General features: G+C 45.8%; 1 protein-coding gene across 1 annotated transcript; it reads left to right on the forward strand.

The window, feature by feature from the left end:
• The first annotated feature begins 16,220 nt into the window (after positions 1 to 16,220).
• On the forward strand, positions 16,221 to 53,553 carry LIN9 (lin-9 DREAM MuvB core complex component). The gene is made up of 15 exons (XM_088449364.1): positions 16,221 to 16,424; positions 35,268 to 35,300; positions 37,427 to 37,518; positions 37,983 to 38,087; positions 38,391 to 38,518; positions 38,989 to 39,114; positions 41,387 to 41,544; positions 43,827 to 43,960; positions 46,647 to 46,766; positions 47,163 to 47,264; positions 48,279 to 48,359; positions 49,281 to 49,406; positions 49,702 to 49,881; positions 49,970 to 50,067; positions 52,489 to 53,553. The coding sequence occupies exons 1-15, from the start codon at positions 16,331 to 16,333 to the stop codon at positions 52,592 to 52,594; spliced, it is 1,683 nt and encodes a 560-aa protein (XP_088305490.1). The 5' UTR covers positions 16,221 to 16,330; the 3' UTR covers positions 52,595 to 53,553.
• The last annotated feature ends 18,536 nt before the right edge of the window (positions 53,554 to 72,089 follow it).

A 72,089-nucleotide genomic window follows, 5' to 3' on the forward strand; every position in this document is an offset into this window, starting at 1 on the left:
CTACCAGAGAACAGATGATGAATATCTCCCACACACGGGAAGCAGCTTCCTATCTGGGAGGGGCTGCAGTAGATGCTGGCATTTTAGCTTCTAGGGCATCAGCAACATCAGGGCCCTTTGGTTAAGATCTTGGAAGGCTGATACATGCTCTAAGAGGGCGTTGGAAGTCTTACCTTTCTATGGAAAGTTACTTTTTGGAGCCGAGTTAGATAATATAATCACTACTCTGGCGGCTCCAAAATCTGCAGGTCTGCCATCTATGTCAAAAACTAGATCTAAGCAGGTTTCTTTTCAGTCCTTCTGTCCTCAGGGACGAGCAAAGGAACAGTCTTCCTCCAAGCCAACTAGCTTCCACAAGTCTAAGTGACAAACTAGGAGGTCTGCCCCTACAAGACTTCCAGCTTCTAAACCGGACAACAAGCCCTCGGCCTGATGGAGCAGACCTCCTCCTGGGGCACCCCAAGGTGGGACACCGACTTGTTCAGTTTGCAGATTATTGGCATCGGACAACTACAGATGCCTGGGTCCGAGAAGTGGTCCCTCAGGGATATGTCCTCACTTTCAGGAGACATCCCCACAAGAAGTTTTTTTTGCACAGATCTTCCATCAGATACGGTCAAGACTTTGGCCCTTCAGGAAGCCATTCACTCCCTGCTGCAGGCGGGGATAATAATCCCGGTTCCTGTGTGTTAGGGGTTATTATTCCAATCTGTTTCTGGTTCAGAAACCGAATGGGACTTATCGCCCTATACTAAGTCTAAAAACCCTCAATAGGTTTATCCATGTACCCAAGTTTATGGAAACTCTCCGGTCAATTATAATGGCAATGGACCCGGGGGATTACATGATTTCACTGGACATTCAGGATGCATATTTGCATGTTCCTATTATACCATCCCACCAACAATTCTTACAGTTTGCTGTCCTTCAGCAACATTACCAATTTCAAGCTCTAGCCTTTGGCCTATCCACGGCTCCCCGGGTATTTACCAAAATAATGCAGTCATGATGGCCTTTCTCAGGCATCAGGGAGTCAGAATTCTGCCATATTTGGACGACCTTCTGATATTGGCGCAGACACCGGTTATGTTACAGAACCATCTTGAAATGACCACAGCCTGCCTACAAAGGCACGGCTGGATAATCAATTGGAAGAAATCATCACTCTCTCCAACACAGCAGATGGTACATCTGGGAGCGTTTCTGGATTCTAGGGCACAAATGGTGTTTCTGCCAGAGGACAAGATTGCGGATCTATCATTGCGAATACGCAAGCGAAGGGTATCCATTCTGTTGGCAATGCAGGTCTTGGGATCAATGGTATCCACCTTCAATATGGTGGGGTATGCTCAACTCCATTCCAGGCCTTTACAAAGATTGATTCTCTCCAGGTGGAACAGACAGCAGCATCATCTTATAAGGTCTCAGATGATCTTTCTCACTCCAGAGGTTCGTCACTTCTTCCTGTGGTGGCTAAGAAAGGATCATCTAAACAAAGGGTGCCAGTCCTGGATTCCAAATTGGGTGCTTCTCACCACGGACGCCAGCCTTTGCGGATGGGGGGCAGTGACAGGTCATCACACCTTTCAGGGAAGATGGACAAATCAAGAAAGTCTTCTGCCAATAAACATTCTGGAACTGCAAGTAGTTTACAAGCACTGATCATGGCACAGGACTTGCTCCAGGGCAGGCCGGTCCAGATCCAGTCCGACAATGCGACTGCAGCAATCATCAGGGAGGCACAAGAAGTTATGCAGCTATGAAGGAAGTGACAAATGTTCTGATTTGGGGAGAACGTCATCTTCCGGCCATCTTAGCAATAGTCATACCAGGAGTACTCAAAAGGAAAGCAGACTTCCAAGTCACCAGGACATATATACGCCAGTGAGTGGCCTCTCCATCCGGGAGTGTTTCAACTCCTGGTAAACAAATGGGGTTTACCAGAGATGGATCTCGTGGCGTCACGCCACAACCTCAAGGTCCCCAGGTACGGATCCAGGTCCAGAGACCCATCAGCAGCATTTGTGGATGCACTGGCAGTAAGATGGGATTTCAAGTTGGTGTATCTCTTTCCTACGATTTCTCTACTCCCAAGAGTTCTCAGAAAAGTCAAGCAGGAAGGCGGAACGGTAATACTGGTCACTCCGGCTGGGCCCAGACGTCATTGGTTCATCGACATCCACAATCTGTCCATACTCTCTTCCTCTATGGCAGGATCTGCTAATGCAGGGCCCCTGTTGACATCCGGACCTACATCGTCTGGCTTTGACGGCGTGGCTCTTGAATCTTCCATCCTAAGAGCGAAGCGTTTTTTTCACTTCTGTAATTCAAACAATGATTAGGGCATAGAAGCCTGCCTCTGCCCTCATTTATTACAGAGTTTGGTATTCTTTTGGTCAATGGTGTTCCTATAGGAAGTATGATCCTATGATATTCAGAATTTCCAAGGTATTGGCTTTTCTTCAGGCAGGATTAGACAAAGGTCTACGCTTGGCCACTTTGAGAGTGCAGGTTTCTTTCTCAGTCTGGTTCCAGAAGAAGATTGCTTCATTACCAGATGTTAGAATTTTTTTTTACAAGGAGTTTTGCGAGTTCAGCCTCCTTTTGTTCCAACAGTAGCACTGTGGGATTTATCTTTGGTTCTTATAGGGTTACAAGCTTCCCCGTTTGAACCTTTGGACTCTGTGGATTTGAAGTGGTTGACAACAAAGACACTTTTTCTTCTTGCTATTTCTTCTGCTCGCCGAGTCTCTGATTTGGAAGCGCTTTCGTGTCGCTCCCCATTTTTTATTTTTCACCAGGATAAAGCTGTTCTTCGTACAAGGGAGGGTTACCTTCCTAAGGTAGTATCCTGTTTTCATGTGAATAAAGAAATTGTAGTTCCAGCTTTTCAGGCTCCAGACCTTTAGCCTCCCTGGATGTATTTTGTGCTCCCCGTATCTATGTGAAGGTATTCAATCGGGAAACCGGCTGACGTAAGCCCGACAGCCGGCTTCCCGATTGCTTTATCCCAGCGAGGGTTAAATGACAGGCGTCTAAATCTAGACGTCTGTCATTTTTCCGACGCCGGGAGACCGGCGCCCAGCATCCTGATCGAAGGGATGCTGAGCCGCGGACGGTCGCAGGGGGGAGGGTCAGGTTTAGGGCACCCGGGGGGGACTTAGGGTTAGGCAACCCCTGGAAGGGTTAGGGTTAGGCTAGGGGAAGGGGGGGGGTTAGGCACCCCCGGGGAGAAGTTAGGGTTAGGCACCCCCCCGGGGGACTTAGGTTTAGGCAGCGGGGAAGGGGGGGGTTAGGGTTAGGCACATGGGGAACATTAGGGTTAGGCACCCCTAAGGAAGGTTAGGAGGGGTTAGGTTAGTTTGTACTTACCTAGGGACAATCGGGATTTCCAGCGCTGTCGGGCTGCCGCTGCCGGGATCTCTGCATCTTTCGGACTGACGCTGCCAGGAATTGAACTGCCGGCCGTGCGTCAACCGGTATTTCATACCAATTCCCTATGTGAAGCGTACAAACTCTGTTAGAAAATCAAATGTACTTTTTGTATTATATGGTTTTCACAGACGAGGACGGCCAGCTAACAAGCAGTCCCTGACTCAATGATTATGTATGACTCTCTCCCAGGTGTACACACGGGCTAATCTTCCTGTCCCAAGCACGGTGACAGCACATTCTACTCGATCTGTAGGGCCATCGTGGGTATTTACTGTAGTTGTTGTGCCAAGCAGCCACGTGGTCTTCTGTCCAAACTTGTATTAGGTTTTATGCCTTTGATACAGTTATCAGGAGCAGCTCCCACCCAAAAGGGAACTGCTTTAGGACATCCCCATGGTATCCCTATGGATCCTTATGTACCCTGAAGAAGAAAATTGGAGTTATGGTAGACACCTTGATAACACTTTTTCTTCGAGGTCCACAGGGCACCCACCCTGATGCACCTGGCTTCATTGGGTTATTTTTCTTTCGGGCAGGGATTCCCTCATCTTTGTGTGAGTGTTTTCTGGTGTATGATTGTTCTTCCTTTTCCTGCCTTAGGCTTGGTTACACAAATAAAGGCCTGTGGCTAGGGGTGGGGTATATATGGGGGAGGACCCGGGGCATCCTGGGAGCTGAAAGCTTTAAGTGTTTGGTGCCTGGATCTCTCCAACCACATTACCCATGGTATCCCTGTGGACCCTATGGACCTTCGAAGAAAAAGAGTTATCAAGGTAAGTCCACCATAACTCTAATTTTTAGCTTTGGATGGAACCCTGTTGCTGATGGTTTCTAATCTAGGGTCCGGCATTCATGCACCCCAGATGGTGCACTTACCTGGAGGAGTGCAACAATTTCCCAATCCACCAGAGCCTCCAAAAATATCCACTGGATCAATGTCAGTCTCCTACTTACTGCCTACTGTTCCCTTACATAGTGCAGGGGAATAGGGCACTCACAGCGGAGGCGCAGGGACAACAGAATGGTGAGCAGTGGCGTAACTACCGTAGGTGCAGGGGGTGTGGCCAGGCGCAAAGTTTTTCCTATTCAATTGGGTGCAAGAATTTTAGATGCGGTAATTTCAATAGGAATTAACGCAGCTTTTATTCTCGCAGACCCACAGCAGGTGCAAAGTCAGGGAAAATCGTTAAATAAAGGTAAAAATGCAGGGACTTGGTTCAGAACCCCTGATCCGAAGACGCAGGATCGGATAACCATCGCGGCCATCGTCCATCTGAGTAGACCTAAGCTTATTCAGAGTGGTCACCTCCTGCCCGATTGCGAGGCCATTAAATTTGTGTTGGAAGATGCAGACACTGGCTTCAGCATGCCCAGAAAATGAGGCCGACGCCCTCCCATTTTCCGGAAACGCAGACAGTGCTGCCCCATCCCCAAATGACCGCAGCATTGTCAATCAAGCTGCGGCTTGGGGGCAAAACAGGTCATGCAATTGTGCAGTCCCATCGCCATCAGAGTTGTGCGCAAACCATCAGGTTCCATCTCTAATCATAGCTATGTCATATGCAACTGCGTGCGCCATCGCACACCTGGGTTCGTGGTCGCGCAGTAAGGGTTTCCTAGACTTTTTGTGCATGCGCAGTAGCAAAAAATCGCTCAACTGCACAAACATTAACGCTGCCTCCATGTCTGATTCAGGCCCTCGATCCTTATTGCTGCTGCCGTTCTCATTTACCTCGCTCACCGCTCTGCGCCGGCCTCTCTCCTGTGTTAACTGGGTCACTGGCTCGCCATCCACCACAGAATACAGTATAAACTCCTCACCCTGTGATCCTTTTTTTTGCAGAATATACAATTATTGAAATGTTATAAGATGGAGATTGCTGGGCAAGATTCCTGCTCTGCATAAGGGCATAAGGGCCTGATTCAGAGCCGGACGCAATTAGCGCTCGCTCGTTCAGAAAAAAGGGGTGGCTATTCAAATGAACCGTTCACTCTTTACGGTCTGTTGACGCCTCCATGTCTGAACGAGCGAACAAAACATGCGGACGTTTATTTTAAAAATACGCCCCCTGGCCGCTCGCACCATACGTCATGTCCGCTATTTATTAGATTAATCGAGTACATCGAACAGCATATGAACTGCTCGCTATTCTTGTGGTTGGTTTTTCCTACCGCTATATTGTGAGCAGTTCTGCCTATAAAACAACCAAGTGACGTGGTCAATGACGCTGCTGTTTTAATTATGCACACCCTTAAAATGCCCATTTTGACCTTTAAGCACTCCTGCGTTCTGAATTCCACTCCCCGTTTTCAAGCACCTTCCCCTGTTACCACCCACATACGCCTCATCCTGTCACTCAAAGTAGCAGGCATTCGCTATATAGCGAACAAACGATTTTTGGCCGCACTGACTGGTTCACGCATGCGTATTATAAACCATGCGCAGATGTGCGAACATCGCTCGGAACGAGCGTACTGCTGCTTACGAGCGGGTCTGAATCAGGGCCTAAGTTCATTTTCACTTGAATTACGACAGGATCTATATACAGCAACATCACAATTACATCAAATTTGTCTAATATCGCTTGTATACCAAAGTTCCGGGTCTGACCCAGAGGTTGGAACAAAGGGCCTGATACAGACCCGGTCGTGAGCGCTGTGTGCTCGCAACCGGGTCGATGGTGGGCCAGTGCGCATACGCACGATGGAGCAGCTCCGTCGTGCGCATGCGCGAGACCCGGATAGCGACGGGCAAGCCGTCGCTCTGGGTCTCGCACCAAAGGGGGTGTGCTATCGATGTTGAGTGACAGCACGCCTCCTTTGGTGGGCGGGCCAGCGGAGTGGCTGCCCAAACGGAGGCGTTCCCATGTGAACGCCTCCATTTTAGGGCCGGCCCCACTGACATCACGAGTGATCTCAGTGGGAGAGATTTCGGCTCTGTTAGCGCCGAAATCTCTCTGGGGCTTGCGGCAGCGAGACCCTACCACAAGGGTCTCGATGCGAGCCCGATGGTTGCGATGGTCTTGACCATCGCGACCATCTTCCTGGCCGCTCGCTATAGCTGTGGGTGGTCACCCACAGCTATGCGAGCGGCCAGGAGGCCGTTCAAAAAATAAAATAGCCCGGCCCTGATTCAGAGCGAGCGCTCTATCAGAGCGTCCGGCTCTGAATCAGGGCCAGGGTTCCAATCGGGTCAGACCCAGAACTTTCCCGGCACTGAATCAGGATATTCCCGAGTCCGCGCCGTTCACACCGCAGCCGTGTCTGCAGTGACATGGCTCTTCCGGCATTAAAGTGGATGCTTGGAGACCGGACCGCGCCATTTGCACTGCAGGGTGGCACGGGAACGACTGTGGCCTACCCTGCAAAATACTCGAGTTGGGTCCCTGGGTCCCTAGTCCCGGGTGTATCCATTTACACAGATTTTAGCTCAGTGTAACGTACACACGGTCAGATTTGTCAGATTTGTCAGATGAACGATTGAACGATTAAACGATCTGAACGATTTGAACGATTTTAACAAAGTTTTGAACGATTAAACGATTTGAACGATTGAATGATTTTTGACTGCATTAAAATGAATGGAATCGTCCAAGTCTGACTGCAAACCCATCAGATGTCAGAAATCGTTATCTGACCATCGGGAACGCGCATCGTTGATCGTCCATCGTTCAGGCATGTCAGATATGAACGATTTTCCTTCAGATATGAACGACTGAACGATTTTTAAATCGTTATCGTTCATATCTGAAGGAAAAATCTGATCGTGTGTATGCACCATAAAAGGGGTATAATGTTACGCTTAGAAAAGCAAACAAAAAATCTGTACCAATGGACAGTTTTCATCCACCAGATGGCGCACATCAGCCATAATATTCCTGCTCAGATCTAACACACAGCACCTGTGGGTCATCCTATTAATATAATGAACTGTTGCATTGCGGTTGCTGTGCTTCATATTTAAATATAAGGGGTTAATTCAATTAGGTGTGACTATTAATTAACTTAATTCCCCCTAATAATGACATGTCATATTGAGGGTCAAAATGTAAAAAGTGTAGGAAGATGGGGGCTGTATGGATAGGTATTTTTGGGATTGCAGGTGGTTTACTTTTATTTAAAAAGTACCCTAAAATGACAAAAAAAAATTTGCACCCAATTTAACTGCATCATTTATTTTTCCCCCCAAAAAAAGCTTTCCGTCATTTTTTTCATTTTTTTCATTTTTCCGCTGTTACATTTTTTTTTTATATTACAGCTATTTGTCACAATTTAAAAACCCCAAACCCTTTGATTTTGCCCAATAGTACACTGCTAAACTATTACCCAATGTTAGTTTACTTTTTTTTTGGGTGGGGTACAGGCACATTTCCCCCATTTTGAGGAACAATTTTCACCGTATTTATTTCAGGCAAATGCCACATTACGTCTTTTGTAATAGAAGTGCCCGTAAAACCCGCTTACGTGATAGCGGCAAAAAGTGACACATTCGGATGAAGGTTGTGAAAAGTTTGTGCAAATTAAACGTTTTTACGTCTAAATGTATTGAAAAAGCCGGAAACCATAGTAAATGCATCGAGAAAGCCGGAAACCATATTACATATTCGTATATTGAAAAAGCCAGAAACTATAGTAAATATATTGAAAAAGCTGGAAACAATATTGAAGTCTTTATTATGGTCTACAATTTTTTCAATACATTTACTATGGATTTGCGGCATTTTCATTATATTTACTGTGGTTTCTGGCTTGTTCAATACATGTAATATAATGTCTGGCTTTTTCAATACATTTACTATGGATTTATGGCATTTTCATTATATTTACTATGGTGTCTGGCTTGTTCAATACATGTAATATAATGTCTGGCTTTTTCATTACATTTACTATGATTTCTGGCTTTTTCATTACATTTACTATGGTTTCTGGCTTTTTACTCTCTTCCGGGATGATCAGCGACCTAGCGACAAGCATTATTTGTCAGTCTTGTACAAGGCTACAACTACACCTCCGGACATGGGAGCTCTCTGTAGCTGTGTGACTATTACCAAAGAAATGCTGTCAAGAGAGACATGAAATATGTTCACTAGACTCAAGACATGAATCTGATGCTATCATGACCCTAAATGCACGGTCTTTGTGGACACAGATTGGGCTGTTGACCAGTGATCACAAAGGGCCTGATTCAGAGCCGGACGCAATTAGCGCTCGCTCGTCCAGAAAATAGGGGTGGCTAATCAAATGAACCGTTCGCTCTTTGCGGTCTGTTCACGCCTCTAGGTCTGAACGAGCGAACAAAACTTGCGTTCGTTTTTTGGGAAACTACGCCCCCTGCCCACTCGCATCCTACGTCATGTCCGCTATTTATTAGATTAATCGAGTACATCGACCAGGGTATGAGCTGCTCGCTATTCTTGTGGTTGGCTTTTGCTACCACAATTTTGCGAGCAGTTCTGGCTATAAAATAACCCAGTGACGTGGTCAATGACGCTGCTGTTTTAATTATGCACACCCATAAAACGCCCGTTTTGACCTTTAAGCACGCCTGCGTTCTGATCTCCACTCCCCGTTTTCAAGCACCTTCCCCTGTTACCACCCACATACGCCTCATCCTTTCACTCAAATTATCAGGCATTCGCTATTTTGCGAGCACATGAATTTCGACCGCACTGACTGGTTCGCGCATGCGTATAACGATCCATACGCATGCGCAGTTGGGCAAACATCGCTCGGAGCGAATGAGCGGCCGCTTACGAGCGGCTCTGAATCAGGCCCAAAGTCAGTAACCAGTTACTTGTTTAAATTGGTCACTATTTGGCAAAAAATAAAAACTTACAGCAAATGCATTAGCCGCAGTAATTGATGGAGGCACTTTCCCATCCACTGTGCATAGGCCTCAAAGACTCCCTCAGCCCTTATTTGGCTTCTTAACAGGACCCCCAGTGAGGGTGGTATTGTGCACTACAATCACTCTGCAAGTGCAACCCGTTGTGGCCGACCACTGATAGGTGACTGATGGGTCCCTAGACAAGGTTCCTCCCCCAAGCCGTGATCTACACCAAAATCTTTGGTACTTTGTGTTACTAATTGGTGAAAAACCGGCAAGCTCATTCTGTCACGTGCATCGCGTCATTAATATACAAATTGTATTTCCCTCTGGTAGACATTCAGCCCCCTGAAGCAATGAACTTTCTATTTGCTGAATTACTGTTTTACACACCTAATCGAAAACCGCCCCAGCTAGTAGGGCGTCATGCACATCTTTATAGGAATTATGTAGGCGAGATTGTGTGGGCCCTTTTAAACGGTTTTATGATCTCCGTAATGTCTGTTTGCATATTAAGGCCCCTATCTATTAATGATCGCTATTGCAATGCGATCTGGGCATGATATTACCACCCATGATAGCAATGCAATATGTGATCATAGCGCCCGGATGTATCATCTGGCACATGCAGGGACACGGGCTCCGAATGTGCCCGGAGAGCTGCCGGCCAGTGCCGGGGCTGCTGCACATGCGCCTTCGGAGTTCCGGAGGAACCCACCGCCGGCTAATTATGCGGCTTCAGATGGCATTAGCTGTGGGGGCCAATATATGGAATGCATCGCATTCCGGATGTTGGTAAATTTGGCACCATCGCGGCTGCCTGCGGGAATAGATGGATCACTTATAAACCTCTTCTTTGTTTACTGTAATTATTTTTATAGTTAATACTCACCAGCTTTGTGGAGTTCCCTGGGACTGCAGGGAGACTAGAGATGAGGCAGCAGCAGCTCAGCCTCTCTTCTGTATCATCAGACACTGCTTGTAGAGCTGGGGGCGGGGCCACACCATGGGCAGTATGCTGCACAGAGAGCTAATAGAGGCATGCCTCTAAGTATGGGGTGGGGGCATGCCTTGAAGATTCATGGACACCTTGGATGTGTCACGTGACCAGGAAGTGCACTGCAATGTTTAGAGATCGGAACTGAGTCAGCAGCAGCAAGAGAAGACAGTGATGGAGGTAGGAGACTCAATGGACACTGAAGCTTAGTGTAGTGAGGGCAGAGTTACAGTGAGTAGGGGGTGAGACAGACTCCCAGCACTCAGACTCATCTCCATGTGTGTCTCCCCAGCCATTGACCTCACCGCTCGTCACTGTTGTCTGCTGCAAACAGGGCGAAACGCCTCCACGAATCACACCATGCAGATGGTAGGGTGAGGATATGGAGACAACTGCACAAAAGCGGGGATCCTTCTTGCATCGTCACGACTCTTCAGGCTGGTGGAGGCGATATGGGGATGCAGTTCATCGCATTTGGGCTAATATTCCCCAGATACCAACATACTGTGTATGCACTTATCTTGTGTACATCCACACTTCTGAATGTGCAAGGACTGAGACGCTTACTTTCAGCGTCCGTACACGCTTGGTACAACTTTAAGCACGTGATTGACACTAGCACCAGTCCTTTGACAGGTGCAGTTTCTCCGTCCATGTGCGGCCTCCTATTTAAGAGGATGAGCGTCGGTGCACGCAGCCACTTTCACCAACACAACTGCGACACTCCCATAACACGCCCATAATTCGGACCATCTCTGTGCGTGCGCAAATTACACCTTCCTGTCACCACCCAGGAACAGCCCACTACATTTTCACTACCGGTCTCCGTCGGTGGGTCTGAAATTGCAACTGCGACTCTGTACGGACACAATCAGGGCGCATTCATGGGCGACCTAATTCAGAGATGGACGCTGTTCACATTGTTGATGCTTCTTTGGATGCAGCAGTGATGCGAAAATAGGCTACTACCGCAGGAAGCATCTGTGTATGAAATACTCTAATCCAGGTTCTGCGTCCTAAGACGCAGCAACGGATCATCTGCGAGACCATCGGCAACCTGAGTAACCCCGGGGGTTTGCATGCATCTCTGAATGAGGCCCTAATGCTGGGCACACACTTAACGATGTGTACCCAGCATGATGACATCCGCAGCGGGTTCCAGGCAGGAGTGCCGGCTTCGGCAAACGCGTACACGCTCACCCATGCCGTCGGCGGGGGCCATGCTGCATTCGGCTTCATGGCCCCCGCTGACGATATCGCCCGTCAGACCTGCACTATGTCCGACATCGGTAGTGCATCCACCTCTGAATGAGACCTCGCCCAACAAATAATAAAGAAAGAATAGCATGGCACCTTTTCATGGCATGGGAATGCCCAGCACTGAAGAGAGGACCTTTACTCAGGGTCAATGTCACAGTGATTTAGACTGGCATGTCATGTAGGTCCAACAAAATAGAGGGGTGGGCAATGACTGCCCAAATGTGCTACTCACCTCTGGTGGTCTCCGCAATAATAATATGTACGAGAGATCTGTCAGTGACCATGATAATGTGGCCACATCAAAACTGCCTTTATCCTGACTTATTTATTATTATAATCCACAGATTTATTTATTAATATACTACAAGTGACATTAAACTTATTTTATACTGATGGAGACAGGTTGTATATAAAATCTAAAAGGGTCACATATTATGACAAAGGAGGCACAGACTATTACTATTCTAATAAATTGGATCCGATTAATATCAATCTAGTAAGGGAGCAAGAATTAATATAATTTTATTAAAACTTAGGCGATCAAACTATAGCCTGTGGGCCAAAGGCGGCCCGCCACCTTCAGAAATATGGCCCCCGTCCAGGATTTCACTAGACAGTCCAGGACGGAATTCAGCAGATCTGCCCCCACTGGGTACGGGGCCAGCAACAGGATTGGGAGAGTGTCGTGGCTTTACCCTCTGCTGCTCTCTCCAGTGCACCCTGCAGCCGGAATGGAGGCAGAACAGAGACGGAGCAGCAGAGTGCCGGCATGACTGAAGTGCCGTGTGTGGCATGCAGCCTTCAAACGATGGACAGGACTGGACCTTCGGTGGTGAAGTAGGGATGGATATCAATGCTCAATAGTTTAATGACATCAATGTTTTTCTTCTGATGGTAGTGTTTTCATCATTCAATGGTGGCTTTCCAATGGCAGCAGCTATCGAATGGTGTGGAAGCGATGGCAATCCGATGTTAAAAAACAGCTGTCTAACATCAAGGCTGGCCGCAAACGTTTTTTTTTGCGCATGCATGAACCATTGCAATGGTTTTTTCAGCAAATTCTTGTGATGCGATGACTAGTTACCATTGATGACGGAAGCACAGCCACCATTTGATGGAGAGCTTCGGATGTCCATCCCCATGGAGAAGGTAAGGCAAGGGCACGAGGCTGGTTCTGCAGTGTACTGGCAATATAATGGCATGAGGGGGCTCTGGGCCTGATTCAGACCCGCTCGCAAGCGGGTCGATGTTGGCCCAGTGCGCATGCGGGCGACGGAGGTGGCTCCGTCGTGCGCATGCGTGAGACCCGGATAGCGACGGGCAAGCCGTCGCTCCGGGTCTCGCTACTAAGGGGGCGTGCTGTCGATGGTGAGTGGACAGCACGCCCCCTTTGGTGGGCAGGCCGGGGGCGTGGCTGCCCAGATGGAGGCGTTCCCATGGGAACGCCTACCGTCTAGGGCCGGCCCCACTGACATCACAAGTGACATCACAAGTGATGTCAGTGGATGGACTTCTTGCTCTGTAAGAGCAAGAAGTCCACTGGGACTTGCGGCAACGAGACCCTACCACAAGGGTCTCGTCGCAAGTCCGATGGTCGCGATGGTCTTGACCATCGCGACCATCATCCTGGCTGCTCGCACTAGCTGTGGGTGGTCACCCACAGCTATGCGAGCGGCCAGGAGGCCGCTCTAAAAATACAATAGGCGGGCACTAATTCTGAGCGAGCGCTCTGAAAGAGCGTCCGGCTCTGAATCAGGCCCTCTGTGCATATAAAGAAGCATGAATGAGGGATCTCTGAGTGGGCGTTCAGAAGCTGCAATATAAAAGGTTGTGACTGAGGGAGCTCTGAGGCTGGCATATAAAAGGCATAACTGAAAGGCTCTGAGGCTGGCATAAAAAGGTGCATGTCCAAAGGGGTTCTGAGGCAGGCATAAAAAAGGTTGTGACTGGGGCTCTGAGGCTGGTATATAAAGGTGCATGTCTGAGGGGTCTCTGAGGCTGGTATATAAAGGGGCATGATCATGACTGAGGGGGTCTTTATGTGGTATACTACTAGTTTGAGGCATTACTGTGTAGTATATTATCAACTGGGGCATTACAGTGTATCATGTTATCAACTGGAGCATTACAGTGTGTCATGTTATCAATTGGGGGCATTACGATGGCATATTATCAATTGTGGGAATTACGGGGGATGTAGTCAGGATCCCAACTGTCAAAATCCCAACGGATTCCAACTGTATTAGGGTTAGGGTTATGCTGTCGAGGGGGACGATTAGGGTTAGCCTATGGGAGGAGTGGGTTAGAGTACTCAATAATGGGTTATAATAATAAGGGATAAAATACTCAAATACATTTGTTGAGATTTTGCTGCTGGTATTGTGACCGTCAGGATGGTGTCATCGCCAGGATATTGTACCCAACCCCATTACGTTGTGGTATATTATCGATTGGGGGCATTACGGTGATATATTATCAATTCAAGGCATTATGGTGTGGTATATTAATTGGGGCACTACTGGTGGCATATTATCGCTGAAGATGTCGTGCACGCGGAATAGGTATGAAATACCGCTGGCCGCAGCCCGACATCAGCAGAGATCCCGGCAGTGGAAGCCCGACAGCGCTGGAAATCCCAATCATGGATAGGTAAGTATTGTCTAACCTAACCCCCCTAACCCTCCTTAGGGGTGCCTAACCCTAACCTTCCCCCTCTAAGTGCCTAACCCTAACCACCCTCTTCCCCGCTGCCTAAACCTAAGTCCTCCAGGGGGGTGCCTAACCCTAACCCTCCCGGGGGGGTGCCTAACCCTAAGTCCCCCCCGGGAGCCCTAAACCTAACCCTCCCCCCTTGCGGCTGTCCGCTCGCGGCGCCCGGCATCACTACGATCGGGATGCCGGGCGCCGGTCTCCTGGCGTCGGGTAAGTGCCGGGCGTCTACATCTAGACGCCCGGCATTTCACCCTTGCCGGGATATGACAGTCGGGAAGCCGGCTGCCGGTATTTAGGCAGTCGGCTTCCCGATTGCATACCGTGCACGCATATCTATTATTATTTGTAGACTAAAGTGAGCACATATAAATATTTTTCTGCTATGGAGGCACATATTAACAATATCCAACTACAGCTCAGATTTATCAACAAGTGATATTCTTATCACTCGTTACTAATTTTAAATGGTGCTCCAACCAATTCGCTCCTAAAGCCGGTACACACTAGACGATATATCGTCCACATCGGCCAGTGTGTACCGGTTATGTTGCTGAGGATGCGCGCTTATCATGAGACTATGCATGGGGGGGGTGTAGATTACTATTAGACTCTGGTTGGGGGGGTGTGAAGATTATTATCATTAGTCTATGAGGGTTGCAGATTACTAGCATTAGATTATTGGAGGACTTAGATCATTATCATTAGACTATGGTGGGCAGTTTATCATCAAACTTTGGAAGTGGGGACGACAAATTATCATCAGACTATAATCGGCACAGATAACGGTCAGTAGACTACAGGGTGGGGCACAGAATATTATCATTAGATTTAGGCGCAGAAATTAATAATATTAGACCAATAGTTCCCAAACTCAGTCCTCAAGGCACCCTTAGGCCAGGTACACGCTAGAACGATATCTTCACGTTTTATTTCCAGGCAAATCGTAACGTCAAACCGTGAAGATTGCTCTGCGCGTACCAGCAATTGAGCGCTCCCGCGGGTCGTTTACGATATGTTCTGGTTGGCCATGTTACGCGGTCAATCAGAAGATATTGTGTACAATACCATGCTGCTAAATGCAGCAGGTCATTGTACATCGCACAATTTTACCGCTGCCTCATGCAGTGTGTACGTGCAGTGCGATATGTCGGACGGCAAGACTGGACGGGAATGCACCGTTCTGATGTGTAGCGGGCCAAAGTCCAGGTTTTCAGGATATCCATACTTAAGCACAGGTGACTAATGCTGGCCATACACCTGCACGATTTCGGGCCGATTGCCTGATTTGCGACGAGTCATATGATGGATCTTGTGAAAATCGTGTATTTTTTTAGTAAGATCCGATCCGATGCGCGCTCCCGCAGATCCTATAATCGGATCTTATGATCAGATGCGCAGCCCATATGTTCCATCTTATCTTGTGCAGATCGTGACGTGTATTTTGTTCATGCGATGCATCGAGCGGCAATTCAAGTCATTTCTACGACTGTTTCCCTAATGAGCGCGTGAGGCACAGGATCGATCATACGACAGATCCTGTGCTAAGAAAAACAACAAACACGCTGCCGGGACTGCCAGGGGGCTCCGGATGAGTTGTGTGTAAATGCTGGTCGTGCAGGTGTATGGCCAGCATTAATTAGTACCTCAGTCAGTTTGATTATATCATTTGCGCACAAGCATGGATATCCTGAAAACCTGGACTGTTAGGGTGCTTTGAGGACCGAGTTTGGGAGCCCCTGTGTTACACTATAGGGGCCCCAGCCTGACAGTGATTAGTTAGTTGGTCTATACACAGTGAGTCCCTGGGAAGAGCTCAGCCGGGCCCGTCACACGCAGCAGTGCTCGGGGCGCAGGCGGCACAGGGGGCAGAGGCTGTCACTGACACTGGGCGAGGGGAGGAGGAGGTCACTGCTTCTGCTTCCGCGCTCCCGCCGCTGCGCGCCCCCGTGGCCCCCTCCCGCGGGGCCGCGCACGTAGCTGGCGCTGTGTTTGCCGTGACGTCATGTTCTCGCCCAGCAACGCGAGCGGGATCGCGAATGGCGGCGCAGAGAGGGGAGTTCAAACCCAACGGAGGCTCGTCCTGCCCGTGACTCGGTGCCATGAAGCGGATCAAGGCGGCCAGGGGCGCCCCGGGCTCGGGGGCGGAGGAGGAGGAGGCGCCGCCGCCGCACCCGGACCTGGCCGATGTGGAGGGTAAGAGGGGACCGGAGCCGCCGCCCGGGGACCCTGCTGTCACTCTCCGGCTGCTGTCACCGGGGCATGCCCTGAGTCTGGAGCCATGATACCGGGGCAGATCCTGCGCCCCAATAGTGGGCCTATAACACCCCAGCACCATGCTCCGGTACAGGGTGTATAACACCCCAAGATCTGACCCTGTGTCCTGATACTGTGTATAACACCCCGAGATCTGACCCTGTGTCCTGATACTGTGTATAACACCCCGAGATCTGACCCTGTGTCCTGATACTGTGTATAACACCCCAATATCTGACCCTGTGTCCTGATACTGTGTATAACACCCCGAGATCTGACCCTGTGTCCTGATACTGTGTATAACACCCCGAGATCTGACCCTACGTCCTGATACTGTGTATAACACCCCGAGATCTGACCCTGTGTCCTGATACTGTGTATAACACCCCGAGATCTGACCCTGTGTCCTGATACTGTGTATAACACCCCGAGATCTGACCCTGTGTCCTGATACTGTGTATAACACCCCAAGATCTGACCCTGTGTCCTGATACTGTGTATAACACCCCATGATCTGACCCTGTGTCCTGATACTGTGTATAACACCCCGAGATCTGACCCTGTGTCCTGATACTGTGTATAACACCCCAATATCTGACCCTGTGTCCTGATACTGTGTATAACACCCCAATATCTGACCCTGTGTCCTGATACTGTGTATAACACCCCAATATCTGACCCTGTGTCCTGATACTGTGTATAACACCCCGAGATCTGACCCTGTGTCCTGATACTGTGTATAACACCCCGAGATCTGACCCTGTGTCCTGATACTGTGTATAACACCCCGAGATCTGACCCTGTGTCCTGATACTGTGTATAACACCCCGAGATCTGACCCTGTGTCCTGATACTGTGTATAACACCCCGAGATCTGACCCTGTGTCCTGATACTGTGTATAACACCCCGAGATCTGACCCTGTGTCCTGATACTGTGTATAACACCCCGAGATCTGACCCTGTGTCCTGATACTGTGTATAACACCCCGAGATCTGACCCTGTGTCCTGTTACTGTGTATAACACCCCGAGATCTGACCCTGTGTCCTGATACTGTGTATAACACCCCGAGATCTGACCCTGTGTCCTGATACTGTGTATAACACCCCGAGATCTGACCCTGTGTCCTGATACTGTGTATAACACCCCAATATCTGACCCTGTGTCCTGATACTGTGTATAACACCCTGAGATCTGACCCTGTGTCCTGATACTGTGTATAACACCCCGAGATCTGACCCTGTGTCCTGATACTGTGTATAACACCCCGAGATCTGACCCTGTGTCCTGATACTGTGTATAACACCCCGAGATCTGACCCTGTGTCCTGATACTGTGTATAACACCCCGAGATCTGACCCTGTGTCCTGATACTGTGTATAACACCCCGAGATCTGACCCTGTGTCCTGATACTGTGTATAACACCCCGAGATCTGACCCTGTGTCCTGATACTGTGTATAACACCCCGAGATCTGACCCTGTGTCCTGATACTGTGTATAACACCCCGAGATCTGACCCTGTGTCCTGATACTGTGTATAACACCCCGAGATCTGACCCTGTGTCCTGATACTGTGTATAACACCACAATATCTGACCCTGTGTCCTGATACTGTGTATAACACCCCGAGATCTGACCCTGTGTCCTGATACTGTGTATAACACCACAATATCTGACCCTGTGTCCTGATACTGTGTAGAACACCCCAAGATCTGACCCTGTGTCCTGATACTGTGTAGAACACCCCAAGATCTGACCCTGTGTCCTGATACTGTGTATAACACCCCATGATCTGACCCTGTGTCCTGATACTGTGTATAACACCCCGAGATCTGACCCTGTGTCCTGATACTGTGTATAACACCCCGAGATCTGACCCTGTGTCCTGATACTGTGTATAACACCCCAATATCTGACCCTGTGTCCTGATACTGTGTATAACACCCCGAGATCTGACCCTGTGTCCTGATACTGTGTATAACACCCCGAGATCTGACCCTGTGTCCTGATACTGTGTATAACACCCCGAGATCTGACCCTGTGTCCTGATACTGTGTATAACACCCCGAGATCTGACCCTGTGTCCTGATACTGTGTATAACACCCCGAGATCTGACCCTGTGTCCTGATACTGTGTATAACACCCCGAGATCTGACCCTGTGTCCTGTTACTGTGTATAACACCCCGAGATCTGACCCTGTGTCCTGATACTGTGTATAACACCCCGAGATCTGACCCTGTGTCCTGATACTGTGTATAACACCCCGAGATCTGACCCTGTGTCCTGATACTGTGTATAACACCCCGAGATCTGACCCTGTGTCCTGATACTGTGTATAACACCCCGAGATCTGACCCTGTGTCCTGATACTGTGTATAACACCCCGAGATCTGACCCTGTGTCCTGATACTGTGTATAACACCCCGAGATCTGACCCTGTGTCCTGATACTGTGTATAACACCCCGAGATCTGACCCTGTGTCCTGATACTGTGTATAACACCCCGAGATCTGACCCTGTGTCCTGATACTGTGTATAACACCCCGAGATCTGACCCTGTGTCCTGATACTGTGTATAACACCCCGAGATCTGACCCTGTGTCCTGATACTGTGTATAACACCCCGAGATCTGACCCTGTGTCCTGATACTGTGTATAACACCCCGAGATCTGACCCTGTGTCCTGATACTGTGTATAACACCCCGAGATCTGACCCTGTGTCCTGATACTGTGTATAACACCCCGAGATCTGACCCTGTGTCCTGATACTGTGTATAACACCACAATATCTGACCCTGTGTCCTGATACTGTGTATAACACCCCAAGATCTGACCCTGTGTCCTGATACTGTGTAGAACACCCCAAGATCTGACCCTGTCCTGATACTGTGTAGAACACCCCAACACTATATCATGATACAGGGTGTATAACCCCAATATCTGGCCCTATGCTCTTATACTGTGTATAACACCCCAATATCTGGCCCTGATACTAGGGGTATAACACCCCAATATCTGACCCTGTGCCTTGATACTGTGTATAACACCCCAATATCTGGCCCTGATACTGGGGGTATAACAACCCAATATCTGCCCATGCACCCCAATACTGGGTGTATAACACACTCAACACCATATACTGACACCAGATCACTCGTCCTGATACCATGTGTATAACATCCCAACACCAGATCCCACAACCTGATACTGGGTGTATAACTCCCCAATCCCGGTTGTAGAACACCCAAACACCAGATCCAGCCCCCTGATACTGGGTGTACAAAGGGGCCTATCCATTAGCAGATCTTTCTCTACGATGAAAGACAAAACATTATCCCTTGAAAATTCCTGGGGCTGCGGTGACAGATATCTGTCACGTACATGACAGATTTTTGCAAACGATACTGCATGACATCATTCAGGGAGTGGATTTTTTTTTAATGTTTCTATTAATTTTCATTAAAAATATTGTTCGTCGTTTACCGCTTATAAACTGACAGATATTTCTATCTGTCAGCGATAAGCGATAATTGATCAACATGTTGGAGAGAGACGAAAGACACAATTTGTCGGCCGCGGGAGTGCGCATCTGTCATCGTTCAGGGCCTATAAGGGCATACACACGGTCAGATGTGTGAGATGAACAATTGAACGGTTTGAACTACGAACGATTTTTGACAGCATTAAAATGAATGGAATTGTCCAAATCTGACTGCAAACACATCAGATGTCAGATATAGTTATCTGACAAGCGGGAGCGTTCATCTGACAAACACGTCAGATTTTCCTTCAGATATTTTTTAAATCGTAATCGTTCAGATCTGAAGAAAAATCTGACCGTGTGTATGCACCATATCCATGACAGATAAATTGAACGACTGAACGATATATCGTTCAAATTTATCTGCTAATGGATAGGCCCCTTAACACCCCAATACCATTGCCTCCACTCAGTTACCGGGAATGCAACCAGGGCTGACACCAAATCTTCCACTCTGAACCCTTTGTTTTACTACCGTCTGGCTCCTTCATAAAAGGCAAATGTATATTAATCTATAGGTATTAGTGATAACAAATTTACTGTAGTAAAATGGTAGCACACAGCATATTCACCACCACCATATAAAATAATCTGGTTACGTGGATAGATTTAACATGAAATATATTTATTTTAAACATTTCTGAACAAGAAACTAGAAGTAAATATGCAACAATCTATGCATTTAATAAATTAACAAAAAAGGTTTAACAGAAGCCAAGGCTATATCATAAAACTAAAGACTATATAAAATGAAGACTAATGGCGCACATCCACTAGCAGACCTCAAAACGACTGCACGGTTACGAAATTGCAATCGTGCAGTTGTTTGACAGTCTGTGCTGTGCCTACACTGAATGAGCAGTCGGTCAGTGTAGACACATCAATCATCCCTAACATGCTCACCCTGATGTTACCGTCAGGTTTGTTCAGCATGTTTGCCTGATGATAGATGTCTAAAGCGACCATCGGGAGCGCACATCGCTGGTCATTTTAGACATTTTAATGAACGATTTGCTAATGATATCGTTCAATCACTCATTTTAATCGTGTAGTGGATGTGTGCCTTTAGAGAACTTAATACATAGGTTGTCATCTGCTTGCAAACTGTATAATTACATTCCGAAATTATTTCCTATAAATATTTTCCTCTTGCTTTCAACAGAGCAATCACTGCTGTGCTGTTTTGTCTTTCTTGGTTTGGCTTCACTTTCAACAGCAGTTCACTATTGTTGTTCCTCTTTTTCATGTTGTCTGTATTATAATGATCAGGCTCAGAGGTGCAAAATATTTAAAGTTTTTATTTTTAACTCGAGTTGGTACATTTCTGAAAATAGCCTGATATCACCCCAACACCACAGCATGCACCCTGATACTGTTAGTGTAACCCACAACACCAGAGCCTGCACCCTGATATTGGGGATATAGCACCCATAGCCAGACTATAAAAAATAAAAAGGAATTTGTGTACGGACAAAATGTGAAATGTAATGTGCACACAACTTATGTATGCCTATTTCTTGCTGCTTCCTTAAAGCTGCATACACACACAACGATTTTTTAAATGATTATCGTTAAACGATATCGTTTAACGATAATTGATGGCAAAAATCGTTCACTTTCAGAGTCAAACGATGAACGATTATCGTTCATGCGCGTTCACGTTTGTAGTTTGTCGTTTGTAGTTTGTCGTTCAGTCAGACTTGTCAACTCAACGATTTTCATTAAGGGAATATGCAAAAATCGTTTACTCAAATCGTTCATTAAAAAAATCGTTGTGTGTGTATGCAGCTTTAGAATTTATTTTGTATTTATATAGTGCACACACAGCCGATATTTCAGTCATTCACATCAGTCCCTGCCCCAGTGCAGATTACAATCTATATTCTCTACCACATGGACCCACATACACCAGCTTCAGAAATATATCCACTAGTATGTTGTACTGAACACAATATGAGCATTGAATTATTACATCGATTGACAGTTCTTTTGTTAAACATTTGTTTGTGTTTGTTTTTTATGAATTTGTTGGGTGTTTTTAACAAATATTTCTAGTGTTGACTCCAATGCGCTCCCTATTAAGATTTTAACACCCAGATTAAGGGGTCAACTCAGTTAGGGGCGATGTGACTGCATTTTAACGCCCCAATATTATACATATTAGCTTGCAGCACATATGGGTATGCAGGACAATGCATGAAGTAAGGCTATTGTTTTTTGTGCACTGCTTATTACCCCGAAACATACAATCTTACATTGGGGGTGATTAAATTCAGTGGGAGTTGAATAGCGCAGCTATTTAATTCATCGCGCTGTTTAGTCCGACTATTACAAGGTAAGTCGGAGAATGTCGGTTCTCGCGACTTAACCTGGGTGTTTCGTAGCAAACAATTGCAATTCTCCGACTAAAATGCCGGCCACTTCGGTGTTAGCGTGGCGCTACGCTGGAAAACAGTCTCGCACTTTAGTCGGATTTCTCCTCACACCCTTAGCAGGTGCAAATAGAAATAATTTAGTCGACCTAACAGCACGCTGAATTTAATAGCTTCACCGGCGCTATTCAACTCCCATTGAATTGAATCGCCCCCTTAGTTCCCAGTTGAATTAATCTCTAAGTCTTGTCACCAGTTACTGGATATGTAGTGTCCCCGCTAGAAAGAGGCTGGGGTTGCTGGTCAACAGCTTCTGTTTGCGCGATCCCAAAAAGGGGGCGTGGCCACTCAGGGAGGGGGCGTGACCTTGTGACACTCCTCTAAATTATCACGCTTGGGGATGTGCCCAGCACTTACGGAGGTGCTGGGCTTCCCCCCAATCTCTCCCCTAACGATGAATCTATTGCGTGCGAATGTGCCTACTCACCAGCCGGTGATCGATCACAATTTTTCCCACCCGCTGGGGACACTGTGGCCCACGGGTGGGTAAGTCATGGCAGGCTGTGTTAGCGGGGCGCCGCTAAAAGTGCAGGTCACATTTTGCCCTTTTTACAATCGGGCAGGGCGCCGTGTCCCACTAAAACAGCCTAGCGGGAACACTAGATATATACAGTAAACCACTAAACATTCTTCCTGATCATGTAGACAAAACAGTGTAGAACACAGCGGCATCTTATGCAAGCTCCATGTTCACATGAGACTCGGGAGCCCCTCAGTCAACTATGCGTTGTCGATGTTCGCGTAAGTGAGCGGTTATTTGCCATAGGGCTGGTGCAAGTTATGATGATGTTGACTGTTGGTGGCCTCTAAGGACGCACCATTCGGTATTATAGTGTGCACGGGCGCTAAAATTGGGCGTATCTGACCTTGGACGTTGGGCCGCACAAATGTACGCAAGGGATAGCGTTTGCAGGCCATTTACATAAACTCGTAGGCGGACGATCGCCAACAGACACTACTGTATTCGCTTCTGCGTACGACTTGGAATGAGGCCCTCAATGTGAACACTGAGATATAACCGTGTAACCTTGTATAATGCATGTAAAAGAGAAATTTTAATTGCACAATGAATATCATCTCATTATTTTTCCTGTAAATGTGATATCCCGAGTTTGTTTCACGTGTACATGCAATTAAATACGATACTCAGTTTCCTCAGCGCATAATTTATATTTTGTGTAGCTGTAACACAGCCCGCAATGGGGCTTGTAGTCTTGTATTTGGAATATAAAGCAAAGTTTGAATCTTGTTACACTGCAAACAAAACGTCTGATCAGGGAAGTATTAGTCCTCTCTGCATTGACTCTTGTAGATCTATGAAGTCCTATAAATTATAATGGGCGCCTTGATTGAAATCAATATCAATTCAAATGGCTTGATGTGTATTTTATATTATACGTAAGGCTCAGTCTGCCGTAGTCTTATAGTAAAGCACCGCTGGCCGAGGTACAGATTCTGTTAGGGTGCCTAGTTTATCCCCCACCCCCCTCTGTCCCTCTTCTCAGCTGTTACCCTCCCCCTGTGTGATTACCCAGCACTCCAATCTGCTGAACTTAAAATATCCCTCCCTGGGATCAGAGGGGCTGTCACTTTCCCTTGTCGCCGTCCTTTGTTTATAGAATGACAGATAGCAAGGTTTCAGTGTGCGCTAAATGCACAGAAATGGGATGTAACCCGTGTCCCGGGTCCTGGACAGAAGAAGAAGACGTTGATGCCGTGGATGAGCTGGGCCTTCTGTCATTTCTGCTTTCCTGTTTGATTTGGTTGCTAAACTGCTGTTTTGTTTTGTTTTGTTTTTAGTCTCGTTCTGCTTTTTGTTTAGTTCTGCCGCTGTCCTTTCAGCACTAGGAGGCTGCAGAGGCAACAGTCCTGAGCTGCCCCCCTCCAGCCTGCTCTCCTGTCTGCTCCAACCCTGTCCCATGCTCATGGTTTACCAGGGATTCATCACCCCCTCTGACAGAGCTGTTTTGTGTTCTTTCTGTATTGATTGGAGTCTTGAAACTTGTTCCTTTGGCATTAACACCAAATAGCATTGATGTTGTGTAAGTGTAGGATAATGGTCTGTAAGGACACCTGGGGAAGGCACAATGCGAATTTCCACTGATTTCCTTATATAGTATTATATTAAAACCTCTTCAGTGTTTTTTTTTTTCCCCAACTCTGTCTGAGGATCTCTCCGTTTTGGGCCTGGTGATTTCTATTTGTTGTTCTTTCTCTTGAACGGTGGCATCCATATTGGGTGTAGCCATCACTGAATCTTGATACCAATTCCAGGTGATCCAATATTGGCAAAAGCTTTGGAAATAAACACAAATGTACAGTCAGGTGCATAAATATTGGGACATTGACAGAATTTTCATATTTTGGCCTCTATTCACCACCACAATGGCTTTGAAATGAAACAAACAAGATGTGATTTAACTGCAGACTTTCAGATTTAATTTGAGGGTAATTACATCCAAATCAGGTGAACGGTGTAGGAATTACAACGGTTTCTATATGTGCCTCCCACTTTTTAAGGGGCCAAAAGTAATGGGACTATCAACTCAAAAGCTATTTCATGGACAGGTGTGGGCTATTCCCTCATTATTTCATTATCAATTAAGCAGGTAAAAGGTCTGGAGTTGATTCTAGGTGTGACATTTGCATTTGGAATCAGTTGCTGTCGACTCTCAATATGAGATCCAAAGAGCTGTCACTCCCACTTTTTAAGGGGCCAAAAGTAATGGGACAAACTAAACAATCCTAAATCTAACTTTCACTTTTTAATACTTTGTTGCAAATCCTTTGCAGGCAATTACAGCCTGAAGTCTGGAACGCATAGACATCACCAGACGCTGGGTTTCATTCCTGGTGATGCTCTGCCAGGCCTCTACTGCAAATGTCTTCAGTTCCTGCTTGTTCTTGGGGCATTTTCCCTTCAGTTTTGTCTTCAGCAAATGAAATGCATGCTCAATCGGATTCAAGTCAGGGGATTGACTTGGCCATTGCATAACATTCCACTTTTTAGCCTTAAAAAACTCTTTGGTTGCTTTTGCAGTATGCTTCGGGTCATTGTCCATCTGCACTGTGAAGCGCCGTCCAATGAGTTCTGAAGCATTTGACTGAATATGAGCATATAATATTGCCCAAAACACTCCAGAATTCATTCTGTTGCTTTTGTCAGCAGTCACATCATCAATAAATACAAGGGAACCAGTTCCATTGGCAGCCATACAAGCCCACGCCATGACACTACCACCACCATGCTTCACTGATGAGGTGGTATGCTTTGGATCATGAGCAGTTCCTTTCCTTCTCCATACTCTTCTCTTCCCATCACTCTGATACAAGTTGATCTTTGTCTCATCTGTCCATAGGATGTTGTTCCAGAACTGTAATGGCTATTTTAGATGTTGTTTTATCAAACTCTAATCTGGTCTTCCTGTTTTTGAGGCTCACCAATGGTTTACATCTTGTGGTGAACCCTCTATATTCACTCTTGTGAAGTCTTCTCTTGATTGTTGACTTTGACACATATACACCTACCTCCTGGAGTGTTTTTGATTTGGCCAACTGTTGTGAAGGGGTTTTTCTTCACCAGGGAAATAATTATTCTGTCATCCACCACAGTTGTTTTCCGCGGTCTTCCGGGTCTTTTGGTGTTGCTGAGCTCTCCGGTGCGTTCTTTCTTTTTAAGAATGTTCCAAACAGTTGATTTGGCCACACCTAATGTTTTTGCTAGAAACCGTTGTAATTCCCACACCGTTCGCCTGATTTGGATGTAATTACCCTCAAATTAAATCTGAGAGTCTGCAGTTAAAGCACATCTTGTTCAGTGTTCTCCTCAGAAATTTTTTCCAGCCGGGTGGCATCCAAAAGTAGCCGGGTGGGGGCCTTCGCAATTATGCGTGCGACGGGAAAAGGGGTAGATCTCCCAGACCAATCCAGCCCGACATGTCTCAGGCTGCTCCCCCACTGGCGCTCAGTCAAAAGTGCCCATTACGCAGTGCCCCCCTGTATTTGTGCCCTTTATACAGTGCCCCCTGTAGTTTAGCTTTGCCCTTATGCAGTGGCCCCAGGCTGGCCCCTTTAATGCAGTGCCCCCAGGCTTTTCCTGGCCCCGGCCCCAGCACTTACCTTTACTTGCTGGCCGCTCTCCTGCTCGCCGCCGCCGATGTTGCCGCGCGCTGACTGGATTTAACTAGATCCAGCAGGCGCGCGAGGCAGGCTCCTCACGTCGCAGGTGACGTCATGACGTCACTCGTGCAGTGCATCACTGGGAACGCTGGCCTCTGAAGTGATCGGAGGCTTCTTTAGCCTCCGGTCACTTCAGAGGCCAATGTTCCACAGCGGGGGTCAGCGGGGAGAAGTGCCGGGTGGCATTCTGTTTCTGCCGGGTGGCATTCTGTTTCTGCCGGGCGGCATTCTGTTTCTGCCGGGCGATGCGCCCGCAGAAAACAGCCTGTGGAGCACTGTTTGTTTCATTTCAAAGCTATTGTGGTGGTGAATAGAGGCCAAAATATGAAAATTCTGTCAATGTCCCAATATTTACGTACCTGACTGTATATATGGATGTAGCTTATGGCATAAGAGATACATACCCTCTGCTCCCCTTTACCCAAACCATGAGAGTATCCCGCCTAGGGTGCCGTGCCCTCTTCTGCACTGCTGGGGTCATGCCGATTTGGCAGTAGTTTGCTAGCGGATGCCTGTATCAGCCAGTGTTCCAACTACAACCTATTCTCAAATCCACTGTAGGTGCTCATTGTCGCCATTGGCCCAGCAATGTAGAGTAAGGGATACCAGGATAAGGGACCCTGTAATACAGTTATGGGGCAACAAGAAGTGTGAGGGTTCATTTAAAAAAAAAAGTGACAGTACAGGTGAACTTGTTCTTTAACATTTCATATTCTTGTCATCATTCGTTACTAATCTTAAATTGTGCTCCAACCAATCAGCTCCTGTCGTTTTTCAAACACAGCTGATTGGTTGGAGCACTATTTAAGATTAGTAACCAGTGATAACAAGAATATCACTGTTTGATGAATCTGTTCCTAAATGTGTATCTGCCCAGAGAGGCTTATTGGCTGGGACTGTGATGTGTGTGAGGCTGCTGTAGCCTCTGTATACAATGCCAGGACATGGTGCTGGGAATGTCATTATGATCAGGTTACTATATAGCTCTCGGGTAAAGTAAGGCAAGTACATACATTTACACCAGAGCAGACCTTGATTTCCAAGCAGAGATTCTCTTTTAAACTTTTGCATGAATGTGCGAATTTTGGAGCTGATTCAGTCGCTCGCATGGTGTGTATGCAAATTGCGTAGGCAATGCATTAGCACGCCCAGTATTTCTTAGCGCGCGATCACATAGTGTATGCAGACACCCACCAGCTTGTCTTAAGACACCCACTTGTGCACGTCATGTCCAGGAAGTGTATGATGCAACCATCGGTACATCGTGTAACATCGGATGCTATCGCAGCGCTTGTGGTTGACCATACCCTGCCACAAGCACTGTGAACACTTCAGTGTAAAAACCAGCCAGGTGACGTGTACTATGACGCTGTCCTATAATTATGCGCACCTCTAACACGCCGCTGAGATGCTCAGCCACGCCTGTGTTTGCACCTCCACTCCCCCGTTTTTAATGGCCAGCCCCTGTTACCACCTACAAACGGCCTCTCCTGTCACTCACTCTGCTGGGTTGTCTATGTGCAGCGAGCGAATGCATTGTGACCTTTCGCTAAGGTATGCACACGCGCACACGGCATACACAATGCATACCGTCGGCAGCAGCGAGAGTTTACATCTTAGTCTGAATGAGCTCCTTTGTTCGTTTTCTGTAAAACGAGCCACATTGGTCCTTTTTAAATGGGTCGTCCACTAATAATTCTTAAAAAATAAATATTTCCCTCTTTTGAGTACTTTGCAGATGTCCCCTCCCTCATGCCCCCAACTATTTAGTTTTATTCAGCAGTGTCCCGATACTAACCTATAGCGTATAACTCTATGGGTGCTCCTGTAATCCGCAGAAGACATTCATTAGGGAGCTTGGGTGCATGTATAAATGGTGGGGGGTTTTGCCACTATGAGTAGTGGGTGCAGTGTCCTGGGGGGAGAACAACTGCAGTCCAACCCTTTTAAGAACGCAGTACTGCCAGCTAGCATCTCCCATGTTGATAGCCCCTTACCAGGGTTGAAAAAATAAAAGTAAAAAAAAATTTTTTTAATGTTTTAAACTGGGTTTTTTGTTTTTTTTCCCATTACTGTTTTGCTGCATAAAAAAAAGACTCCGGCTTGTTATATTCATATTGTGAAACACTACTACATGTTAGAATCCTTGATCAACCATGTTTTAATGCTTTCTGAAATTAAAAAAATCCTAATGAAATGGGATTATCTCCTCAAAAGAGAGCCAGATGTTAGTGACGGGACCCGGCATCGGCAAGTGCATACATACTTGCCGATGCCGGCAGTGAAGAACGATGGTGAGGGGCCATGTTGCATTTGGCAGCATGGCCCCCGCCAACGATATCGCCCGTCGGACCTCCGACATAGCGAGTGCACACTGACCGATGTGGACGAGATGTCGGCCCGGTCCGCCAGATCAGGCGACATATCGCCTAGTGAGTACCCGGCATTAGTCTTCCTTCCACTCATCTCAGTAGGACTAAAGGTTTAGAATTCAAATAAACATCTCGCATTGAAGAGGCAATAGACAGAGGTGTTTCTCTGTGTTTTGCCTCTTTAATGTGTTGGAGTTGTTTACCCTTTTAAGATTGAGAATGTTACTCCAGTCCTATAGGATTGTTAGGGGAAGAGTCTCTGGAGTCTTACGCCGTGTACACACTTGAGCGACCGCCAATCGTGACGATGTCCTGGGTAACCCTGGACACCGCATGATTGTCGGTACACATTAAAGTGATATAATGAAAGACGGAACGATTACTTGTTCCGGCCTTCGTTACTATGCATGGCGCTGCATGCGATTATCGTCCTGGCCACGCAGCACGATATCACATGCGACCGTGAGAGCGCACAAATTAGGGTATACACACTGCGATTTGCCTGATTTCGTCATTCTGATTTGGCTGGTTTGCTTCAGTGTGTACCCAGCTTTAGTTGATGCTAGGCACATTTTGTACCTCTCTGATTTGGTTTGCCCTTTTTATTTCTCTGTTGTGTGTGAATTTACTGTATTGGTTCAGAGCACTCAAATGAAGGCCACAAGCAACAAGAATGTCTGATTCCCTTAAATAGGCTTTTTTTTTTTAAGAAATCACAGTGCCATGCATGCATTCACAGCATATTAAATATAAAATTGTGTTTTCTTTTTATAAAAAACACTTGGTTTAAGTCCTTGTTTAAACCAAGATGGTTCAGGGCCTGATTCAGAGCTAAACGCTATTCTGATGTTCATGCAGTTGAGCGATTATTAGAGGTTTTGTTCATGAATCATAGCTGCATTGCTCTGCGGATGAATTGCGCATGCTTTGAGGATTCTCTCGCAATTGATTGACCGGAAGAGACCGTTTTTGTGGGTGGTTACGGGGAGTTCCGACCTAAAATGTGGCCATGTCGGGGCGTTTGCATACAACCTGAATCATGCCCTTAAACCAGCCCACCCTGCCCCTAACTAGTCCAGATCACGGAGAGCATTTGTTTTCCAGTAGAAGCCTATGCCCGTTTCCTGCCATGCCGGCGATTTTGTGGGCTCACTCCACCTGGGCATATGAACTACATTTAGGAGTGATCCCCCAACCCCATAGGGTCGCTGAGTAAAGTGAGTGATCTTGGGCTACCGTAACGGTCTGCCGTGTGTATAGCTGCTCATAGTATCCCAACCTCAGATTTCATTGATTTGCCCGCAGGTGATCACATCACTGAGGCTTAAGGTGCCCACACATATACCGATGTGCTCACGATACCATTTTATGGCCAATTTCCTCATGAACTTTCACGGGAGCTCCCTTGCCGTCGTGATCACGATTTTGGAAAAAAGACACCCAATCTGTCTTACGATCTATCGGATCGTACGTATCGTGAGATTGGCCATAACAAATCGTGAGTTGAAAATAAAAATAAAACAGGCTCTTGACTATTGGTGGGAAATTTAAATAGCCATAACAATGGGAGGAGCTATCTAGGGAGTATAAACAGCAGGAACCCTTTAAACTCTGTGCACATTCTGCTCTGCTACTAGATGAGGCTAGGTGTATTCCTGCTGAATCCTGTACATTGCTACTGTGCTCTTTGTATTTGGCTTGCCTTATACAAAGTTTATTCTACCTGCAAGTGTGTGCTACCTACCTGCATTCTATCCTGTTCCTGAATTCTGTACTGATGCGTCCCTATAAGTATAGAGTGTTGGTCGCTGAAGCTGGGGTCCGGGAGATTAGGAAGAGGGCCCAGCGAAGAAGGACGAGAGCATGCTGGACCAAGGAGTGGCTGCTACAAAGGGATACCCGCCCTCACATGTCCCTGCTGATGGACATCAAGGAGAACAACCCGGACGACTATCGGAACTACCTGCGCATGGATGACGCCAGCTTCCAAGAATTGCTGCATCTGGTGACCCCCCCACATCAAGAGACAGGACACAAGGTGGCGGAGGGCAATCCCTGCTGAAGACAGACTGGTGGCTACCCTAAGGTACCTGGCTACAGGAAGGTCACTGGAAGACCTGAAGTTTGGGACACTCATCTCACCTCAGTCCTTGGGCGTCATCATTCTGGAGACCTGCAGAGCCATCGTAAAAGTGCTACAGTACCACTATTGCAAGGTAAGTTTAAAAAAAACACCACACATTGGTTTCTTGTGCAAAGAAATTTTTTTTTTTTTATTCAACATAAAGCAAAAAATTGCCTTCTTTTCGTACAATGTGCACTGACCTGCAGGCAACTGAAATTGTGCACTAAACTGTGTGCAATATCCTTTTTTTATAACAAAAGAACATTATCACCAAATTTTATGAATCCCAATAGGTAGCCGGCTGTATGTGATAGGGTGGGTCAGACGCCAGTTTGAACAGGCCAATACACACATGGCACAAGTATACATTGTGGCCCCGGCTTCCAGCAATGTGTACTTGTGCCATGTGCGTAGTGACCTTGTCCAAATGGCGTCATCACCACCCTATCCCATGCAGCAAGCACCTATTTTGAGTCATAACATTTGGTGATATTAAAATCAAGAAAAAATTTACATCTCTGTATATTGGGGCGACTCATCTGCTGCATCCAGCAGAGCATTATACAAGGTGGTGCTTGTGGTGCTTGGTGGGGGAGTAATATCTAACTGGGCGGGGGGGGGGCGGACATACCTATTTGGGGCAGGGGAAAATAGCATTGGATCTGCAATGTATGTAGAATTTGAGATATTTTTGCTCATACAGCGACTCAAGAGGTCGTAGTTTAACCTTAAAAATTTCTTTGGATATCTGCATCCAGATTTCTCAATGTGCTGTTCACATGAGCTTTGAAATCATCCATTGCATCTGGGGGTTTCTGCAGCAGCCGTTCTGCGTTTTGTAAAAAAAAGGTCCTCACGTTCTGTAAAATTCTCCTTTCTGCCTTTTTTTTTTTTTTTTTTTTTTTTTGGGGTTGTTGAGAAGATGAGGGTCCAGGTGGATCTTGAGTTTCCACTTGTGTGCTATTCTCCGGATCACTGTCGCCACAAAGCAGACTGAGGTCGGGTGTGGTTGTTAAATCAGGGTCTTGGGTGGGAGTCTATATAGGGAAAAAAGATATAAAAAATATTAGTCATGTTTTAACATCTTTTTTACTATTTTTACAGTTTCCTAACACCGTGGAGGAGTTGACCAGCAGTGGTGAATGCCAACTACGAATTTCTGTTTGTGGATGTCGGCAAGAATGGCCGTGCTTCGGATGGTGGGTCCTTCAAAAAGACGGCTTTCTACCAGAGACTCGCCAACAAAACCCTCAACTTGCCCTCAGTGGACCAGACAAAGCACGGCCTAAATTACGTTTTCGTTGCAGACGAGGCTTTTGCATTACATGAGCATGTGATGAAGCCATTTGCACACAGGGGCCTGACCAGAGAGAAAAGGATCTACAACTACCGTCTATCCCGGGCATGGCGCATTGTGGAAAATGCGTTTGGAATAATGAGCAACCGCTTCCGCATTTTCCACACCACTATCAATCTACATGTGGAGAAGATAGACTGGGTCGTGATGGCGTGCTGTGTGCTGCACAACTTTCTGCGAAGAAAAGCTACTCAACGAGGAACAGTCCCAGCTAGACCAGAAGATGTAGGACCCCTGGAGGACATTGGACATTTTACATCTGTGTCTGCACCACCAACTACAACAACATTCACCGCACGTGCCAAAGAAGTGAGGGAGGAGTACATGACCTATTTCAATGGACCAGGTGCTGTACCATGGCAGGAGAACTGTCTGTGAACTACTGACTAAATTGGACATTTGGGATTTAACAACAAAAACATTAAGGATTTTGGTTTAAACTGTGTCACTTCTTACCAAGACTTCTGCAGCCGGTCCAGGCACTTCTGCAACCTCCTCTTCTCCCTCACGCTCCGACATCAAGATGATAGATTCCCTTTGAGGCTCTTGTTCACTGATGAATGACATCATACGGTAGTACCACAGCGCAGGAGTATATATTTCATCTGTAGCCGCTCCTGATTTTTTGGAGTCATCCACCTTCTTTTTTTCTTTGATGTACACTGTCCTGAGATTTAGAATCTTTTGCCGTACAGTTTTCAGGTCTGCATCAGATAAATATTTTTTCGTATACACCAACAGTTCGAGTGCGGCCAACTTGTGCGACTTATTGTGGTACTTCCGAGAACTGATCTTCCACAGACAGTCTTTCGAGTGCAGGATTTCAATGAATCCTGTAGCGAATTCACGTTCTGAATCCATGGACATTATCTATGAATAAGAAAAAAAAGGACATTTAAATATTTGTGTATATAGTTTTGTTAAATGTAATGTTGTTATAGTTCACATTTTTAATGTTTTAATATTTTCTTTTTTACAGGTTTTTAAAGGTTTGTTATGGTATTCTAATCATGTTTTCTTTTACAGGGATGTTGTGTTTATTGCTTGGTAATATAATGTTTTTCTTTGTTTGACAGTATGGGTTTTCCACCTTTGGGCCTGTCGTTGTGGTAGAACTACAGATCCCAGGATGCCCTGAAAACAGTTTCAAAGGTGGGTGGCAGGTCATCCTGGGATCTGTAGTTCCACAACAGCTGGAGACCGAAAGGTAGAAGACCCCCAGCTTTAAATAATGTGTGTTTTTAAATTTAATGTATGGTGATATTTTTGTAAAATACGTGTTTATTTTTTTTTTTTTTATGTATTACACACATTGGTGGTCAGTGGGAGCTTAATGCATGACCCAGCCACCGCCCGCCTCAATACGGCGGGCGGTGGCTGGATCATGCATTTATTACCTGGGGGCACACATTGGTGGGCAGTGGGAGCTTAATGCATGACCCAGCCACCGCCCGCCTCAATACGGCGGGCGGTGGCTGGGTCATGCATTTATTACCTGGGGGCACACATTGGTGGGCAGTGGGAGCTTAATGCATGACCCAGCCACCGCCCGCCTCAATACGGCGGGCGGTGGCTGGGTCATGCATTTATTACCTGGGGGCACACATTGGTGGTCAGTGTGGTTGCAAACTGTACAAATACTCACCAAATATCCAACAAAACAAATATCCAGTGTGCAGGCTCCCAAAGTGCGACTGTCTTGCTCCATACACGATGCTGCACAAGATGGGGCGTGTCCAGGCTTCTGTCAGTCAAATTCCGCATTGTGTGATGAATCGTACGATTCATCGTGAGGGAAAAAACCCTCACGATCGGCTTCCATCGTGTTCATGGTTGGCTAATCTGCCCTACAGCACGGCATATCAGAAGATGCGATATACGACGAGCGGGGACGCGCATCGGCATCGTGCTCATGAGTATAAACTCACGATTTGTACTTTTTTTAACCAATTCGTCGTCACGATTCGTCGAAATCGGCCAAATCGTGTAAAATGTCGCTATGTCTGTGGGCACCTTAAGTCTGCTGCATTACCGTTCCTATTAACTGTTTCAGCCCACAGAACCGCTGTTTGTGGTCAGCAGGTGTATTTAGCTAAATCAAGTTCACATCGTACCCTCCTGGATGAAGATTGTGTACACAGCATTAATATAGTTGATTAGTGTTTAAATATATACCTTTAATATTTACAAACATTTTTGTTTCAATAAAGTGCTTTTGCACTTGCACAGAGGGCTGGCTTTACACAAAACCATTTATACAACATATTTCCATGCGTAAGTAGAAGTAACACGTAAAAGGAATAGAAATAACAAACAAAATAGGAGGTTGGTTATAAAATGCCAAAGATGGCAGTGTTACGTTGGCAACAAATCTATATTCAGCATTAATTTTAGTAATTTCTAGCCTATAGAAAAAGGGAGGATGTAAGTTTTCACTTAATACTTGCTGCCAACACGCGTCACTTATTATCCAGGGTTGTGGCTTTGCAGCGGTTGGGGCACCTGGGTATTCTTGGTGCCACCTGTTCTGGTGCTATCCATGTCTGCAGGTAGTTCTCAGAATATTACATTTATTTATTATATCTTCCGGTTTTGAGAGGCACTTTGCTGCCTTTTATGACAACTTACATTGGACGATGTTACAATATTAAGTTATCTCTTATACGGCGACCTCCCGTCTTCCTCGCCATCTCACCTCTCCATTGAGTTATACCGTTTGTACATCCAGAGACTGACAGATCTGAAATCTTTCAATTTTGTTCTTCTCCCCAGATTCTTCAGCAAAAGCTCTCGTCAGTCTAAAAGGTAAGATGTGTGATTCTGTCATTATTTTGTAGACTGTGATTTATCGATGGGCTATCACATAGTCTATCCAGGATTTAACCGATTAGAGTATTGTATGATGCAGGAATGCTGGAAACTGTGTTGCTTCCTTCAGGCTTAGAACATGTCCTCTTAGAGGTCACGTCACCATGCCCATCGTCTTGCGTGTGAAGTGCGACATTTTGGATCTGGGCTGCGAGGTTATGGTAGCTTGCATACTGGGTGGCAGAATTGTCTATAACCATTATAAGCTCCAACATTCACGGTTTTGTTCTCATGCTCGTCATTTTCTTCAACATTATATGTCCTTGTTCTGTCCCTTTAATCTGTGCTTTGCAGAGTGAGTGTGGGCGGTGTGCTTTGCAGAGTGAGTGTGGGCGGTGTGCTTTGCAGAGTGAGTGTGGGCGGTGTGCTTTGCAGAGTGAGTGTGGGCGGTGTGCTTTGCAGAGTGAGTGTGGGCGGTGTGCTTTGCAGAGTGAGTGTGGGCGGTGTGCTTTGCAGAGTGAGTGTGGGCGGTGTGCTTTGCAGAGTGAGTGTGGGCGGTGTGCTTTGCAGAGTGAGTGTGGGCGGTGTGCTTTGCAGAGTGAGTGTGGGCGGTGTGCTTTGCAGAGTGAGTGTGGGCGGTGTGCTTTGCAGAGTGAGGGTGGGCGGTGTGCTTTGCAGAGTGAGGGTGGGCGGTGTGCTTTGCAGAGTGAGGGTGGGCGGTGTGCTTTGCAGAGTGAGGGTGGGCGGTGTGCTTTGCAGAGTGAGGGTGGGCGGTGTGCTTTGCAGAGTGAGGGTGGGCGGTGTGCTTTGCAGAGTGAGGGTGGGCGGTGTGCTGATTTAATGTGCATGGCCTACATAATGGTAAAACGCGTGGTGAGTGCTCCTTCATGTAAGCCTTGTGCCAGCTATGCTTCCAGATACACCATATACAGCCCTGTGTTAGGATATTACTGCGCCATGTGCATCATTATATAAGCCCCATGGCCGCCATACACCGTTCCATGTTAGTGTCACATGACTTCCTCCGCTTTATTAGTGAGCAGTGGACAAGAGAGGCCTCCAGGTGTAACTGATAGGGACGCTGTATTAGTCAGTACAACAGACTGTATCATGTAGTTACACTTCTGTGTTGTCTGCTACAAAGTTCATTGCTGAATTTCCCTATAAAGAGGTGACACGGGTGTAAGTTATACTGTACAGAGCATCTCATTTCTTTTTGTGTTGGTTCTATTGTTGCCATCATATTTGATGTTTGTAAGATGAAATTAACCCTTTTCCTGTATCTTTTTTCTTTGCCTATATATCGGTCTAATATAAATATTTGGGATTTGAAGCATAATAATAATCACGGATAAGTATCAAAGCTTCTAAAGAGCATAGACAAATGCCAGAGGGGGGGGGGGGGGGGGGGGGGCGTTCTGGCTGTCTGGAAATACATATATGGCTGTCTAGTACACACACATATATATACACATATATATACTTGTAACCGAATACAAAGCTTCACACAGAAGTGTACGAGTAGTTATCGCTACAAAATCTAGCTCACTATTTGTTAAAGCTGTTTCTCAATATTCTGACACTGCACATTATTAACGTGAAAGAGAGTGCATCAGAAAATTAGTATAAGACCGAGATTCCCAAACCATAGATAATCTCTAAAACCTGAACTGTTGGGGAGCCTTGAGGTGTAAGAGATCTGCTAATCGCAGTTATACTTTATGTTCTTCTGTATGTCGTATAACCAAATCTGCCACTGTAAAATATCCTCCCACTCGCACCAAAGCTACGTACCTCAAAAAAAAAAATACAGAAAGTCCCTATTTGCAGTTTAGAGGCAATCACGTACCAGGCCCATGTACACTGGACACCACTTATAAATACTTTTCAAGCTTTTTTTTTTTTTTTTCTCCCGACCCCTATTCACCTTTTAAGCCTAGGTATTTTGGGATTGATAAAATGTTGCACACCTTTATAAATGTAAGCCGTTCTAGATGATTTTGAAAATACAGAAAGGCTTAGATTTTGTGCTAGAACTGAAACTGACTAGTGCAGTGGTCACCATTTACCCTTTATAAGATGAACTTGTAACATCCAGCATGTGGTTTGCTTTTACGGTACAGAAGGAAGCTTATCGAGTCCCTGGCATGAAAAATACAACTCTCCGCAGAAAACCCCGAACTGGAAGGGTGGGAACAACGCCGTCACTGACCTGGTGGGTAGCTTGGCGGCTGGCAGTCTCGTGTTAACCTGTGAAAATGTCATCATGACATAAAATAGCAGATAATAAATGTTTCAACAACATTGTCAGCATTTAATAGCATTCAGATTTGATGAAAATAGACTGGTTTTAGGAAAAAAAACTGCATTTGAAATGCCGGTAATCAGTGTACCTACGGAATTGCTGGCATCGTCCTATCGAGATAAAATCCGTATGTTGTGTGCGAAATTGCGACAAAACTTATCCCTGTTGTCATGTTTTGGTTATATTGAGTTGTTTACCCTTCATCCACTGGAGGACACTTGAGTTACACTGGGGTATAGACAATGAGAATAAACACTTATAACCTGTTGGAGCCTATATTTTGTGCTTTTTTTTGTGTGTTTTTCTATATAAATAATATATTCCACAGAATCTTTGTACTGCCTCCAAATGACACGTGCTGTCTCTTTCCCCAGCCTCACCGAAGTTCTAAACGAAGCCGACTTTTCTGCGAAGAAGACGATCACCAGATAAATACCAGATCGCCAAAAAGAAATCAAAAAACTACAGTGGTACCACAGGTAAGTCACCCTGTATGTGCAATAAATCATCTGTTCCTTTTCTGAGAGTCTCTGTCCCACACTGCCCTGTGGTCCTGCCTGCAACAATAAACCAACGACTGTGCTGTCTAGCAGTAGATCACTATTGTCTGTGATCCTATCATTGCTGATCTCTCTCTACGCTGCTGAAAGGGATATGTATGAAACTGTGTCTTTATTTTAGTAAGTGACATATTTGGTGATTTACTAAAAAACAATCGAAATGTAATTTTTTTATCTTCACATTCTGAAAACTGAAATAAGCATTTGCTGGTTTCATTCTAGAAGTTTGTAACAACCACGCCGGTGAAAAAGGCGTCTCAGAAAATCGGCTATAGGCTGCGGAATTTATTGAAGCTCCCCAAAGCGCACAAATGGTGTATATACGAGTGGTTTTATTCAAATATTGACAAGTAAGAGCCGCTATACCTTGTTTTGACCTCTTGAGTGCCTGCCAACGTGTTCTCACTCTGGAATCGCCATTGTTTAATTTGTAGTTCCTATTTGGTATGATTGCTTAGGACTTGTGTCTTGTCCCATTATAGTGCCCCTTTAATAACGCCTGATCCACAGTAACTTTCTGTAAAAAAAACTATGAATGTTTGCAATATAAATGCAGACAACCCATAAATTAAATCCGTATATAACATAAGATGATATTATTAGACCAATGTTTTAGGTGTGCTTATGCCATAATATTTGGCTGTACAATCTCAGCCTTCTAAACACTGTTTACCTAAAAGTGACAGTTCTCAGACATTGTATAGGAAATGGGTTTTTTGCGTTAGTAATGTGGATGCGATGATGTTTGCTCCGATCTAAATCCCAGTAGCAGAGTCTTGTTTGCAAAACTGTATTCATGTGTCTTTTGTCTGTTTTTCAGGCCTCTTTTTGAAGGCGATAATGATTTCTGTGTTTGCCTAAAAGAATCCTTTCCAAATCTTAAAACAAGGAAATTAACCCGGGTGGAATGGGGGAAAATTCGGCGACTTATGGGGAAGCCACGAAGGTAAAACTTGGTGGAATGGAGAGAGTGTGTGTGGTGGAATGGAGAGATCGCGAGAGAGTGTGTGTGTGTGTGCGTTATATAACCTGAAGCTCGTGGGAGTATTTTAATCCAGCAGTTATTGCATTGTATTATTGAGGCCAGTGGTTCCCAAATTCTGCCCTCAAGGCACCCGAACAGTTCCAGTATTAAGGCTGGATATCCATGCTTCAGCACAGATAGTTAAGGGCCATTCCATGTCAATTGGTCCACTTCACATGGAATGACCCTTAAATTAAATTGACTGAGGTACTGATTAAGCCACCTGTGCTCAAGCATGGATATCCTAAAAATGTGAACTGTTAGGTTGCCTTGAGGACAAAGTTAAACACTTTTTGTCTTGAGTGTTAAATAGATATACAGGTTGAGTCTCCCATATATATAAATATTCCGAAATACGGAATATTTTTAGCATGACTGAGAATGTGAAACCTTTCCTTTCTGATGGTTCAATGTACACATACTTTGTTTAAAGCACAAATTATTAAAAATATAGTATAAAATGACCTTCAGGCTATGTGTATAAGGTGTATATAACACATAAATGTATTCTGTGTATAGATTTGGGTCCCATTCCCAAGATATTTCATTATTTTATGCAGATATTCCAAAATACGGAATATTCCGATATCCAAAATACCGCTGGTCCCAAGCATTTTGGATATGGGAGACTCAACCTGTATTTATTTTATATATATCCTGTGGTCAGTTGTTCTAGCCAGTGTTCATTTATTTTACCTTTTAAAATCCTGGTCTATGCCATGGTTCTTAGTGGCCGGGAATGGCACGGGTCCTCAGCTGAGCAGGGCTGTCACCTGGTTCTCAGGACACGTGTTAAAAAAATTGAACGGATACAACATTTCTGTTCCAAATATGCCATATTTCTACCTAAGGTGCTGTACACCGTGACTTCTGAGTGTACCCTCCCCTAGGGGCAGCTATGGGATGTCACCAGTGTTCCAGTTTCCCCCACATGGATGATAAAAGGAAATGGGGTTACTTATCTGGGTCCACCCTTTATTCTTCTGTTGTTTACTGTTCTCCTTTTGTTAAGGTTCTCATTCCTGTTTTTGTTGGAGAACCGTGTTCTCTCTCCTTTGTTCCTCCTGATTCTGTCCCTGGGACTTTGTAAGAGAAATGACTGAAATCCCTAAGTGCCTAAATTCAAGCATCTCTATACTCCCAGTCAGTGACCACAGTTACGCTCTATAGCGCATCTTTTACTTCCATAATGTCTTTGAGGGACTCTGTCATGAGAAAAGAGAGCAGTTCCTGCTGGAAGCACTTTAGGCAATGGGATACAGCTGTCTGAGTACATGTAGTAGGTCCCGTCCTGGTACTACATAACGGCTGGTAGCAGAACAAAGAAGTTTCCTCTGGTCACGTCTCACGAGGAGAACCTGTAGGGCACTGATCGGTCACTGTGGGGCACCTGGAGGGCACTGTGGGGCACCTGGAGGGCACTGTGGGGCACCTGGAGGGCACTGTGGGGCACTGATCGGTCACTGTGGGGCACTGATCGGTCACTGTGGGGCACTGATCGGCCACTGTGGGGCACCTGGAGGGCACTGATCGGTCACTTTGGGGCACCTGAAGGGCACTGATCGGTCACTGTGGGGCACCTGGAGGGCACTGATCGGTCACTGTGGGGCACCTGGAGGGCACTGATCGGTCACTTTGGGGCACCTGAAGGGCACTGTGGGGCTCTTAAGTTGGCATGCAGGGAGGTAAATTCTGATGGGACTGAGAGAAAGTGAGTTAGGACCCCAGATTTTTTTCTTAAATGATGGGTCCCTGGGACCCACAGAATCATAATCTCTGATCACCCCATCCAGTGTCCCCCAATGTACTCTGAAAAACCGGTTGAATGGAAGTATAAATAGCCCAATTTTTGTGCTATATGTCACCAATACCAGACTGCATTAAATTTCATAGTTTAAAAGATTGTAGAACTAAACTTATGTAAATTATTTGTGCACTTGTTGGCATCTTGGTGAAGGCACCACATTGTGGACTCGTATTTAAGATTGCAGCCCATCACTAGGAACCAAAAAGTAATGTTTAACTCTTGTGTGTTCGTCTTTAAAGTTTGTCAAAATGTCTGGTAGTCCCAATTCCGTTTAAAGGAGAACCGTCCTGTCCTAACATGCGTCGTCTCCAGACACAAGGATGGGTCTCTGCAGAGCCATTCCAGTAAGGGGGTGCCAATGTTTAACGTTCTGCGTACTATTTCTAGATGCTCCGCAGCGTTCTTTGAAGAGGAACGGTCGGCTCTGGAACAGAAGCGACAGAAGATTCGTCTCCTGCAGCAGCGGAAGGTGGCAGACGTGTCGCAGTTTAAGGATCTCCCTGATGAAATCCCCCTTTCCTTGGTCATAGGAACCAAAGTTACCGGTAAAGTCTTATAGGGATTGAATTTCATGGTCGGTTACTGAGAACGAGTACTGGTTATTCCCTTATATGCTGGGCCATCCCAGGAAATGCCCCGTATACTGTATATATGGCAAATTCTCCACAGTACAGGGATGGTTACAGGTACAGGGAACCCCCAGGAGAGGATCCAATGCAAACTGCCCTGATCTAATAGTATTGCATTGCATGGAATAGATGATTTGGCTCCCCCTCCCCTTAGTTCTCACATAGTGGGGAGGGGGGGGATGTATCAGACTTTCTAAAGAGTGGAGAAATTGCCCATAGGACCAAACTAATCTGTACCTCGCCCCAATGCTGCCCGGGAGATGGGGGTAATCTAGCCAGGAGCATGTCCCCCTCAGTTACATGGCTACAAATGTCAGTCAGCAGCAGTTTAGCTTCAGCAGTTGTTTCTGAACCTTATTTTGATGTGTGAATAACATGAGGTGTTATGGTGCATACACACGGTCAGATTTTACTTCAGATCTGTACATTAACGATTTTAAAAATCATTCAATCGTTCATATCTGAAGGAAAATCTGACATATCTTAGCGTTCCCGCTAGGCTGTTTTAGCGGGGCACTGCGCCCCGCCCTCCTTCTGGAGGGCAAAAAGCATCCTGCCCTCCAGAAGGAGGGCAAAAAGCGCCCTGCCCTCACAGCCTGCGGGTGCCGTCTTCACCCGCAGGACGCAGCGTCCCGCGGGTGGAGAAATGCGCGGTGACCCGGTCACCGCCGGAGAATAGACGCCGGGCGGACGCGCCCGGCATCTATTCTCCCTGTCTGCAGTGCTTGGGGGCTGCCCGGCGTGTCCGTAAGTGCCGGGCACGCCCCCAAGTATGACGAAAAGGGGACGTGTCTTATAGGCACGCCCCCTTTCCATGGCCATGCCCCCTTTTCGGGCACATAGTTGCCCTCTCTAGCTCCGGCGCCCTGTCTACCGCCGGAGCTGGAGTGAACACTGATATCTGACATGCCTGAATGATTAGATGCGCGTTCCCGCTTGTCAGATAACGATATCTGACATCTGATGGGTTTGCAGTCAGGTTTGGACGGTTCCATTCATTTTAATGCAGTCAGAAATCGTTCATCTGACACATCTGACTGTGTGTATGCACCATTAGTGTTTATAATCTGAGTGGCGTGATCCTGCCTGTCTGGGGAGCTTACAGTCTTGAGTACAAAGTAACCATTGCCCTGTTTATTAGTAGCCTATTGTGCATTATAAGTAAATTGCAGCTTGGGGTGTAGATAGTTCATGAGTCGTGTTGGGCCTTTTACAGAGAAAAGCCAATCTATCCTATTCATGTGTGTATTACTCAGCTGATTAATGCTGGCCACACACATAGCGATATTTTACCCGATCTGGCCGATTCCGACACATTGGAACGACAGATCGTGTAAAATATGGCCAAATCGTGAGGAAATCGTGAGTCCCCACTCACGATCACGATGCGATGCGCGTCCCCGCTGGTCGCACATCGCATCTTCAGATCTGCCGTGCAGTAGGCCAGATCTGACAATCTAGGAGGCGATGCACTGTGACAGTCTGACTGCAGGAGAGATCGTATGAAGATTGGACACCAAATCGTGTGCAGAAACCCTCCCCTACCGGGGAGGGTTTCAAGGGAAATCGTACACATCGGCTGATTGTGAGCACATTGCTACGTGTGTGGCCAGCTTAACATGCAGGAAACAACTGGAGAGTGTATTCAGTAAATGTCTCCGCCGTGCGCGCTCTCTCGCTCCTCTGCAGCATGTCATAGGAGGCGCACATCTGATCGGACCTCACCGTGTAAGCCATTTGCATAGGGAGCATTGCACACAGTAGCAGGGCCGGTGATGACCACAGCAGCTCAGCCAGCTTCTGTCTCAGGCCTGGGGTCTTGGTATAGTTACAGACCAGCATTTGACAATCGCTCAGTGATGGCGTATGCCGCGCTTATATTACGTGTGTGCCGCCTCCCTTCTGGTGTATATATATCACTTTGGGCAGATTTCCCATGGCATTCTTTTGGAGTCTTTGGATTGCTTAACACTGGTCCCTCTCCTGCACCCAGTGGAAGTAACATTGGTGGGAGAAGCTGTGACGGAGGGTTGTGTTCTCCTGCAATTGGTCCCAGTTCAGACAATGGCCGTTGGCACTGCATTCAGGGGACTTGTATGGCTTGTCCTATAGATTTTGGCTTTTCACATGTACATTACTTGTATAGACCGTAAAGGCCTTTAATTACCATCCAGCTAATGCTCTCCATTTTCTCCTAGCGCGGTTACGTGGGATGCACGACGGCCTGTTTACAGGACAGATAGATGCTGTAGACACCCAGAACTCCACTTACAGGGTCACCTTTGATAGGAATGGACTCGGCACACATACAATCCCAGATTTTGAGATCTTGGTAAGTGTGAAATTTCTTTCCAGTGTCTGTCTCTGGCGTCGATCTATTGTATTTCCCTGCTGATAGGATGATCTGCAAAAGTGCCATTTATTAAGCTTGTCCCATGGTTGAAAATAATGTTTAGAATGATCAAACCCTCTGCAGCATGAATGCTTAAGACTCGGTGTAAGGGTACCTGGGTTCTGCTATTGATCTGATATCAACCCTCTCTACATAGGCACCAGTCAGAGCTGGATTAAGGCTTTGATGGGCCCTCGGTACTTAACATTGGAGGGTCCTGAAGCCCAACATTTGGGACATGGGGATCGGGTTCTTGTTTTCGCAAGCCGTTGGTGCACATGAAAGGGGGTGTGGTCACATGTCACGTCCCCATTTCATGTCACACTGGGGGGTGTATATAACTTCCTTTAGCCTCATGCGCACAGCAAGAGAGAGCGTTATCTCCCTACCTGTCCTTCCCGTGGGACACTGCCTGAAGAGCATGAATGGCCGACCAAATAGGGATCGTTGGGGGAATGCAGGCATACATAGTCACACACCCACACACATACATACTGTCACACGTACATACATTGATACATGGGCACACACACACACATACTGTCACACACATACATTCATACATGGTCACACACATACATACTGTCACACATACATACATACATACATACATTCATACATGGTCACACATACATACATACATACATACATAGTCACACGTACAATAGTGTACATATGTATGCAAACATAGTGTTCAGTCTAGGGCTTGAGTGGGGCAGGGCGCCTGTGGGTAAAAAGGGCACTATTGTGCGCCCGAAAAGGGGGTGAATAGGGGGCAAACCCTTAAGATGTGACCCCTTTTCATCACTGTAAGGGGTTGCTGAGTAACCCCAAAGCATACAGCATCTATTCACACGACAGTGATTGTGTCACTGCAACTCCAACCCCCCCCTACCCCCTCCGGAACACTACGGTTTACAGGTGGGGATGGTACCCAGCCGGCTGTTTTATCGTGGGGGTGCATTTAGTGTTTTCAAATTGGGCAAAGTGCGCCACTGAAACAGCCTACCGGCAACACTACATACATACCTACAGTTACACCCCTAAACACATACTCTACATAGGCTACATACTGTCACACACATACATATATACATAGACACACACCTATGCACATACTGTCACATACAGATAGACAATATAGTATTCCCTTCCCTCTTACCTTATAGGCTGGCTGCTGGACAGTCCTAATCACTCTGGGTAGACACTGTCTGCAGCTGCTCCTCCCCTTTCTCCCATGCTGCTGTCTCGGTCTGCACTGTCAGTGTAGCCATACTTCCTGCTTGGGCTCCACCTCCCTCTCCTTTTCTCCAGCTCTCGGTGCAGCTGTTATCCAAAGCAGGCCAGGTGGTTCTGGCTCCAGTCTGTTTTGCATCGGGTATCCGGCTTTACTATTCATTTCCTAATGGAAAACAGATGACAAAAACTGCACAGACCCACAGGGGTTAATGCACCACATCAGTAACTGACATTAACAGAGGGCAGTAGGCTTGTGCGTGTGACCCTCACTGGTTTCCAGCAGATTAATAAGAGATCCTAATCTGACAAGCTTTGAAGTCAGGAACTAGAAATGTGAGAGATTCTTATTGCCAAACTGACAAAATAATCTACCAACATTTGTAATCCTTATTCCGCTGGCGTATGCTTGAGACACAACAATGTGGGGTCGTTCACATCGATTCATTTTATTCTCCTGCTTCTAAAAACTGAAAAGCGCAAAAAACAAAACAAAAAACTAAGTCCGGTAAGAGCCAGCGGTACCGTTCCCAGGTATTGGCAGAACGGTGAATTTCCCCCAAATGTTTGCATATGGGTCCTAAAACACCCATATGCAAATGAGGCCTCCATGTTATATTGATTATCACAGAACATGATAAATAAAACTTATACTCTAATTTGGATCCATATGAAAGGCACGTCAGTGCGCACACAGGAAAAGCTGCACCGGCACTGACTGACCACTGGTGTGCGCTGTAGGCACGTGCTTTTATAGCAGGTTGTGGATCATTAGAAGTGTTCATGCTGCATTCATTATGTTCCACATGTAGAGCAGCTCTCCTCAAAGAGTGACGCCGGCCTGTAACAGGCGGAAGGTCCAGACGATGTTGCGTACATCCAATAAACAGATTCCTAGTTTAGCGCATTCGGCAATGTATTCTAAGTTGCCGTTGTGGCTAGTGATGACTTTAGCAGCTGCTGTATGTCACGTGTACCGTGGTGTCTGTACTTTTAGACCTTAGTAAATAGTTGAGTAAGAGGGAGAACCTTGCCCATTAATTCCACACATGCTGAGGGTAATGGTGGTCGTCCGTGCTTATGTAGCTTCTGGTTAGTACCCAGCTGTTTGTAAAGGCCAGAAGGGGAGATGTATCAAGCCTTGGAGAGAGATAGTTGGAGTAGTTCCCCCAGAGTAACCGATCAGCGTCTTACTGTCATTTCAAAGGCACTGCGAAATAAATGACACTTATAAGCTGATCTCTACTTATCTCTTTCCCAGGCTCGATGCATCTCCCCCAGAGTGTATAAGGGGTTACAGTCACTCCATGTGGTGGTAATGGTGTCCGGTACTCAAACCTGTCACCTGTGTTTTTTAATGTCAGATTTTCTTCCTGTCTTTGGTTCACAGAGCAACGAGCCCCATGAAACCATGCCCATCGCCGCCTTCGGACAAAAGCAGCGCCCATCCCGGATGTTCATGACCCCGCCGCGGTTACATTACCCTCCTAATGCCCAGTCGCCCATCATGGTGAGAACTGTTATTTATGAGGATTAAAATTATAATCAAACATGCGCTACGTGGGCAGATTATTGGGTACAGCCGCCCTACCCATATAGCGGGGCGCCGAGTAATGTGTGAGGCTGTGCATCGCTGTGTGCCTGAATTGTCACCTACCAGGAGGCCGTGCATCTCAGTCACCACTGCGCCTCTTTGAGCGCGCACACACCGTGAGACGCATGCGCTTTGCCACATTTCTGCAACTTGTGCGCATTTGAAAACCATCTACCGTTTGCGCAAATATCGGCATTGCGTGCGGTTCAGAATCAGGCCACTCCGTATTATTCTGTTGTCTGGTAAATTGTATATTACCGTTTGTCATGTGCCGATGCTGGACAATGCCGTTATATTTATATTTTGTTACAGGAAAACGATCCCTTGTTGGGACAGTCTCCTTGGAAAATGAAATCTTCCAGCTCAGACAATGACACGATAGGCGGATTTCCTGTAGAGTTTCTTGTTCAGGTGGTAAGTTTGCGGACCGTGACGACATCTGTGCGCGTTCACACTGCCATCATAACAACGCTATGGTGCAAAGTGTCACCAAGGAAGTGATGTGTACTGTGATGTCACTATGGCTCCAGCAATAAGTTACATTTCTCTAAACTAAACCCTTCAAGATCAAAAAGGTTCTAATTTATTCAGGAATCTCAATCTCCTCCATCAAACTCGCAGGTCCTTGTTCTGATTCTAGGATTTATTTATTGTACTATTTATTCCCACTTCAACCTACTTTTCTTTTTTTTTTATTCTATTCACCATCCAAACCAGGGCCCCAGCCTCAGCATTCTATTTAATTATTCTGTAATTCCCCCGCTGTATATTATACTTCTACCGATTGCTCATTCTGCCCATGTAGTGCGCCCAAGATGGCTGCCTCGCTTGATCCCCGCATGGAACTATTTATTCAATTCACATCTCGTTAGTTACACTTCATCTTTACCATTGTAGTGTTATTATTGTATTATTTCCCTGTATTTCTTATCTCGCACAATGTAACCTACGTAGAGCGTACACGATGGCTGCCTTGCCTGCTACTCATGGGTAGGATGAACGATGCATGGTTCTGATTTATTTTGTAAGGAATCTGTATCTCTTTCGTATTCTGCGACTCCCCCATTACGCATCAGCTCGTTCAGACATTGCCTGTTCCGCCCATTGCAAATCTATGTAGTGCTCCCAATATGGCCGCCTCGCCTGGTACCTTCATGGAGCCGGATGACTATTCTGCGCAAGCGATGACCCAAAATGACTGCTTCCCCTCTGTATTATAGTCATACTGTGTCTGTAAAGTGCCTGGAGTCCTTTGGGAGAAAAGCGCTATATAGTATATATCATGCCCGTTATTTTTTTTCTTTGGTTTGAGTTTTTTGACATCTGTATCTGTGATCAGAGGATTTTGTTTTAACATTTAAAGCAACAACATAACCTGTTACACGCGTTACACGCCTGCATTCAGTGTTACATGTTCTGTTCTCATAGACGAGATTATCGAAGATCCTGATGATCAAGAAAGAACACATCAAGCAGCTGAGAGACATGAACACAGAAGCCGAAAAGCTGGTGAGCTTTATATTATACAGGTCATTATACCAGACCGGGTCACTTCAAAGTCAGATTCAGCCAGCGAGCGCGCGGATGGTGAGAAATGTGCGGCCTTATTCAGGCGCGTCTCGGAAATGGAATCTAATGTTACTTAATAGACAGGCGGCCACTGCAAAAAGTAAAATTAGACGTGCGTACAGATTGTTGTAGAGAGACTGGTAATGTTTTTGGCTATTACAGTACCACAGGAATAAAGATAATCTCCGTTTTATATTAAATATGAAGTGTAACGTGGGCTCTTGGTGTAAAACTCGGAATGGGACTGTGATAAATGAAATCATTGAGCCTCTGTTCTCGTTCTACCCTTTATATGTGCCAGCTGCAACAAGGTGAGATACCTAAATTGTGCACGTTTACGCTGTAGAGCGGGGGTTGGCAATATACGGCTCTCCAGCTGCTGTAGAACTGCACATCCCAGCGTGCACCGACACAGATTTGCTCTAAGGGCATACTTAAACTCGGCCAGGGCATGCTGGCATGTGTAGTTCCACAGCAGCTGGAGTGCCGCAGGTTGCCTAGTCCTGCTGTAATGAAACTTGAGTCTTATGATTTCAAAGTTCTTTAACTCCCATTGTGACTAGTTGTTGTCCAAACTGTTCCACAGCGTTAGGAGCATAAAGATACTTTGGGGAGGCTGCTGGTAGACGCGGGCGTTTTAAGGTGGCAGGGAATCGGCGGTATCTATTTTATGTTTTTGAGGCTCTTCTCACAACACTGAACAATCGGTGCAAAAGCAGAGATTCCCCCATAGCTCCTGACATGGGAGAATACCCAGAGGGACAGGAACCTTCACACCTTTATAGCTGGATAACTACTGTACGTACAATGTTTTCCCTTCCCCTCTCCTATATAAAAATGTTTTTCCCCTTTTGGTAACAGAAATCCTACTCTGCGCCTATTGACCTTGAGTTTCAAAGACGATACGCAACAATTGTTCTCGATCTGGAGCAACTCAACAAAGATCTCAATAAGGTTCTTCACAAAGTCCAGCAGTATTGCTATGAGGTAATAAGCCCATATTGCAGTGTTTGCAACTGTTTATATGTTTTAATCATAAGGAAACTTGGGGGGAGTAAAAGAGCCCGTTGTCCAGTTTACCTGTTCAGCTTTGCTCATTTTTAAGGCACCAAACCTTACACAATAAGTTTGATATTAATATTGGATAAAATCCCAGGTAATCCGGAATGTTTACTAGAATTTGGGGGTGTAGTTTAAATCTAGTTTTCTGGTGTCCGGTCTCTTCTCCGGTCCTGTGTGTATATTATGCCAGTCGAGTGATGATAACTTCTATTTCCTGCAGCTCGCACCAGATCAGGGGCTTCAACCCGCAAACCAGCCGACTGACATGAGGCAGCGCTGCGAGGAGGAAGCCCAGGAGATGGTGCGCCAGGCAAACACGTCCAGCGGCCAGCCCTGCGTGCAGAACGAGAGCTTGACAGACCTAATATCCAAGCTCACCGCCATCCTCCTACAGATAAAAGTAAGCCACTGTGACTACGTCAGTGGGGGTTTTCAGCGCCCGCGCTGCGTCACGACACGGCTAACCTGGCTGCGGTTCTCTCTTACAGTGCCTCGCAGAAGGAGGGGACCTGAACTCTTTTGAATTCAAATCTTTAACAGATTCAATCAATGATATAAAGAGTTCAATAAATCCATCTAATATCAGGTACGTGCCTGACACTTGGTGTATTGTAGTTTACACTGAACTACATTGGTAATTAATAGGGGAGGGGGGGTGGGGTCATATTTGCAGGCGTTACTTTAATTTATTTGCTGCTGTGTCTATTTTGGATTTGTTTTTTTGGGGGTGGGGGCATCAATATCCCCAATAATTTATACAGCACCCACATAAATTTATATTTTTATTTATTTTGGAAGACATTGAAGGGAATTCAATATGAAACGTAAACTTCGCTGTCGAAGTTTACGTTTCATATCGGAGCTTTTACCTATGATAAAGTATCGGGCTCGCGCCTGCTTATCCCCGTTTTCAATATGAAACTAACGAAAACGGGAGCCTGCGAAGTGGGATTTGCGTAAAGTTACGAAATTTTCCTTAAAAAAATTGTAGAACCCCCCCCTAAAGTTGTAAAAACATGGGGGAACACTATGGGTACCCCCGTTTTAGCCTGCAAATGAAAGTCGGGGCTTTAAATAGCCGCAGCAGGTGTTTTTTTCCCGACATTGAAGAAGTGATGCAGAAGAGCACTTAGGACCACTTAAAAAAACGAAAAAAATAACCTATCAAATTTGGGGTACATGAAATGGGTACTAGCATATTTTTATGTCCCTAAAGTAAGTTTTTAAAAATTCTGCAACTGTGCACCTGCCGCTATTAATCTATTCTAGAAAACACGTGCCGCATACATGCAGAATAGCCCTGAACCTATTTCCCTATTGTTTAACAATTTTTTCCCATTTTTTTTTTCACCCCAATTTTTAAATTAATTTTTTGGGGTGTCCCTATTTTTTTTTTAAACTTTTTTTGACATTCCCAGGGGTGCAGGCTATTTTTTTTTAAGCCTGCACCCCTAAACCCCAATTCTGCACTTTTTTTCGACACCTATTCAATGGTGAAAAGTTATCCCAGTCTTTTATCAAAGACTTTTTGAACCTGCGAAAAGTCTTTGAAATTGAATACGGTGTAAAACTAAAACCTGCGATAATAACGTCATAGGTGCGATATTAACATAAAAACGGAGTTTTCGCTCCCATATTGAATTCCCCTAATAGTATTTTCAGGAAATACCGTTACTTTGATTATTTCTCCTACATGGCAAAGCACCATTTACCCAATATGGACAATATTTTTATTTATTTTTTTTTGCCAAGAAACTTTTTGGTTCTTGCTTCGGTATTAATCCACCTTTGCAAAACGGCGAAAAACACTTGAAAAAGGTCATGCTTTTTATTTATTTTTCTTCAATACATATTTGAATGAAAGGCATAAAATGTGTAGGAATAATTTGGCAGACCACCTACTACGGCAAATTATGGAAACACAAATGGTTTTGTTTTTTTGTTGCCAAAAGATGGGGGAGGTTTAGGCATTAGATTACAAGACAACGAGTTGGCCAATTACAGGTTGAGTCTCCATTATCCAAATATTCAGAAGTACGGAATATTCCGAAATGCAGAATTTTTTTAGCATGACTGAGATAGTGAAATCTTTGCTTTTTGATAGTTCAATGTACACAAACTTTGTTAAAAGGCAGAAACTTATTGATAATATTGTATAAAATGTCCTTCAGGCTCTGTGTATAAGGTGTAAATGAAACATTAATGAATGTCATGTTTGTACACAAACTTTGTTTGAGCCACAAAATGATTGAAAATATTGTATATAATGACCTGCAGGCTGTGTGTATAAGGTGTATATAACACATACATGTACTCTGTACCTAGATTTGGGTCCCATTCCCAAGATATTTCTTTATGATACATAAATATTCCAAAATACAGAATATTCCAATATCCAAAATAGCCCTGGTCCCAAGCATTTTGGATATGGGAGACTCAACCTGTATTACTAATTGGGCACAATGTTGTTTGAAAGAAGGGACTATTTGCCCCCCCACCCCCCCACCCCCCCCACCCCCACCGGGGCTCCACCGCTTCAGATGATGGTAGTGCTCCCAACTGTGTGAATTCTAGTATGGGGATGATTGTGTACATTAAGGGGTGGTGTGGGGTGATGTAAAACGATGTTGACATTTCATAACATTTTTATTGGTGAACTACAGGTCCCAGCAAGTCCTACAGTGTTTGTGTTAAGCTCTAATGTGTACACATACAAGCATCTGCATACCCTGACATCAAGGGTCCACTGGGACCTGTAAATTCAAATAAAAGAAATTCACCGGGTCTGTTTTTTATACAGGCGTTGTACAGCTCCCAGCGCTGGGTCTTCTGGTTTTATGTAACATTAGGTTGTTTTTTTAGGAAGACCCGAACTAACCTCAAGGTTGGATTCAGATTTGGTTTGATTAGATTTTATTTATTATTTCCTCACCCCTTAATAATGTACACAGTACCCCTGTGACCCGCACGGTATGACGTCGCCTCTCAATGTCTTCTCCCTCCCCAGCTGTTTCCAGAATAATGTTGAGATCCACGTTGCACATATCCAGAGCGGCCTGAGCCAGATGGGCAATCTCCACGCCTTCTCCGCCAACAACACAAACAGGGACTGAACAATCCGTCCGCGTTCTCTTCTCGCTGGACTATAAGTGGAAGGACAACAAACTCTTGGTTGTTTGGTCGTGAACCAGCATTAAGGACCTCCAGATATTTTATTTACTTTGTCCTATGGATACACCCTGCAGCGAGTAGCTGTTAGTATTACCAGGCCATTATCTACAGATGTACAGACTGGAATAGCTCGCCCACCTCTACGCCAACCCTTCCCTCCATCCTCCGCATCTTCACGTCGTCATTTGTGTCCAAGGCAGCCATTTTGTGTCTGTTGGTGTCCTGATGTCTTTGGTGGTTAAAAGAGTGAAGCTTGAGGATGTGAGTGAGGATGATCTATGTAGGTACAAACGTCTCTGAACTTTTGGGGGCTTTACAGACGGACTGCTGGTAGCCAGACACGAGGAAGGATCCACAACGCACTGCAAATGTTTCTCTGCCCATTTCTTTCCTATCCTTTCGTTTACTCCTCCTCCTTCCCAAATTGTCTGTCCCTCGGAAACGGATATGAAGTGTCATCCGCTTGTCAGGGGATTCTGTGCTCCTACATCTGGTGTCAGTCCCTATTTAATGCAAAGGAGGACCCCCACGTGGCCACTTGTGGGGAGGAGGGGGGGGCAGCATTGCGGCTACATGAATTTCGGGTAAGACCTGTTTTTTATGGAGGGTGGCCTGTAACAGCTATTGGCACGGACAATGCATAAAGTGTATTCACAGATGTTTATCTTGTAAAAATTGTGTATCGGGTTGTTTAATATAGGTGGTAAAGAGATGAATTATAATAAACAGTTTCACATTTGTTTTCAGAGCTAGCCGTAGGAAAGGTGTCCCTGGGTGTATTAGAGGCCACAGATAAATGAAGTATTTTATGGTATTGTACAGAGCTAACACCGCCCAGGAATCCTCACCCTGAGGCGCTTGTATAGCATAAGAGAAAAAAAAAAAAAGATATTCTAAGTTTTCTGGTGTATTTTGTATTCTTTATGTATTTGATGCACTGTAATACTACACACACAGGGGCGATGGTCTTTACAGCTTGGATTTGATGCACAGTAATACTACACACACGGGGGCGATGGTCTTTACAGCTTGGATTTGATGCACAGTAATACTACACACACAGGGGCGATGGTCTTTACAGCTTGGATTTGATGCACAGTAATACTACACACACGGGGGCGATGGTCCTTTACAGCTTGGATTTGATGCACAGTAATACTACACACACGGGGGCGATGGTCTTTTACAGCTTGGATTTGATGCACAGTAATACTACACACACGGGGGCGATGGTCTTTACAGCTTGGATTTGATGCACAGTAATACTACACACACGGGGGCGATGGTCTTTACAGCTTGGATTTGATGCACAGTAATACTACACACACGGGGGCGATGGTCTTTACAGCTTGGATTTGCCAAAAGCAGCGTTCTCCTTTTTGTTGCGCTTCGCTATACTGTGTGTGTTTTAGATTCTGCGTCTTTCCTAAGCAGGCCACACCCACTCGCCTCATGATTCGTGTGTAACGCGTCCTTAGGTGGCGAGCACAGCGGCAATGTTTATGGATAAGAGGAGGATGATCCCCCTACAATAACTAGGTTACATATCTGGTCAGGGCAAACATTCTATCCCAGGGGGTAGGCAATGTGCGCCACTTCAGCTGCTGTTGAACTATACATCCCAGCATGCCCTGTAAAAGTTTTAGCATTCCCTAATGGCAAACGTGTGGCATGGCATGCTGGGATGTGTAGTTGCAGAGCAGCAGCTGGAGTGCCACACACTGCCTACGCCTCCTGAATTCAGCTGCAAGGTGACCGCACTGTGACACGGGATTACATGGCCGCTCACAATCTGAATGAGACCTTATTGATAAAGTTTTTTTTTGTTTTTTTTTAATACATCTCTAGTTTATTCAGTTTTAAATCCAATAACCTAAATATGTCAGCTGTGATCATTAAAGCTGATAATCTCCCAGATTCACCTAAAATGTGTGAATACGGTGTTTAATGGATCAGTCCCTATAATGTTAATTCAATATAATTAATTCTAGAAACTTTTACTTTAAGCCTAGACTTGGTTTCCCCAGGTTACAGAAGTCGTCATGCTGCGCCTGCCAAAAGCTAATTTTTACTACAATATATAAAGAAACATTTGTACCTTCACCTATTAACACCGATGAATCGACAACACTTCTAGGTTTAAGCTGCGGTGCACAATGTACCACCTATCCGATATATCATACCATTGTGTATCGGATCGATATATCGTATACTGTGTATGCCTGATCCGTTGTTCATGGAATCTTCCCTTCTGCTGCGCTGCACGTGATGTGACGGTTGCATGAACGACGTGGTGCGGTGTTCACTCTAGGTTCGGCGCAGGGTGCTGGACTGTAGAGCCGGCACTTCTGAGCACGATCACGAAAAGGGGGCAAGGCCACGAGAAAAGGGGTGTGTCTTTAAGGTGCACCACCTTTTCATCACTATTGAGGGCGTGCCCCCAAACTCTTCCCCTCTCTGTGAATAGATGCTCGGCGCATGCGGCCGGCATCTATTAAACGGCGGCGATCGCCTGCACCGCAAGTTTTCCTACCCGCGGGACACTGCAGCCCATGGGTGGGGACGGCCCCCTGCATGTTTTAACTGGGCGCAGCGCCCTCCTAAAACAAACTAGTGGGAATGCTATGGTATTAAATGAAGCAAGTAACAGTACATATGGCGACACATTGTTGCATCACATCTCTGGGTCGCACTGTCGTACAGTGTGTACCCAATCTTACTTTTTAATATTTAATTCATGTTTACATCTGCAGCTCTTTTTAATAAGGTGCTATGGTGAGTTACATACAATACTGGGCAAAAGTAAGAATGCGTTCAAAAATAGAAGTGTTAATCGTTTACTTTTATCAATTAACAAAATGCAAAGTAAATGAACAGAAAACTAAATCAAATCCGTATTTGGTGTGACCGCCCTTTGCCTTCACAACAGCATCAATTCTTTTAGGTACACTTGTACACCGTTTTTTAAGGAACTCGGCAGGGAGGTTGTTCCAAACATCTTGGAGAACTAACCACAGATCTTCTGTGGATGTAGCTTGCTCAGATCCTTCTGTCTCTTCATGTAATCCCAGACAGACTCGATGTTGAGATCAGGGCTCTGTAGGGGTCATATCATCACTTCCAGGACTCCTTGTTCTTCCTTACACTGAAGATAGGTCTTAATGACATTGGCTGTATGTTTGGGGTCGTTGTCCTGCTGCAGAATAAATTTGGAGCCAATCGGACGCCTCCCTGATGGTATTACATGATGGATAAGTACCTGCCTGTATTTCTCAGCATTGAGGACACCATTAATCCTTACCAAATCCCCAACTCCATTTGCTGAAATGCAGCCCCAAACTTACAAGGAACCTCCACCAAGCGTCACTGTTGCCTGCAGACACTCATTATTGTACCGCTCTCCAGCCCTTTACGAATGAACTGCCTTTTGTTACAGCTAAATATTTGAGAACTTTTCTCAGAGCCGTCTAAATGTTTTTTTCTACCTCAGGGTCCTTAGGGATCCACAGGGATACCTTGGGGTATAGGGCTTGGCTCCAGCCATGGGCACCACAGAGTTAAAGATGTCCCTCCCCTCCTATACCCCGCCCCCAGGCCAAGGCACCTCAGTTTCAGTATGTGCCCGGCTGGGAGCTGGGTCATCGCAGTGGGGGGGCTGTGTATAACAGCCCCTGAAGATCTTCAAGAGCAGTAGCATAGGACTGTCCATCGGACGTCCATGCTACCGCTCCGACACCCCCGCCGGCGCCGACCACCGGTAGCTCGGCGGGCTCTTGGGGGTTCCAGCTAGCGGAACCCCCGGGGGCCTGGGACTGTGGCTGGATCTACGGGGGGCGACATAAGGTAAGCAGCGGGCGTCTGCGGTAGGTGTCCCCAGGGCTGGGGGCTCCCTGGGGACGGCAGTATAGTGGAGCCAGGCGGATGCCTGCGCTCTCCACTAAACCACCAGGGATACGGGGCTGGAGCGTTGTGGAACACGCTCCAGCATCCCGGGGGGTTAATGGCCTGCCAGGGGAGGATGCCTTCCCTGTAGCGCACAGGAGGCTCCTCCCCATCGCTGCTCTCCGGCGCCTTACATGTGGTTTTGGCGGGCTGAGGCAGTGATCCTCCCCAAGCCCGCCTCCCTTCATCCTCCGGCGGCCATTTTATGAGCAAAGACGCTGTGGTGCAGGGTGCGGAGCCTGGGTGCCCCTTACATACCTCTCCTCCCAGTATAAGGTCAGCGTATGTAGCGCTATCACTGCCAGGCTGTTGGTCTGTGTAAGTGATAGTGCAGTTAGTGCAGGGCTTCTGCATTGTATGTGACTTTGTGCTAGCGCTGTGTGTGTGTGTGTGATCTTTTCTCCTGTCAGCCATTTTACTATCCCTATTTCTTCCTGCCCTCTCAGTGCCAGTACTGTCAGGGTAGGAATTTACCTCACAGTTTAAAGTTTATTTCTGTGAGAGGAGTGTCACATACCACTATGTCCAGTGAGGACTCTGTTAGAGGAGCACCTCTCCTATTTTCCTGCTCCAGATGTAAAGCAGGTGTGGGGGAGGGGGCGGTACTTCAGGATGGGTTATGTGCTGCATGTTTGGCCATCCCTGGTACCTCTGCTGTACCCAGCACCTCTCAGGAACCACCTTGGGCTTGTTATGCACAAGCCCTGACTGTTCTTGTAAATAGGCTTGCAGCCCCTCCTGCGTTTCCACAATTGGGGTTTGCACAGTAGTCCCGCCTCCTGTTCTGGGAGTTCCGGGGCCAATAGTAATGCAGTGCCCTCCGCAGCATGTCCTTAATCAGGCTGACCCAGGTTTGTCTGATTCTGGGGTGCGGAGCACTCAGCAGGATCAATCCAGACCTGCTAAAAGACCGTTATTGTCATATCCGTCCGCTCAGGATGATGAGGGTGAAATTCTAGATTTGTCGGACACTGACACTCCACAAGTAGGGGCAGAGGCTAAGTCTAGTATTTACATTCCAGGCCTCATACGGGCAGTCCGTGCGGCCATGGTAATTACTGACGACAACTTACCTGCAGTACCTACTCATGCTTATTTTAAAGAGGTTAAAGGAGCTGCAGCAGTTTTCCCTCTATCTGGTCAGCTAGTTGATCACATGAAGGAGGCCTGGAAATCTCCAGGAAAAAGATTTCAACCTCACAAGCGTCTGGCTCGTACATATCCCTTTGCGGAAGATTACTTCACTAAATGGGGAGTCTCCTCAGGTGGATTCTCATGTGACGCGCTTAGTAAAGAGCGCAACTTTGCCCATGCCGTCTATGTCTTCTCTGACGGATACTACAGACCGTAAGGTGGAGGTGTGCCTAAAGTCTATCTATTCCCTTGCTGGAGGAGCATCTAGACCAGCTATGGCTGTCTGCTGGGTGGGTCAGGCTATGGAAAGATGGGCGGACGCTTTGGAAGCATCATTTGCTTCTGAGGGTACCAGCGAACAGGTTGGGTTAGTGGGTAACCTTCGGGATTCTGCTACGTACATTAATGAAGCAGCTTTGGATTTGAGCCTGCTTACTTCTACTATTTCTGCGGCGGCTGTGGCCGCTCGACGCTCCTTGTGGTTACGTTCGTGGAGGGCGGACGCTGAATCCAAGAAAGGCTTGATGGGCAGGTCCTGTTTGGACCAGCATTGGATAAAATAGTGAACACGTTGGCGGCTGCCAAATCTGCATGTCTACCTTCAGCCCCGACTCCGTCTGGGTCTAAAAATCTGTCCTTTCGGCGCTATCGCCCTCCGGGAAAACCTAGGGTTCAGTCTTTTCCGAGACCTTCAGGTCCCAAAAAGACCGCTAAGACCAAGAAGCAAGCTTGGAGTACCAGACGTCCAGCTGCCAAGGCGGACGACAAACCCTCAGCACGTCCTTCAGATCCAACGAAGGCTCTAGCGATCCAGGAGTCAGTGCGTTCTATGCTTCAGATGGGAGTAATAGAACCTGTTCCGTTATCCCTGAGAGGGACCGGATATTACTCCAACCTTTTTTTGGTTCAAAAATTAAATGGATCATACCGACCTATACTCAACCTCAAGTCCCTAAACAACTTTTTAAGGGTCCCTCGGTTCCGAATGGAGACTCTGCGTTCTATTGTTTTAGCTATGCAGCCTGGGGATTTTATGGTGTCCCTGGATATTCAGGATGCTTACCTGCATATCCCCATTGCCAGGGTTCATCGGCGTTACCTCAGATTTACAGTGTCTCACCTCCTTTACCAGTTTCAGGCTCTACCGTTTGGCCTTTCCACGGATCCTCGGGTGTTCACAAAAGTAATGGCGGTCATGGCGGCACACCTGCGGTTGCAGGGAGTTCGCCTGTTACCTTACTTGGACGACCTTCTGTTGTTGGCAGGGTCGCCACAAGTCCTTTGCAGCCATCTACAACTGACAATATCGGTATTGCAGGCTCACGGCTGGATAGTGAATTGGAAGAAGTTCTCTCTAATTCCTTCTCAGAGAATGGTCCATCTCGGGGCATTGTTGGACTCTCAGCAACAGAGGATCTTCTTGATGGAGGAAAAGATAGCCCTGTTGCAGTCCAAGATACGCAATGTTCTAAGCAGTCGCCGAGTGTCTCTTCTCTCAGCGATGAAGTTACTGGGTTCCATGGTGTCAACGTTCGACATGGTGGAGTATGCCCAGTTCCATTCCAGGCCTCTACAAATGTTGATCCTGTCCAGATGGGACAGAAATCTCCGTCGAATAAAGACGCAGATGATCAGGCTCACTCCTGAAGTGCGCCCGTCTTTGACGTGGTGGTTACAAAAGTCTCATCTAAGCAGGGGACGTCCGTTTTGGATTCGGATTGGGTCCTTCTAACAACAGATGCCTGCCTTCGGGGCTGGGGCGCTGTGACAGGCCCACACGTCTTCCAGGGCCGGTGGACATCAGAGGAATCGGACCTGCCAATCAATATATTGGAAATTCGAGCAGTGTTCAGGGCGCTGCAGCATGCAAGACCGTTCCTGCTGGGGAAACCTGTGCAGGTTCAGTCAGACAACGCCACCACGGTGGCTTACCTAAATCTTAAGGGAGGAACTTGAAGCCAAGTGGCTCTAAGGGAGGTGTCCCGCATTCTGACTTGGGCAGAATGCAATCTTCCGGCCATTTCGGCCGTCTTCATTCCGGGTGTGCTCAACTGGGAGGCTAACTTCCTCAGCTGCTGCGATGTACACCCGGGGGAATGGTCTCTTCACCAGGAGGTGTTCCAACTCCTAGTGGACAAGTGGGGTCTTCCCGAAATAGACCTCATGGCCTCCAGACACAACCGCAAGCTGTGGGCGTACGGATCCCTAACAAGAGACGCAGGAGCACTCCTGGTGGACGCTCTGTCGGCACGATGGAACTTCCAATTCGCTTACCTGTTTCCTCCGTTCTCCCTGCTGCCTCGAGTAATTCGAAAGTTCAGGCAGGAAGGAGGCAAGATCCTGCTGGTGGCCCCTGCGTGGCCCAGAAGGAGTTGGTACTCGGATCTCCAGTGTCTATCCATCGACACTCCTTGGCTGTTACCTCGGAGGCCGGACCTATTGTCTCAGGGTCCTTGTCTCTACCCGGACCTGAGTCGGCTATCTTTGACGACGTGGCTCTTGAGACTTCCCTCTTGAGGTCCAAGGGTTTCTCTAGAGCGGTGGTCAATACCATGTTACATGCTCGTAAGCCGGCTTCAGCTAGAATTTACCACAGGGTGTGGCATACCTATTTTGAGTGGTGTCACCCTAAAGCATACGATCCTCGCGAGTTTAGAATATCGAGAGTGTTGTCTTTCCTTCAGGCAGGCTTGGATTTAGGTCTACGCCTTGCTTCACTGAAGGTGCATGTTTCTGCCCTGTCGGTTTTGTTTCAACGAAGGATCGCTACGCGGCCTGATATCCGTACCTTTATGCATCCGTACCTGATATCCGTACCTTCGCATCCAGCCTCCCTATGTTCATTCGGTATCTCCATGGGATCTGGCTGTGGTCCTGAAGGCGCTACAGGATCCTCCATTTGAACCTCTGGGTTCTGTGGATCTGAAATGGCTTACGGCAAAAACAGTGTTCCTTTTGGCTATTGCTTCAGCCAGAAGGGTGTCTGATTTGGGGGCTCTTTAGTGTCGTCCCCCATTTCTAATTTTTCATTCGGATAGGGCGGTATTTCGTACCCGTCCCGAATTCCTTCCTAAAGTGGTGTCTAGTTTCCACATTAACGAGGAAATTGTGGTCCCCAGCCTTTAATTCATCTGATCTCTCAGCTGGTGAGGCTTCTTTGGATGTTGTACGGGCTCTGCGGATTTTTGTGGACTGTACCAGTTCTTTGAGAAAATCGGACTCTTTGTTTGTCCTATATGGATTTCATAAGAGGGGTTGGCCTGCCAATAAACAGACTTTGGCACGCTGGATCTGCATGGCGATATCTGAGGCATACACTCATGAGGGACTTCCAGTGCCACCCTCTGTGAAAACTCATTCTACAAGGTCTGTGGGACCTTCGTGGGCAGCTCGACGTGGCGCCTCAGCTGCTCAGCTTTGTAAGGCGGCCACATGGTCCTCTGTCCATACTTTCGTCAAGCATTATGCCTTTGACACATTTGCTTCTCAGGATGCTTCCTTCGGGCGGCGGATTCTCCTCTCTGCACAGGAGCGTCCCCTCCCTGGAAGGATACTGCTTTGGGACATCCCCAAGGTATCCCTGTGGATCCCTAAGGACCCTGAGGTAGAAAACAGGAGATATGGTAAGAACTTACCTTTGTTATCTCCGTTTCTACGAAGTCCTTAGGGTCCACAGGGCGCCCGCCCTGACTCCCTGTGCTTCCGTAAGGTGGTGTTCCGGTCACCAGTTTCTGTCTCCCCTTTCTATGAGAATGTGAATCTTGTGTGTTCCAGACTTTCTTCTTCCTTTTTCCTCTCTCCCGGCCTATGGCTTGATACTAAAACTGAGGTGCCTGGGGGCGAGGTATAGGAGGGGGCCCGGTGCATCCTGGGAGGGACATCTTTAACTCTGTGGTGCCCATGGCTGGAGCCAAGCCCTATACCCCAAGGTATCCCTATGGACCCTAAGGACTTCGTAGAAACGGAGATAACAAAGGTAAGTTCTTACCATATCTCCTGTTATTTCATGAGCACTGTTACACCAAAATGCTGCAGAGAATTTCTATTATTCAACCGTAACCCTGCTCTCCCCTTGCCCCTCCCGAAAAACAAGCGTCCCCTAAACTTCAAGTTGAAAATTAAGTCTTTTGTAAGTGGATTGAAACCTCTCCCAGCTTTAAGTCTAGTCCTATACAAAAAGCAGAGGGTGTTTTTGTGTTTAGTTTTTTGTTTTGTTTGTTTTTTTAACTGTTTAGAGAAATGTACGTTCTATGTGCAGATAAACGTTTACGTCCGTATGTTGTACTGATTGTTAATAGACTGCTATTTAAGATGGGTTTCATTTTTTTGCCCTTTTCCAATGAGAATTAGCTTCTAAATAGATTTTTGATATTCCTCTAGTAAAAGCCTCTGTTTAGTTCCTCGTTATACCCAATGTCCTATTTGCTGTTGTTGTCCATGATGATGGAACCCAGCTAATGGCAAAACGCCATAACAAAACGGTAAAAATGACACATTTTTCTAACCTGAGTTCCAGAACCTGACTTCTATTTTGATTTAATCATTTTAATATATTTTTTATCAGTGTGTATGGGTCATTGTATACTTGCTCTGTTTTCCCTCTATTATTAAATGTTTTTAATGGTTGAGTTTGCTGCGGTTTTGATCAGGGGTATAGATTGCTCTGGGTCCCGCACACACTGGACAATCTGTTCTCAAACTCTATCCGATATTGCACGACGCGTGGGGTCAGCTTCCATCATTAAGAACACTACGTCTTGCTTTTCATTGGGTTACCTTGCCCAGAGGAGATGTCATCCATTTTTCTATCTTGTACAGAATCACTGTTGCTATTACGTTCCCTGTGTTTGGGTCTTTCAAAATATTCCATCTGCCGATCCACTTCTTGTCAAATCGATCGTCCAAATTTCATGTTATATGGTCGGGAACCGTTGAGCCTGCTGGGTAAATTTACTCAGTATCAGGAACCATTGAGGCTACTGGGTAAATTTACTCAGGATCAGGAACCATTGAGGCTACTGGGTAAATTTACTCAGGGTCGGTAACTATTGAGGCTACTGGGTAAATTTACTCAGGATCAGGAACCATTGAGGCTACTGGGTAAATTTACTCAGGATCGGCAACCATTGAGGCTACTGGGTAAATTTACTCAGGATCGGCAACCATTGAGGCTACTGGGTAAATTTACTCAGGATCGGCAACCATTGAGACTACTGGGTAAATTTACTCAGCGGAGGCCTTTGCAAGCCGGTGTTTTGCTTTTAACACGATTGCAGTTTTAAATTTGGGGATTAACCAAACTGAAAAGCTGCCGCTTAGTAAATTCAGCTTTTCATGTTTCGTAAACTGGAACTTTGCAAAGCAAAAGAGACGTGATTGATAATAGGGTCATGTTATCCATTACATGATCCAAAAATTACTCCAATATAGGTAGGCACACAAAAAGGGACCAACAAATCTTAAATAGTGAAGAAATAATAGTCAGGGATGATGTGTGTTGGTGCGCCCAAGGGTCTGTGATAAAGTGTTCATCAAAGGAGAAAGGCCGTGGACTCTTATGGGGCACCCTTATATTATACGCTGTAACTAAAGGAGAAAAACATAACACTTATTTTAAATATATAAAAATAAAAGGGGTGATTATTAATAGACTGAATATTGCTGGCTGTGTACAAACCTAATTCTTGCAGTCCATCAGGACTAAACAGTCCCTAATAAAGTAAAAAGTTAAGGCAAAATAATGAATCTCAGTAAAATGATGCCCTCGGTGATATTACATCATGTGTATTGTGTTAATATAGATCATAGATCTTTGTAGGCACAGCAGTAAGGAGATGTATAGAGATTTCGTGTGTTACAGTTCAGCGGGAATCGGTATGTAATACCGCCGGCCGCATGGCCGGCAGTTTGATTCCCGGCAGCGTCAGGCCGCCAGTGGAACAGATCGCGGCAGCCCGACAGCGCTGGAAATCCCGATCGTCCCCAGGTAAGTATAAACTAAACTAGCCTACCCCCATAACCCTCCCCCAAGTGCCTAACCCTAAGCCCCCTGGGGGGTGCCTAAACCTTCGATCGGGATGTCCTGGGCGACGGTCTCCCGGCGTTGGTGAAATGAGCGGCGTCTACATCTAGACGCCGGTAATTTCACCCTCACCGGGATATGACAGTTGGGAAGCCGGCTGTCTGTATAATGTCAGCCGGCGTCCCGATTGCATCCCGTTCAGGGTTCAAAAATTTAATTTGTATCAAAATCTCAGTGGTTATAATAAGCCGTCATCTGTAGCATCCTCTGCATTTTTCCTTGAAACCTGACGGACCAAAATAATCAGTATTGTGAGTTTAATTACAATTAGATACTCCGACCTGTGTCTTTTATAAATAAATGAATAGGTTGTCTTTACATGATGTTTCCTTACACAGCCAGCAATATTCATCCAATTATCCCCCCTTTTATTGTAATGTATTTAAAATAAGTTCTGTTTTTTCTCCTTTAGTAACAGCGTACAATATAATACCCCTTAACCATCTGCACTGCGGCATGGAAATCCTTAAAAACTGTCCTGTAGTGGAGACGTCTGGGAACTTCTGACATAGACTCGTGGGAGCACCACTAATGCCTGTAATCCCTGATGGTTTATGAAGTTTAGTTGGTCTCTTTTCATGTGTTGCTTATGGTGGAATAATTGTTTGGTCATATAAAGGGTTAGATCACCCTATAACGACCACACGACTCTTGTGCGGAATTGATGATAACCTGTTGGGGGTACTTGGGTTGAGAATCGCTGATTTATCATCTTTAACACAGGGGTTCTCGAACTCCAGCCCTCAAGTACCACCAGCAGGCCATGTTTTGTGGATGTCTTTAATCACGCGCCTGGTGCGTTAATCTATTTTGCTGGGCTCAATAATCACAGGCAATAAATCCTCAAAACCTGACCTGGGTCATTCCACATCAGTTCAACCAGGTGTGTCCTCCATGCATCTCGGATTTTTATACATTTTTTTTTAGTTAAGAGAGGATGTCAAAACAAATATCTTGATTGACCGTTAGTTTCCGAAATTTATTTAATTTTTTTTAGTTAATGAAACTATTTACTAATCGTAGGTTATTTATTCAGTTTATTGGTAGTACCACGGGTGCTTTTTAAGGGATCACCACGAAATTTGGAACCCTAAGGTAACTTTTCCTCCTTAATCCAAAAATCCAAACCAAATTACTTTTATCTTGCTTACGTTTCCAATTACAGCAAAAATCAAACATTTTGAAACGGCATTAAAAGCGCATGGTTAAATCAACATTAGATATCCCAGTTTTTGTTAGGTGCTTAACAAAGGTATACATTACCACCACACAAAAAAATCAGCATGGTACTCTGGGCCTGATTCAGAGCCGGACGCTCTGAACGAGCGCCCGCTCTGAATCTGGATGTTTTTGTGGGTTTTTTTATTGTTGCGGCCTCTTGGCCGCTCGCATAGCTGTGGGTTACCACCCACAGCTTATGCGAGCGGCCATGATGATGGTCGTGACGGTCAAGACCATCGGGCTTGCAACGAGACCCTTGCGGTAGGGTCTCGTTGCCGCAAGCCCAAGAGTGCTTTTGGCTCTAACCGAGCCAAAAGCACTCCCACAGACATCACTTGTGATGTCAGTGGGGCCGGCCCCAGACGGTAGGCGTTCCCATGGCTTGGCCGTCGCTATCCGGGTCTCGCGCATGCGCACGACGGAGCCGGCTCTGTCATGCGCACTGGGCCACCATCGAACCGCTTGCGAGCGGGTCTGAATCAGGCCTTCTGTTTCATAGTGGAGAAAAAAAATAAAATAATGACGTTGGTGTTCGATTACTGTTATACAGCATACATCATTTACAGAAGAAACCATGACATGTTAAAACCTAAACATAACTGAAGTTGAGTCAACAATAACGTTATTTTCCCCTTGTTGTAACGGGCTGTAATTTTCCTTAAAGTGTCAGCAGACAGTGTATACTGCCTTCCAGTACTTGCTTGGATAGTAGGAACTTCTGTTATACAGAGGAAATGATTAAAGGAACAAAACCATTATCTCTTGAAGGCCAGAATAACATACTTGTGGATTGGTTTTGCGCTAGACTTAATATTTTTATAACTACTTTTTGCGCCGGCTCTTCACGTTTTTGCTTTAATTCATATATCAGACTGTAAAGCATCACTGCCTGAACATTTGCTTACTTCCTGGGGTGATTATAGTCATGTCCTAGGAAGAGCCCATATTTGAGTAAGCTTCTCTTGAATGGCTGTAGTTTGCCTGCTCTTACTTTTAGCGTAGGCGTCCTTGTGTCTTCTCTTTACCCCATGCAATGTCACTGGTGTACAACGCAGCTCTGTAATACTTTCATTCAGCTCATCGGTTTCTGCAGGTTCAGTAAAACTCGTCACCGGAGATTCCACGTCTTCTGTTGGCACCTGAGTGTTTGTTCTTTACAGTGTGATGGTTGAATTCTGCATTTTGGTCAAAGTTTCTGACCTTGCTTGATAACAGCATGAAGTTGACATATTAACTCTTATCATATATATCAAATATTAAGTCTGGCACCAAACCAATCAACAAGTATGTTATACTGGCCTTCAAGAGATAAGTGTTTTGTTCCTTTAATAACATCCCCTGTATAACAGAAGTTCCTATTATCCAAAGAAGTACAGGAAGGCAGTATACACTGTCTGCTGACACTTTAAGGAAAATTATCAGACCGTTGCAACAGGTTCCAAACAAGGGGAAATTAATGTTAATGTTGACTCAACTTCAGTTACATTTTAAAAAAAATTGTGTAAATTATGTATGCGGTACAACAGTAATCAAAGATCAACTTCATTATTTTGTTTTCTTCACTATGGAACCATGCTGATTATTTTGTGTGGTAGTAATGTATACCTTTTTGTTAAGCACCTAAAAAAAAATTGGGATAGCTAATGTTGATTTTTAACCACGCGTTTTTAAATTCTGTTCTAAAATCTTGATTTTTTTGCTGTAATTCAAAACGTAAGGCAGATAAAGTAATTTGGTTTGGATACCGGAGGAAAAGTTACCTTAGGGGTCCAAATTTCATGGTGATCCCTTAATAAACACCCGTGGTACTTCAAATAAACTGAATAAATAAGCCGCGATTAGTAAATAGTTTCCGAAATATTGTTGTGGATTTTTTTTTTCAATTAAACTAACGATCAGACAGTGGAGATATTTGGCAGAAAGATGTTTTGACGTCCCCTCATCAAAAAAATAAAAACTATTTTAAATCTCAGATGGGTGGTGGACATTTAATTATTTTTATTGGTGTGATCTGATATGGAATGACCCACCTGCGGGGAAAGCGTGAGGGTTGAGTAGCAGCGTTTTCGCATGTTCTATCTACCTGACATTTACCTGATAATGGGACTATAGCAGCCATTAGTAGTTATGTGACAATTGCTTTGTAGCTCATTGTGAGGCTTTTTACGCTAATGTACCTGTATATTAGATCCTGTTTGTGGTTACTAGGAAATCATTGACTCGGGGGAGGATGTTTCTCTTGTTTGCAGCGGTCTCTACGATTCAGTGAAATGGGTCGTTTACTGGTCATTGTTGTCCTGAATTACTATTAAAGATAATTGCACCTTTTAACACTAATTTCAGAGACCCTGGCAATGGTCTGCATTATGCCAGCAGCAGATCGCTGCTCTAACTGGCTTTATTGCGTCACGCCGTTCTCCACCCGCCGCTTTTTTTTCTACGTACAGTATATAGGCTATAGGTTTCTAATAGTTTGAACACACCCTCCTGCAACTTTTACTACATACATTATTTTAACTCTTTTTGAAGTGTCATTAAAATGCAAACTGATCCTGTCTGAAAATGAATTTTGTAGCATTCACTCTATCCATCCACCTACACACATGTGCTGTCTGTCTGTCTGTCTGTCTGTCTCTCTCTCCTACCTCCATGCGTGTTATATGTTGCCGTTGTTGAATAAAGTAAAATAATTGTCGGAGACGTCATGCAGAGATTTGGGTGTGGTGTCATACACAGAGTTCACTACGGTTTCCAAGAGAATTTTGGCCAATGGTTTAACGGTTTGTTACTATGGCTTTTCTGAAACCAAGCAAAGGAGGTGCATCCTAATAAATGCAAAGAAGTAGAAATGGTAAGAAAAAAAAAAAAATTGGAGCCATTTTTAATTTAATATGTTGTATAAAATCAATTTTGCAACTTAGGGCGGTATTCAATTACGTTTGCCCCCGCGGAAAAGTTTCGCCCTCCCTGACTTTTCGCCTACATCACGTGTTTTGGAGGCGGAAACTTATCGTGTGCGTCCCTGCTATTCGCCGTATTCAATTCCAAACCACACGAAAACGACAAGCGGCGAATTCAGAATAGGTGGAAAGTGCTGTCAGAATTGGGGAAATCAGCAAAGATGCACTAACATCGGGGATCAATGTAGATGTGTCCGAATAGCCCTAATAAAACGGTTTGGGGGTACTTAAGTTGTTTCAATTTCTTCTTATTAGCGTCTTTGCACAAGGGGTGAAGAATGGCATTAAGCAGTATTTTTTGGTGACAATAAGGAGTCCTGTCAAATTTGAGGTACTTGAAAATGGGCGCTAGCATCTTTTAAAGTCTCTAAAGTGAAGTTTTAAAAAATTTGAAAAACCATCCTCATACATGCACCTGCAATCCCAAAAACACTTGGCCCCTCCTTACAACACCCCAAGAAGTCTATTGTGCTAGTTTTTATGCAAAAAAAATCAGGAGAAAAAAAACTTAAGAACACTCCAAAAAAGTACAAAGTGGGGGGCACTGTACTTTTTTGCCCCCAAAATGAAAGTACTTTTTTTGGAGTGTTCATAAGTTTTGTTTTTTTTTCTCCTGATTTTTTTGACACCGTTGTTCTTTGGGGGCTGTACCAAGGGTTCTGAATGTTTTCCCCAAGTTTGCACCCCAAAAGAAAAATGTTGCGCTTTTCTCCTGCTATTCTAATGCCTCGTATCCACTACGCAACATTACTGAGCGATTACGACATTGTAATCGGGCACAAATCGCGCACCTTAATGTCTGAAACGACCAGCGAAGCGCGCTCCCGCTGGTCGTTTCTGACATCAGACATTGTACGAAACATGCTGGTCAACCTGACGATAACGTCAGGTTGAGCATGTTAGGGGATGATCGATGTGCCTACACTGAACGACTGATCGCTCAGTGTAGGCACAGCACAGACTGAGAAACGACTGCACGTTTACAATGTCGTAATCGTGCAGTCGTTTCTATGACTGCTAGTGGATGTACGCCTTTAGGCGAATCTTTTTCACCTATTACATTGCATTGTCTTTCCGCGTAGGCGAAAACAGTCTGGAATTGAATTTGGAGATAAGTTCTGACCACACGAAAAGCCCTGATCAGCGATACTTATCCGAAGATTATGGCTTTCCGCTTCTAATTGAATACGGCCCTTATTATTTGTTAGCAGTACTCTATATGGCCTATAGGTGTCACTGTTGCTTTAGCCGGTGTCTGAGAATGGTGGTACACTTTATCAAAGCTGTACAGTTGTTTCAATCTGGTTCCAAATATTGGAGTATTTAATATTCTACCCAATGTAAAAAGTACGTATATCTTTGTTTTGAATGTTGGCTGAGTTGTAAAACTTCCTTCTCTCCTTTCTAGCAGCAATCCGTAAATCAAATCTAGGCAACTTTTGGCTTTCTAGGTGTTGTGGAACATTAGTGTCCTCTGTCAGCCAGGGATTGTCAGGTGGTGATGGGTAGTTCCACAACAGCTATCAAGCCCACAGCATTCCTGTACCTGGTATGTCTCTTCCTCCTGGCCGTGATAGGTGTCCGTCAGGCTATAGCGCAATATATTTGTATGTAGTGCTGTGTGACATCGCTATAAGGCAGAATTATTATGAATTTTGCTCAATTTATCATCTTACTAACTTCGGTTATAACCAATTACTGTCATTACTAACCCTTCAGGCCAATATCAATAGGAATAAACCTCTGCGCCAAACCTGGTTGCACTAAATGACAACAGACAGAATAGCATTCATTGGGGGAGGGGCTGGGGCAGGCATCGGCACTTATTGCTTTTAAAAGAAAAACCCATAATCGTACCAATTTGTGAAACGATAGCAACACTGCCCTTCTGCCAAGTGCTTTGTTGTCTCCAGATTTCCGCTTCTGACCATGGGTTTTGTTCTTCTGCATTTGACACATGAAAGAGCCGGGCTGTGTAAATATCCAGAAACTTGTTCTCATCACTAACACCCTGCACTTCCTCTGGGGCCTCGTACCCGTCCTATGCACCTTTCTGCCCCAGCGCAGAATATCACCTGTCTCCTGGATTCACTTTGTGTATTGCAGGTTAGGAGCAGGAAGCTTCATGTCTACAGAGACAGCATGTATGTTATTGGCCCAGATGCTCTAAGCTCTTATTGACTAAAAGGAAAACAGAACAGATTCTTAGGGGTAAATTTACTAAGAATCGAGATGACTTATTAATTTTTTTTTTTCCTGCTTGCAATTTTAAGACAAAAGTCGGGTGAGTTAGAGAGAGATTTCTCTCATCTCACTCGTAAAACTCGGGTGAGATAGCAATCTCGAATCAAATCGCCATCGGGCCAAATCGGAAGTACTTCTCACCTTAAACATACATCTCTCAAATTTACCAAGAATCGGGATGACAAGCTCGGGTGAGATAGGAGCAAACTCTCTGCCATAATCACTTTTCAATCTCACAACCAACTGAGCTGCGAGATGGTCAGAAACATACACAGATCATTGTGATTTACGTATGTTTATTTCTGTAAATGGTTAAAATCGGGTTAATTCTCTAAAAAAAAAAAAAATGATGTGAGGTCCCAGATCCCCCCCCCCAAAGATCTAACCAGCCCCGGACTTACCAGCCAGTCCTGGTTCTTAAAATTACAGGGAAAAAAATGTGAAGGGTTCCACTGTAATTTAAGAACCAGCAGCAGGGACAGGGCTGGTTATAAATATAGGGTACATGAAAATGGGTGCAAGCATAGTTCAAAGTTACTAAAATAAAGCTTTAAAGTGCACAAAACGCTCCTTCAACAAGCACCTGCAATTAAAAAACAACATCCCCCATACTTCCAGCCCCCCCACCCAGAGGCTATTTCACTACTTTTTGAATTTATACCCCAACAATTTTTTTTCCGCCCATTTTTTTCAAAGTGATTTTTTTTAGGGGGTGTCCTTTGTGTAATTGTTTGCAGTTTTTGACTCAGCGTCAAGGGGGGTGTAAAAAGGGGTTTAGGGTGGTCCCCGCAGGCTTGCACCCTAAAACCCCAATTCTGCACTTTTTCTGCCGGGTATCCATTGCCGATACATTTCCGCTGGTTACAATGCGCAAACTTTTCGCACCGGCAAAAAGGCATGGAAATTGAATACGGGGATAAATGAAATCAGCGAAAATGACATCATCGGCAAAAAAGTTTCCCTGAAAACGTCTTTTTCGCTCCAAATTGAATACAAGCAGCTTACACATATCGCACTGATACTGTATGTACAGGCTGCTTGCTAGGGAGAGTTGTGCAGAGAGGAATCACTGCAATCTCGGGTGGCATCACTCACTCCTGCTTGCTTACAAATCACCCGAGAATCCTTGGGGATAAATGGGTACAATGAGATGTGCTGACGCATTACAGTGCGCTTTAGTTATAGAGCCTAATTCAGAGATGTACACAATGGTGATATTTACTTTAGTTCAGCGATTATCTATAAACTGTGCATGCGTAACTGTAGTCGTGCGCAGCGACTTTTTACTCACAGTGTGTTTGACAGGCGGGGAGGTAACGGGGAGTGGTGGCATTAAAAAAACAGTCCTGTCGTGAAGCTGCGTACGGGATAGCATCTGCGATGGCGTTGGCGTACCTAGTGCGGTCTTGTATACTGCTATTTGGATGTATTCCCTTGGTGCACAGTACTGTATGTGACTTGTCAGTGTTGTAAGGTTGTGGAGCAAGCTCTGCTCCCACATGGTGTATCTATGACACGGGGCTTTGCGGCAGGCTCCTCCCTCTCTCAGATGGTAAACGCAGATAAAATAAAATGGTGACCCTTCAATTCAAAACTGATGGTAACTGAGAAAGTGAACGGTGCAGATTAGGAGAGTACTGGGTATTCTGGGAAGAACCAGACGTGGATGGGTAGCCAAACCACGTTCTCTCATGGGTCAGGTAGGTAACACCCCTGGCCTGAAAATAAAGATAATAACCAAGGGGGGCATTGGCCTGAAAAATTTTGTGAATTGCTATTCTGTCCTACGTACAGGACAGTTTGTTGGGCCCATTATCTAGAGGAAACAAGGGGGAAATAACGTGTAATTCATGT

This window comes from Taudactylus pleione, unplaced genomic scaffold (assembly GCF_031769625.1).
Source record: "Taudactylus pleione unplaced genomic scaffold, aTauple2 ptg000483l, whole genome shotgun sequence".
NCBI lineage: Eukaryota > Metazoa > Chordata > Amphibia > Anura > Myobatrachidae > Taudactylus > Taudactylus pleione.

Bases quoted from the DNA above. Each gene is read 5' to 3' on its own strand.
- LIN9 (XM_088449364.1), top strand. From the start codon at position 16,331: ATGAAGCGGATCAAGGCGGCCAGGGGCGCCCCGGGCTCGGGGGCGGAG. The intron at 37,519-37,982 runs GTGGGTAGCTTG...CTCTTTCCCCAG, and splicing joins ACAACGCCGTCACTGACCTG to CCTCACCGAAGTTCTAAACG. The intron at 46,767-47,162 runs GTGAGAACTGTT...ATTTTGTTACAG, and splicing joins ATGCCCAGTCGCCCATCATG to GAAAACGATCCCTTGTTGGG.